We start from the raw sequence: 72089 nt of genomic DNA on the forward strand, positions 1-72089 counted from the left end.
ACCATGAAGAGTCTGTAGTAATTAAATCATGAAAATGTTCTTGTTGTAGAAAAGCAACATTTATAAAACATGGTTTTGAATGTTTGATAAGTAATATTTGATGAGAGCAATAAAGTGTAGAATACAGAGGATACATAAATTGAACCATGGTATTATGTTTGTTCAAAAAACAAGCAACAAGTAGCATCATGCTTTTGTTAATAAGTGCTTCTCTGTGATATCAGATCTGAAGATTTAGCTAAACATGGGAGGGGACAAACTAGTTACTTGTTTGCATTTATCATTTAGTGTACTTTTTGATAGGAAAGCAACATACAACAACACAACTGTATTCCATGGAAATAACTGAAGCACTTTTCTTTCAACATAAGATTGAATGACTACAGCCTTAGAATTTTACATTAATTATAAGGCACATAGATTCACATGACATCTGAAAGCTATATTAATTCTAGTGCATTAAGGAAGCAGAATATGCCTAAACTGATACAGTAGTCCAATGCTGTATTAATTAAAGCACCCCCAGATCAGCTTGCAATCTGAAGGCTGTATTACTTTTACTGCTCTGATAAAGTTAACCTGTGCATGGTATATTGTACTGTAGAATACAAAGCAGTGCTGTATGTGATAGAATGAATACATCGCTTCATCTGCCATTTTGTGTGAGGTAGAATTAAATCAATCAGGGAAAGAGAAATTAACTTTAATGGAACATTTTACTTTACAATTTATGATGATGATCATTGATCATGGTGAAGCACCACATAATATTTGTTAACAAAAGAAAGTTACATTTGACAATGTTTTGTTGAATAGGATATTGTACTATGCATGTTACAACTGAAAGTGCATTGGGGAATGACTCTATGCATGTAAGCAAGGGGAGTATTTAATTTTATTTTACATACTGAGGCACCATGACATAGAGGGTAGTATTGTTGTTTCATGGCAAGAGGTTGTCCAGTCTGATTCTTGGCTATGGTGCCTTTTGTGTGGAGTCTTCATGTTCTCTCTGTGTTCATGTGAATTTTTTTCAGGTGTTCTGGTTTTCTCACTCATTACAAAGATGTACTGTAGGTGGATTGGAAATACTAACTTGATCATGGTTGTCTGATGAAGCAATATTGAACTATTGTGAAAGCACTTACCGTATTGTTGTCAAGTATTGGAATAAATTAGATTGGTGTTTTATCTAACTGCATCCTTTATTTGATCGTGTTTCCTTCATTTGGGTTTTTTCTGCATATCTACAAGGTGACGTTCGCTTTTGGGTATTTGACACTGTTATATATGTTTACAGGCATTGGTAAAACAGTCACACTTTTATATATTGACATTAGTAAAAACAGTGATTCCTTTACAAACTGGTGCCTACTTGAAAGGCCTTCATTGATATGACCAAATGTTGCAGAGTCATGCCTGTAAGGTTGTATTGTCACCCTTGTATCAGAAATTCTAAAAATGGCGGTTCCACAAAACAAGTGAAATATAGAATGGATATGGTTAAAATTAAGCTTTTCATGAACATGTCTGACGCTAGAAGGATCCACACCGCAAGGCGTGGCAGAGGGAAGAAAAGGAGAAAGTTGGTGAGAAATCCATGTAATGGCAGCAGTCTATTACCTCTATGAACCTGGCATGAATGAGGAGAAAGTCAACGACTTCAACTTCAGATTACTTACGCCAGGTAAGAAATTTTCATTTTCATAAATAAATGAAAAAATCTTCAAAAAAGTACGTTTTCACAAGCATCAAATAAGTCTTAACTAGCTGTTACCTAAAGTTTTATCTGCCTTGCGATATAGACAGGGATTTCAAGAAGTACAGATATGTAGTGATGTAGTTATGTAACCTTAGGCTTTCATTTTGAAAACTTTCTGCAGTACTTATCAAACAGTAACCAGGAGCAACAGAACTGTTATGTCCAATATTTATTGTCAAAGTCTTGAAGTTGTGATGAACGTGAGTGCATAAATATGCATGCTGTTTAAAACTCCAGACATTCAGACTGTTTTACTGATACCTAACAGCCTAGTTACAGTTATATTCCAGAAGAAAACATGTCATGTGATTCTAATTTTACTGTCCTGTCTGAGACTGTGCATGCACATTTCCATACATCACAACTCACGCTAAGGGAAACAATATGTCCTTTAACTAAAGAGTAAATGTTTTATGATCAGAGTCTGCACTGCCACTGTTGAATTAGTAAGCAATAGATATCTGTTGGCAGCTTCCTGTCCAGATATCAGTAACCCAAATGCATTGTGCACGTGTGATAATAACAAAATAACAATTTGTCAAGTTTTTCTTTGAGCGTTGTATTGCTGACTTGAGTTGTACCCTATCAACAATGAAATCCAGAATTGTTTTGCTTACATTTATTTTCTGAGAAGAAAGAGAACAAGCAACTTTGTATAATGTACAGTTTCAGGCCTTAAATCTATATCATCTACAAAGATTTATTTCTAAGGACTACGTGTTTCACCAGCACCAGCCTTTTGATTTTCAGGCATTTCTTCTGATTTGTTGGTTGTCTTTTGTTAAGCAAAGAGTGAAAAACTTTCATGATGACTGTTTACATATTGAGAGACTCTAGTTATATATTTTCTTACTTGTTTTTTTCTTTTGATTTAATGCAAATTAAGAAAGATCATGGTGAATAAGTGAATGTGATCAAATAAAAAAATGTTCATGTTTGACAAGTGGGAAGAAATTGTAGTAATATTTAGGCACGTACTAATCTGATAAAATCCAGATGCATTACTATTCTTTCTAGTTGCCATGTGTGGTACATATTTTAATTAAAATATCTGTCTTCACATGTTAATTATATTTTGCACAGTAGATGAAAGCAATTCAATGTTGTAGTGATTCAAAATATGACTCAATGAATGAGTTTCATATTTAAAGAAATGCTTCCTGACATGGTTACTCACTTGTGCAGACACAGTCGTAGTGGGAAAAACAGTTGTATTTGCTGTACTGTGCATAACAGCATCTGAATATTTAAAATTGATTAAGTAATTAATTAATCTGTTTATGCATGCAATACAGCATATGGGCGCATGTTAATATAATTACACCACTGCTGTTGATATATTTCATGAGTAATAATTCCAGGATTGTAGAAAAAGACTTATACATTTTAAATTTTACATTTTAAAATTAAAAAGTGTTGTACTAGCAGATAATGTAAAAGAGCAGTGCTCTAAAATGCTATTGTATTGTTCTTGTATTTCAAAGTTCAAGGTTTGACTCCTTCCATTTCCTATGGTGTACGTGTGAGAAAGGTATATAACAAATCACTAGGTTGGGTCCAATGGGTTTATATGATAAATAGATGAAATTAGTATAATATGCATACTGAAGTAGGGTGAAGCAGAATTCATATGGTACTGAAGAAATATCTTCCTTTTTCTGTTTTTTTTTTTTTTTTCTGGTAGCTACAATAAAGGAAAGAGGCATGTTGTCTGTGGGTATCAAGAACCCATGGATTCATATAATATACTTGTTTTTTTTAACATTATTTAATGCATGCAGTCTAAAACCCAAGTCAACATAAAACAGCATATTAGATTATAATTCAGGTACTACAACTTCTGACTGAAAACAATATTGTTTTCTGGATAAAAGCCAGATGCATTATCACTGGCTACTGCAATTTTACAAACTAGGTACAACATATATTAATACTAGTTATAAAATAATAGTATAAAAGAAGTATATTCTTGGTAATATAAAATATGTCTAAGTTTAAATTCTGTTAGAAAATGTAGTAAATTATCAACAGAATCAGAAATCCAGGGGATGAAACAAAAACAGGCAGAGCAAAAACAGATTGAGGGTTAGTCAGAGGCATGGTGCAGGTTTTAGTCCAGTCCTGTCCAGTACATAGTTTGTCAAAATGCCTTGAAATGCCAGTGCTATAGCCACCCGAAACAAAGCTTCAGTCAAGATTGCTCCTTAATATGCTTAGAGTTTAAGGTTTAGAGGAGTTGAACAGCTTACACTCAACTCCTTGGCTGTGTAATAAAGTTTTCCTACTTCCAATGAAACTTGCTTCTACTCTAGTAAATTCTTCATCACATGCAGCCAGACCGGGATTGCGGTACTACTCCTGAATGACAGTAAAATAAAAATTTAAGTAATTTATGAAAATAAGCTTTGTAATATTTTTGTTAATTTTGGCTTAAGTTAAGCTCTGATCAAGTACACCAGAACAGATTGTTACTTTGCTGGAAAGACAGAAATTGCAGAATATATTTAAGTTTACAGTATTAACGAAGTAAATGGAACTAAATTTGTGCTAATCAAGAAACTGATAGTTTAATTATTACCTAACTAGTATGTACTGTGCTAATGTGTACTTAGTATTTTATACCATATTGTAATATTCAAACAGTGACATCTTATTCAAAATATTTCATGTATCAAAAACCTACAGATAAGTATTTAATATGTTCATCTTAGAGTTGAGAAAAGCAAGAAATTTCTGGCTACACTATTGCTTAATAAATGAAAATTCCCTGAGCCTCAACTCCTCAAGACTTGATTCCCCGACAATGCTGGCATTTTTACTGAAAGGCACTGTCAGGGAATCCTGCAGGTTCTAAGTGCTCTTTCTGTGCATTTGCTCCCTTGCCCTTTGTAGTGTGACTGTAGTTGATTACATCGGTGCAGGTTTTTTTGGTCGGTTGATTTTCATGGAAATGAGGCTTGGGGAATTTTCATTCAGGTAAGCAAAATTTCATTGATGAATTTATATAGACCATTTATAGAGACCTTTGTTAGCAAGAGAGGTATATAGTATATATTGTTGATTCCTACTACATTTAAATGAGTTGAGGTATTACTTCTTGCTATCAGTACACTGTGATCACAGCTAGATTGCTTCATACAGCATTTTGCAAACTAGGTCTGCGGGATTGCATGAAAAACTACAAAGACTAAGAGGTTTAAATATAAACCAATGTATGCAGTTCTAACACATCATATGAAAGTGTAGTCAGCACAGAGTAGTGTGCAAACCTGATTTAGGCATACTGAAATAAAACCAAACAAATTAGTGTGGCTGTCCAAAATATTGACCAGTAATCCAAACAAACAGGAGAGCCGCTGAGTAGTATGCAGTTACTGAAGTTCCTCCAATTTAAACGAAAGTGACACCGCCGATGTTCATTAACGCTTTTATTAAACAAAAACCACACGCGTTTTCGTCCCTTACTGCAGGACTTCATCAGATAAAATGACATGACAACTTACACGTTTTTATATTGTCATTACAATTAATCAACCTATGGAATACTGTCCATTTACTTTGAATAAACCAACCAATTTCTTTACCTCATTAATATTAAATTCAGTTGTACAAATGTGACTTTTTACGTAATTACATTATAAAATTACATTATAAAATAAACCAAACTTCATTTATTAATCTTAATGTGAATGTTTTTATACTTAATGTTGATTCTTTGGGAAAGTTTACTATATAATTCTTAAAAACACGTACTTTAAAAAAACTTTTGTGCAAATCTCTTAAAAGCACAGGAACCCAGGAAAAGCTCCCTCTAGTGTCCAAATCCTATATAACCTTAAATATGTATCTCTCTTGTAACTCTATAACTATATAAATATTATATATTGATATAAATATAAATAAATAAATAGATAAATAAATAAATAAATAAATATGTATAAATATATAATATATAATAAGTTAACATGAATAAAACTGTTTAAAATTTCTATCGAATAATTAACCTATCCTGAAAATACAACCCAGGAATTCAAACTTTATTAGCTTTCACCTTCAAAATAGGCCCAATAGATAGATTCTCATTTAATCCAGGCTTTTTACATGCGTCCAAGTATACCTGCCACCACAATTCTCTATTTTCTAATAATTCCTCCCATAAACCTCCTCTAACATCCTGTTTTACTTGTTCCAATATAAAGAATAAATATTTTGCTCCTGTACAATTTTTAAAGTGCCTATATAGTGCATTAGTTTCCTTCCCTTTTCCAATATCGTATATATGTTCATATATACGTCTTTTGAATACCCTTTCCGTTTTCCCAATATAAAAAGACTGGCAGTTTTGACAAACTGCCAAATATACAACTCCTTGGGTATTACAATTAAATCTGTCCTTACTTTTTATCGTTCTCTTCCTACTTTCAATTAAAATTTCTCCTTTGTTCATAATGTAAGGACACTGTGCACATCTCCCACACTTAAAAGTTCCCACTTTTTTATTTTCTACATTTTTCTTATATTTTCCATTTCCTTCTATTTTCTTCTTTATATTAGGTGGGTTTCTAAAAGTCACTTGAGGTATTATATTTTTAATCTCTTCCAGATCAGTGATGGCAGAAAATCTCTCCCATTCCTTCTTAAATATTTGTTTGACATCCTTACTTAAAGTATTAAATTCTATAATTAATCTTTTTACATTCTTATTCTCATTTGAATTTTCGTTTAAATTTTCATTTTTCTTATCCCGGACATCATTTTTTACCTCTTTTATTCCTTTTATTGGTTGAAATTTTTCTTTTCTACCCATCTCAACTTCCTTTCTTATTAACCTCACAAATTCACCCGGATAACCTCTATCCAAGGACATTGTTTCTAATTTATCACATTCTTTAGAAAAATCAACTTCATCACTTGTCATCCTGGACCCTCTCACAAATTGGCCTTTTACAATATTTTTCTTACAATGGATAGGATGAAAGCTATCATAATGCAAATAGGAGTTACAGAATGTGTCCTTTCTAAATACCTTGGTTTCAAATTTTCCATTTTTCTTATAAATTTCCACATACAAATAATTGATAACTTCTACATTCATTTCATATGTAAACTTTAAATAATTTGTTGTTGAATTTATATAGGAAAAAAATTCCTTAAATTTTTCTTCACTTCCTATCCAAAATATCACTATATCATCCAAAAATCTATGATAAAGTGACCAATATTGTCTAAAGTCCGAATTAACTATATATCTCTCTTCCCACTTACCAAGCACAATATTAGCGAAGGTGGGGGCACATGCTGCCCCCATCGAAACCCCTGATATCTGTTTGTAATATTCTACATTGAACATTAAATAATTATGTTTTAAAATGGAATCCATTAGGGTCACCGTAGTCACTTTTTCTTCTTGAGACAATTTTTCATCAGAATATATACTTTCTTCAAATAACTCCATACCTTCCTTGTGCGGTATGCTAGAAAACAGATCCATAACATCTATTGTGACAAAAATTGTTTCTTCTTTGTATGTATTTGATGTGAGTTCCCTTAAAAAATCCCACAAATCTTTTAAAATAATTTCATTATTCATCCATATGTGTTTAGCTTTATTATCTACATATTTTGCTAATGGAGTAATTTTTGCTCCTTCTGCTGAAACTATTGGTCTTAAGGGGGGATTGGTCTGATTCTTATGAATCTTGGGTATGCCAAACATTGTTGCTACCCTTGGCTTCTTTACCTCTAAATATTTATAAGTTTTGATATCTATAACTTTATCCATTAATAAATTTTCTAATACAATATCAATTTTCTTGTATGCAACTGCCAACTCATTTTTTGAAACTATTGAATACTTTCCTCCATCTAAAAGTATCGAGTTCATCTTTGTTTCAAATTTTTGAATTTAATATTAATGAGGTAAAGAAATTGGTTGGTTTATTCAAAGTAAATGGACAGTATTCCATAGGTTGATTAATTGTAACTACAATATAAAAACGTGTAAGTTGTCATGTCATTTTATCTGATGAAGTCCTGCAGTAAGGGACGAAAACGCGTATGTTTTTTGTTTAATAAAAGCGTTAATGAACATTGGCGGTGTCACTTTCGTTTAAATTGGAGGAACTTCAGTAACTGCATACTACTCAGCGGCTCTCCTGTTTGTTTGGAATACTGAAATAAAAGCTTTACTAGATATCAGCAAGGGCACATAAACGGTAATAGAAATAAGTATTCAGGGAAAGTGTGTGCATTGAAAATGGACACACACATGAATTTTAGGAATGAACACAAGGAAGAGGATAGGTGAAACATGATAATGTACAGCTGATGTTATATATTTTCTTATTTGCTTTTTTCTTTTGATTTAATGTAAAATAAGAAAGTTCATGGGGAATAAGTGAATGTGATCAAATAAAAAAAAAAGTTTGTTTGACAAGTGACAGTAAAATTGTAAGAATATTTAGGCACTTACCAATCTGATAAATTCCAGATGCAATACTATGCTTTCTAGTTGCCATGTGTGGTACATATTTTAATTAAAATATTTGTCTTCACAGGTTAATTGTATTTTGCACAGTAGATGAAAGTATTTCAATGTTGTTGTCGTGATTCAAAATATGACTCAATGAATGAGTTTCATATTTAAAGCAATGCTTCCTGACATGGTTACTCACTTGTGCAGACACAGTCGTAGTGGGAAAAACAGTTGTATTTGCTGTACTGTGCATAACAGCATCTGAATATTTAAAATGTATTAAGTAATTATTTAATCTGTTTGTGCATGCAATACAGTATATGGGTGCATGTTAATATAATTATACCAGTGCTGTTCATATATTTCATGAGTTATAATTCCAGGATTGTACAGAAAGGCTTATACATTTTAAATTTTACATTTTAAAATTAAAAAGAGTTGTAATAGCAGATAATGTAATAGAGCAGTGCTCTAAAATGCTATTGTATTGTTCAAAGTCCAAGGTTTGATTCCTTCCATTTCCTATGGTGTACCTGTGAGAAAGGTATATAACAAATCACTAGGTTGGATCCAATGGGTTTATGTGATAAATAGATGAAATTAGTATAATATGCATACTGAAGAAGGGTAAAACAGAATTCATATGGTACTGAAGAAATATCTTCCTTTTTCTGTTTTTTTTTTTCTGTTAACTACAATAAAGGAAAGAGGCATATGTTGTCTGTGGGTGTCAAGAACCCATGGATTCATAGAATATACTTGGTTCTTAACATTATTTAATGCATGCCATCTAAAACCCAAGTCAACATAATACAGTATATTAGATTATATTTTAGGGGCTACAACTTCTGACTCAAAACAGTATTGTTTTCTGGATAAAAGCCAGATGCATTATCATTGGTTACTGCAATTTTACAAACTAGGTACAACAGATATTAATACTAGTATAAAATAAGTGTATTCTTGGTAATATAAAATATGTCTAAGTTTAAATTCTGTTAGAAAATGTAGTAAATTATCAACAGAATCAGAAATCCAGGGGATGAAGCAAAAACAGGCAGAAGAGAAACAGGACTGAGGGTTAGTCTGAGACATGATGCAAGTTTTAGTCCAGTCCAGTACATAGTTTGCCAAAATGCCTTGAAATGCCAGGCTGCAGCCACCCAAAACAAAGCTTCAGTCAAGATTGCTCCTTAATGTGCTTAGAATTTAAGGGTTAGAAGAGTTGAACAGTTTACACTTAGCTCCTTGGCTGTGTAATAAAGTTTACCTAGTTCCAATGAAACTTCCTTCTGCTCTAATAAATTCTGCATCACATGCAGCCAGACCGCGATTACGGTACTACTCTTGAATGATAGTAAAATTAAAATTTAAGTAATTTATGAAAGATAAGCTTCGCAATAATTTTGTTAGTTTTGGCTTAAGTTAAGCTCTGATCAGGTACACCGGAACAGATTGTTACTTTTGTTGGAAAGACAGAAATTGCAGAATATCTTTAAGTTTACAGTATTAGCCAAGTAAAAGGAAAATTAAGTTGTGCTAATCAAGAAACTGTTTTCTCGATTCCCAGACGATGCTGGCATTTTCACAGAAAAGCACTGTCAGAGAATCCTGCAGGTTCTAAGTGCTCTTTCTGTGCATTTGCTCCCTTACCCCTTGTAGTGTGACTGTAGTTGATTACATCGGTGCAGGTTTTTTTGGTCGGTTGACTTTCATGGAAATGAGGCTTGGGGAATTTTCATTCATGTAAGCAAAATTTCATTGATGAATTTATATAGATCATTTATAGATACCTTTGTTAGAGAGGTGTATAGTATATATTGCTGATTCCTACTACATTTAAATGAGTTGAGGTATTACTTCTTGCTATCAGTACACTGTGATCACAGCTAGATTGCTTCATACAGCATTTTGCAAACTAGGTCTGCGGGATTGCATGAAAATCCACAATGACTACAAGGGGTTAATATAAAGCAATGTATACAGTTCTAACACATCATATGAAAGTGTAATCAGTGCAGAGTAGTGTGCAAACCTGTTTTAGGCATACTGAATAAAAGTTTTGCTAGTTATCAGTAAGGGTAGATAGACTGCATTAGAAATACATATTCAGGGAAAGTGTGTGCATTGAAAATGGACACACACACATGAATTGTAGGATTGAACACAGGTGAAGAGTTAGGTGAAACATAGTAATGTACAGCAGATGAGGGTATGTAAATGTATGTACACCACAACAACAAGACAAGACAGTTGTAGCATGAATAGTAATCGCATATCTACATGATACAGTACATACTGCTGATTACACTTCCTGTGTGTGTATAGTCATATAGTCATGCGCTTATTGTATATTATGTGACTGTCACACAAGGTCACATATCAATGGGGAAGATTTTTCATGATATAAGCAACCTGGCATGATCAATGGAGAGGACATTTATCAAGGACAGTATATATCATAGGGTATAGGTGCATATTGTGAAGCTGTGCAAAATGAGTTGCCTGAATATAAATGTAATGTCCACATAGGTCTCAACCAAGCAGGACACTTAGCAACAGGCTCATCAACAACAATAGACATAAGCATGCACAATCATGGATAATATCAGAATAATACCACCATTAATCTGTATCACTGATGTAACATATGTGATTGTGAGTTATTATACAAGGTTCTGCAAGAACACACTTGTACAACTACCATGATTTGTCAGTAATCTATGAGGGGAATCAAGCATACCTTCCTGAAAAATTAACATCTTTTAGAGGTGTTAAGAGGGACACTGTTACACCTGTAGTAGAAATTACCAGCAATTCTGGCTAGTTGACAGGTTTGCATGGCATATATATGCCACATTCCACACTTTCATGAGTATAACCCATGCCATTAATGCTGTCAATCAGTTATGTATTTACTGTGTGCATCACAGGAACATGTATCACACATAGGTTCATAGATAAGTACTAGGCTATCTTCCAAAGGGCATCTATAAGCCTAGCCAGAATGTGTTGGCTTTCGCCGCCCCCTTAGATTAGTTCCTTGTGCCTCAGTCCAGCAGAGCCATTAGTTCCCAGTGCCTCAGTCCAGCAGAGCCACTGCAGTGATCCCCAGGGTAAATTTTCTTTTTCCCATCCACTCGTCAAGGTTTCTCTTGAAGAGTGTTAGTGAGGGGTTACCCCTAATGTAGATTGGAATCCTGTTCCAAAGCATGGGTCTTGTATAACACCTTGAAGGGGGTTCTGCACTGTCAACCCCTAATGTTTATGCATCAGAAAGAATACTTAGGTATGGCCGAGAAAATGTGTGATAGCTCACTGTAGCAAAAGTGATACACTTGAGTAACTAATCCCTGGAATATGTGTTGGGAGGTATATGCAAAAGGGTGAATTGTATTCAATTATTAGTGTGATGAGGGCTGAGAAGAATGGAACTATAATGCCCTTTGATGTGGATGTCCCACACATACTCAGGAGTTGTGTTACATACAAGAGACAAGTCACCACAATGGGCACATGCTGGTGGACATTCTGCATACTGCCTACCTGAGTATACAGGTCACATGCTACTTGGTCTGCTCAGAGCGGTGTGCTGTCTATATTGTAATTATCTTGTCTACTTGTTTTAATAATGGAACTAATCCCCCATGATTTTTCTTCATTTACCATGTCCCCATGGTCATTCATCGCATTCCACACACTGGTACTAGTCACACAGTCATACAACTGTACCAATGTAATCATTTGCTCAACATATGCCTATATGTGTTTCATAAGAAAGCTGTGCTTGAGTGGCATGATGCCATATAAGGACACATTACAGATAAATTGTTTGTGGCTCATTCTGAACATTTCCTGACATAAATGCTAATAGTCACACAACTGTGCTGCTAACCACCTCAATAATCCTTGGGTATAGCAACACAAATGCACATGGAATGAATTGTACAAGGTTGTAATTGAATCAAAAATGTGATAAATTGTTATGTGTAACACAGCATAACAACATGTACATGAAACAAGATTTATGTCCCCATGTAATCAGTATGAATTTATATTGATGGCTGTCACAGAGCATTTAATGATGGTATGTAGACACATGCATGCCTGTGCCATACTGCAAGTGTCACTGTGATGGTGGAATGTGAACTGTGTAGAATGTTGATTTTGCTACACTACAGTAACACATGTCCTAATATACCAACAATATACAAAAAAGTGCATCATGCCATGTCAACAGTTATTGGGATGCATATTACTACAGCTGTTATAAATGGAGCATGTAATGAAATGGTATCAGCAGCCATCAATACATTAGCTCACATCACAGATTGTAATAACTTCTTGTAGCTATACTGTAGATCCACATCTCAATATCGCACATGCTATTGACAGCAACATTAACATGTCAACTGTTCATAGGGGATTATTAGGCTAACAGTCAACATCACATAAAATCATAGCCATTATTATATCATTTAAAACAAACTTCCTATAGCTATATGATGGAAGATAGTGTATGTGTGTATTTGTTGGATTGCATTATATACTGCCACTGTCCATATGGGGCATGTGCACCACACCATGTCAAAATTAGCAATCCCACATGTAGTGGTCTGGAGATGGCTTGCAGAAGCTCATGGGAGGACTCTACTTCATGATGTGTGTATGCATATTTGACATAAGAACTTCTTCCACTCCTCTGCAGAAAGAATGTCATGTGGCCAGAGGAAAAAGGAGGATGGTGGATGCATGGGGCTACGTAAAAGGTTCTCCTCAGTGGTAATGAAATGAAGAGCAGTTCCAAAGATCATATAATGACCATAATGTACCACCAACCACTGGCACACAGCAGTAGCCTGGGGCTGATTTGAATATTACACCTGTGTAGATATAGAAGATGAATTACATGCAATGTAACAGTAGCACCACCACATATGTCTGACTTTAACACTGTCATGTTGCACTTTAGGAAGTATGATAACATCATTGTATGCTGAGAAGAACATGTGAGAACTGTCTGACATGGGTATGGAGTCACATGTCTGTGTAAAAATGTCTCAAAAGTAATATTTGGATTTATACACACTCAAGATGTCTGCTGTTAGATTAGAACCTTTATATATGTAGGTAAAGCAGCTTGAAAACACGGTAGTTGATTCTACTGCCATAGCACAGGTTTGTTTTAAACACTGTCGTAGTGCATGTTATGCAGGATGACATCATCAGTGTATGTTACAAGAAGATGTTCATAGGAGGATCTGATATAATTATGGACTCACATGTCTTTCTAAAATTGTCCCTATACTAATTGTTGAATGCACATACAAAGTGGTTGACCACAGTGAGAATAGAACCTCTGCTTAAGTATTTACAAAGCATTTTACTTAATGCAAGCACCACAGCACAAGCCTGGCTTTTATAGTGTCTGACAACACTTTATAGAGGATGACATCAGCAGTGTCTGGTGAGAAGAAGATGGTATTATCACTGCCTCACATGCTGGTCTAAAATGGTCTCTTGAATGTCAACCAAGAGGTCAAACTCCTATCTAACTATTTACATTACACATTACTTAATGGAAGAGCCACAGCACAAGTTTGGCTTTTTAGTATCCAGCAGCACTTCATAGATGAAGACATCAGCAGTGTGTGATGAGAAGAAGACAATAGTGGCAGTCCCTCACATTCTGGTCTAAAATGGTCATTTGAATGTCAAGCAAGTGAACACAGACAGACACATCAATTGACTGCAGTGAGAATAGAACTCCTACCTAGCTATTTACAAAGGACAGCACTTAATGTAAGTGCCACAGTACAAGTCTAGCTTTTATAGAGTCCAACAACACTTTATAGCTGATGTCATCAGCAGTGTCTGGTGAAAAGAAGATGGCAGTAGCATTGTCTCACATGCTGGTCTAAAATGGTCTTTTGAATGTCAGCCAAGTGAATACAGACACAAATATATGAAATGGATGTGTAGGCAGGTATGACTGTCAAATCATTTGTACTCCATGGGACTGTATTGCTGGTAGTAGGATACACAGTCATACTCTTCTGACAACACACACAAACAATAGCTGACCACAAGGAGATTAGAACCACTACCAAGCTGTGTACACCAGCTAGTGAGCCCAGTACTTAACACAAGTATCACAACACAAGTTCAACTTTTGCAATACAATGCTGCTGGACAATTTATAGTGGATGACATCATCATTGGATGCCTGAGAGAATATTTGGGAGGCCTGTATAAAATGGATGTGTAGACATGTACGGCCATCAAAATATTTGTATTCCATGGGACAATATTGGTGATAGTAAGATACACAGTTACATTCTTCTGACTACACACACATATCAATTGATGGCAGTGAGATTAGAACCCCTACTTAACTACACCAGCTAAATATCTTTGTCCTTAATGCAAGGACTAGAGCACTAGTCTGACTTTTACAATGCTGCTGGACAATTTATAGTAGACAACATCATCATTGCATGTTTCAGTGATGAAGTTGGGAGGCCTGTATGAAATGGATGGGTAGCCATGTATGACTGTCAAGATTAAAGTTCTGCAAGGGACTTTGACTATACACACATAGTTAAACATGCATAGAGAAATACACATAATGTTTCTGCTGTGCTAATCTAATACACATGTAAGCATTTTGTTCCCTTCTGCAAAATACAGTATTTAATGAGTGCATCACCCCTGAAGTATATATTTTACTTGTCAGAGTGGTCTTTATAGATTATGCCATCATCATTATATGATCTGGTTAACATATCTTGCTATAAGTGTGTTGTATGAAGTATGGATGTACTATTTCCTGCTGTGTTTCCAATGTGCAGGTATACTTTACAGCTTGTCAAACTAGATGCAAACAGCTGACAGGAATGCATATAACAGAAATGAAACATATGCAGGTGTTTCTCAGTATGTTGCATGCATTAGACACTTAAATTATTACACACAGACACATTTTTTGTAATCATATTTGTGTGTTCATATTTGTGAAGAATTACTCTGCACATTAATACAAGTATAAGACACTCTGAATGTGTATTGTCATTATAAAGTTGTACATGGTATGTAGCAAAGTATTTTTGATATTTACTTATGTAGATTAGTTGATATTTGGGAACAAGTACTGAGATACCAAGTTTCAGGTGCATGGGTGCAGGAAACACATTACTGTGTGTAAATATGTGTTCAGGCATTAAAAAGTGCCTTCCCTTTGGTTGTGTTTTTACATGGACTTTAATGTGATGAAGACTAACTAGGCAGTAAACATAAGTAATATATGCTAATAAGCAACTTTTTTGTTCATCTCCAAGCAGCTGGTTCTCATGGTTGATGGCAAAGTGTTTGCACATGCAAGATACAGATCAGTATCAGTATCAGTACCTAATCCCTGTTTTGCCTCTCAAGCTTTATTCTAGTACTTTTCTACCTCCACATGTATCTATGTCATATGATCATCTCAAAAAATGCCTACCAAACTATCAGCTTGTATATTTAGATGTTGTTATTTGTGTTATTATTATATTAATGTAGTTTATTGTATCTAATTGTTTGGTGATACTACTGTTAACTGTGGGAGCTTTTCTCCCCGGGCCTCTACTGAAAAAGGACATGTATCCAGCTAGACTAGCCCGGTCAACAAATGTAAAATAAAATAAAATAAAATAAAAATAAAAATACACATTTAAGGACTCTAGCTGAACTTAAGAAGTACTTGTTCATACTGGCTATGGTGCACACAGGTCTATATTATATCCTCTAAAGCTATAAACAGCGAATGCTATCTACAGCGAAAATGCCATGCAGCGAATTCGGTATTGTGGGGGGCTGCCCCCCCCCACTAATTATATATACCAACTCCGAGATCTCACTTCAGTGAGGAAAGGGCAAATTTTCCAAACTTCACTGTAGTGCGATCTCACTATTTACAGTTCGCTGCACGACATTTTCACTGCAGATGGCATTTGCTATTTACAGCTTTCGAGAATATAATACAGACCCAGTGCACACAGCTGACAGAAACAATAGTGTTCATAGCTAGTTCATATTGGATGTGTTGTATCATAAATTCTATAACCTTAAAAATGTATGTATACTGCTTTCACTGTTTGCACGTAGTTATGCAACAAGCAAATGGGGGTGTCTGTTTCATTGAGAAAATTATAAGAATTGTATTAGTTTGCATTCCACTGCACAGACACACTAAGTGAAAAGCCATGGTAGTCAGCACTTTGTACAGTACTGAGTGGAAGAAACATGTCTGCTGCCTAGCTGACTCTGTGTCAGCAGGTGTAAGAGCATTGAGCTCTTATTTTGAGCACAGATGATATTAAGTTCTATTCCAGCCCTATCTAATGTTTATACATATGTTTACATGTTGGTATTAAATAATTACATGTGATAATTATTTGAAATGTGAAAGGGAATGACTACAATGAAGTACTGTATAAAAACAAATGGTGCTTAACTGACTTATGTCTACAGTACACATATGGAGTTACATATTTATACAATCATCACTCCAAATAAATATTTTATATGACATTTTTAATATGAGTGCCTTTATTATACTTTAATTTTGTGTTTCTTAAGCATAAAGGGTTTAAGCAGCATTGTAAATAGGTAACTGCACCATGCAGTAGGACATGAAGAGCCATTCACCGTCACTTGTCATTGATGCATGATGCCAAACTCTGTGCAAACACAGAGAACAAAAAGTGAAGGGCTTCACCGGGGATTCCTTATATAAGTGTGTGGTATGTGATTCTATTTTTTGACCAGATTAAACGTGTAAAAATGGGGTAGATAGGAAAGTGGTGAAAAGGAGGGCAAGCAGGGTGAAGAACAAAGGGAAAGCAATATAGGTATGTGCAGAGTAGTCATTGCAACTGAGACCTTGTTTATCTGACCTGCTTATTACTTATACATATACATTAAAGAGCTGAGTGTTTAACCATGTATTTGTATGACATGAAAGTTCAGAAAATAAATGTTTATTTGTACAACCATAATTATACTAATGTACACAATTACACATTGAATCCATATCTGATATCCTGTACAGCACAATGCACCTGCTAAAGGTCTTTATTTCTTTGTGTAATTATTTTTCTAATGTTAATTTTTATACAAAGTAAACTGGAACCGCAGTAATTAAACTTTGGGCTTTGCTGTACTAGAACCAAGGCTCATTCTAGTGTAGCCTTTAACTTACACTTGCTGTCACAGGAACAACTAGGCAGCAGCTGTATATTTTCACATTCATACTATATATGAGTGTGCTGACCGCCAACCAACTCCACTTAATGTTTTTGCATGATAGCAAAGCACACCAAACATGCTAAGTGGTGTTGTGCAAAGGGAGGCAAAAGATGTAACAATGTATCTTTTATGAAATTGACAATGTCTATTTATTGTCTACCATTAGACCATGTTTGTGTGAAGGCAAGCAATGCGCAAACATGACAGGCAAAGCTAAACATGTACTATTCTTGTAGCAAGTGTTTATCAGGTTTCATCATTAAAAGATAAAATGCGGGACTTGAACCAATATCTGAATATGCTATATTATCATGTTTACCAGATGTGCTACACACACACACACACACACACACACACACACACACACACACACACACACACACACACACACACACACACACACACATACTTGATTCACAGCTGTAATTTATGCAGTCTTTATCATACAAGTTACTTAGCATTACATTTAATGTATTTATCCCTTTTACCCTGCTTGCACTAAGCTGCATGCTGCGTTAATATTAATATATTTAAAAAAAATTAATATTACAAAATACATTTTGACACACAAATTAGGTTTTTACACCACTCTGGATTTGAACTGTCAGACTACTGAACCTACAAAACACAGTAAGGGTGTCTTAGCTTTCTTTGCCACAGTAACAGCTTTGCAGCAGTAATACAAATCATTGTGCATAAAAGCAAGTCCCATTTCCAGCACAGTATCATAAAGGTATATAACACTTGTACACTCTCAGTTGTTTGTTCATGTGTTACTTACATATTTAATGCAATGAATGATCACACAACCATTTATGAGTATTGTTTGCAGCAGTGCAGCTCTGTCTTCTCTTTATATTGTATTCATTCTTCTCTTATCTGTGCTGTACTCTCACACATACAGTTTATAGGGCATTTTGTATCATTGTCCTTAAAGTGTGTGATGGTATTACATGACAGTAAAATACAGTTTTCATTAAAGGAAGGAGAGTTTTGCTATTAGTGCACAGAAACTGAGAAGGGTGTGCTGTTCACTCTCATTTCAAAGACTGCTACAAGTATTTTTAAGCCTTGTAAGTCTATCCTGACTGACACACCCACTGCAAGTAGGGAGTAGGGGGTCCCACTAATCATTCACAGTTGCAAGCCATTAGCAACAAACAGTGAGGAAGTGCCTACACTATGTTTACATCTGCTACACAAAGCCAAAAGTTTGAGATTCATCAATTCTAATGAGTTCACACCTCATTTACATCTTCCCTGTTAACAGAAGCCTGAATTTACACCATACCAAAGTAGACATATAGCTAGGGAACTTGAAGGTGAGATGACTTGTACATTTGTAGAACACAGAGGATTGGTATTCCTTTTGATTTATCTGCACAGAAGGCTTCTGATGTTGTTAAGATATACTTGTATTTTTCAAGTACATGCTTGATTTGTTAACATGTTACAAATAAAACTTTTATATATATGTATTAGGAGATTAAACTGTTATCTGTATGTGTATTATATAGTTCACTCTTGGCATAGACATTTTGGCATGGATTGACTTTCACAGATAGATAGCCTTATTATCTGTCATTACAAGTGTTATTGTTAAAATAACATTTAGACATGGTATCTGCCAGTGTTGCCAGCACACACATTCAGGATGATTCCCTTAGCATTACACACAACCAGGCAGTTAATGGAGTGGAAGCCTTTTCTGTTTATGTACACCCTTCCCTGTTCCCTGTGTGGTGCTTTGATTTCAATGTCCATGCAGTCTTTGGCACTGAGGACTTCAAGGAAGTGTGCTACAGGGTAGCAAGCCTACATAGTTGATGTTCTGTCTTCAGGTGCATGGGAAAACTGTATATAATCACTGGTAAGTTGTAGTATAGCATTCTGGAATTGATATAGGATTCTGGATGCTGAAGCATGTGACACCCCCAGCATATCCCCTGTTGACCTCAGACAGGTTCCTTTAGTTAATATGCTACACATACCTTAGTGTCCACATGTATTGGCTACCCACAGTTTGCCCTTGCTCTCAGTTGTGGAAAACATAGGTTGCAGAGTTCCTGTAATGTGCCTTTATCTACCCTGTAGCATTCTATAATTTCCACCTCATGTGTACCATGGAAAGTTTAATGGGGTCTAAACACCCTTCTCCTGTTTGGTCAGGGTCTGTTAGCAGCAGCAGCAGCAACATAGATTTGGGCCTGTTGCACATATACATGTATAAGAGCAACTGCAGCCCCTGACATTGTTACCGTGTACAGTAGTGTCCATGACCGTATTGCAATAAGTTTTGGAATTTGCAGGGAAAACCTACATTGAGTCTATATGATTACTTTATAGCTTGTTGAATATCTATTCTATCTTGGATTGGTTGATTAGCACACAATTCAGCTAATTATGCTGTCATTAGCATGCCACAATGTTTACCATATTTGTGCAGCTCTACACACCGGGTACATCACTTACTGAATACAAAATGGCATGCTATCATGTGTGTGTCATGCCACAATATGCACACAGCCTTAGTGGACCATGTAGCCTATACTGAATCTGTACCTATAAGCATTTTCTAGTATTATTTCAAAAGATTACATTTTTATGAAACAGATTTTTATGTAAGCATTTTGCAGTGATTACTTTCAGATTCTCTTGAGTGGGAATTACATACAAAATCAGTTCTAGTTTCTAGTCTATTGACATGCGAAAATAGTTAGTGATTAGAAATATCTGATCCAAAATAAGTGACAATAGATTGTGAATATCATTAAGAAAATGACATATGTATAACATGGATAGGTTTACCTATATAATAAGCTTAGGTACATGTACATTTAAAGATGCAAAATTGTAAAGTTGCTTTTCTGCTATCACTAAGAAACCCAGAGACAAAAATTAGTGAGACTACTTGCAGACCTGAAATTAATAAAGCAGATAAAGTTAGATGTAGTATAAATTACATTTGTATGCTCCTGCATCTAATAAGATGACTACCCAGAAAATCTGGAATATGTTAGTAGATGTAAATTATATTTTACAATGATATTGATTTAAAACCTGACTCATCTGTTAAAACCTATTTAGTTGCTTTCTTTTCTTAAACGTAAGGGTCTTCTCAGCTTTGCTAAATTCACAGCATATGGTGAGTTTATTAAAATTAAACAGAATACACAGCTATTTCAAATATTCAGTATGATACATTTCTAACATCACCAGACAGTTTCCAGAGCATGCACAGAATGTTTACATGACCAGGACAGATTCTACAGAATCACATCACGGCTCATACTTTTCAGGCAGGTTTATTACGACAGACTTATCAAGGCAAAATATATATGACCACCGAAAAACAAGTTATGAAAATGTTTTAATAGTAGTCAATATATAGTGATCAAGGTATAACAAAAATGCCATTATATAGTTAATTATTTAAAAATTATAAGAACTTTGATTTGCTATTATATATATACATATATATATATATATATATATATATATATATATATATATAGATAGATAGATAGATATATGTATAGGTCTATGTTACATAACTGAACCACAGTTCTCCGAAACTCTTTTTGTAGAGACAAAAAGAACAAATGAAGTTTGGCAACAAACTAAGTTGTCCCAGGACATCTTTATGGGGGGGGGGGGTTAGGTTAATATTAGGGGGAGTTAAGTGAGTTGGGGAGGTGAAAGGGTTAAGTGGCGGGAGGGATGGCTGGGAGGAAATGAGATGATGGGGAGTGGCTTAAGAGGTTTAGGCTAGTGTAGTTGGGTCAAGCAATCACATTTGGCGTGAACTTGCTACTGCGGCTGACACGTCCATGACGACCCGGGGCTGATCTGGTGAAGGTTGGCGAAATTTGCGAGCCCATGGTTTGTTTCTTCTTGAGGCCATGTGGTGGCCTAGCCTTGAGTGTTTCACTGGTTGCTTTTGGGCCAGTTCGTGAGCGATACTGTGTAATATTATGAGAGAATAATAGAACATGGTGTAAATATTTAAGTTTTATTTTACCTTTTTAGAGAAAAAATACCTGAGATTTAAAATCCTGTTTTTCCATGAGTGTAGCAAATTTGTTTGTACTATCAGTATGTTTTTGAATATCTATTAGATATGTGTTTATACTTAGCTAATAAAATATGTGAAAAAAGAAGAAAGAAAATCTCATATTCATCCTAAAGACTCTGAACATTTTGTTGATCCAGCAGAAAGATTCTTATTCCATGAAACCTGGCATCAGGGCTGTGCCCTTGTGTCGGTGATTGCTTCTAGGATGTTTGGCATGGTGGGGTGAAACCGGGGCTTGCATCGGTGGTTGTTTTCTTGTCTGGTGCATGTTGGGTACTTGGGTTGTTCTGTTGGAATTTAAAAAAAAAAAGATCCTAATATATGACGTAAGATGTTTTCTTGGGCTAAGTTAGGATGATGTTGTAGTAGGAGTTGATGGTTCATTGGTGGGAATACGGGCCTCGAGATTGGCTAGGGAAGGGCATATTCAGGATGGCAGGGAGGTTATGGGTTCTGAGTAATTGAGTTTGTGGCCGGATTAAGATGGCAACATCAGTTCGCGGACTTACCTGTAGCCGTTGGGGGCGGTCGCGCAGGATTGGTTTTCCTTCGGATGTATGGATTGCGTTCTGGCTTGAACCATGGTGGTTTCTTGCCATGAACTGCTGGATGGCAGATTTGAGACCGAGAGGACCTGTGAGTACAATGGGGGGAGTTTGGGCCTTTCATGCTGACAGCGACACAATCTTTTCTTGTTTTCCAATTCAGCCAGAAATGAAGGATTATAACAATTGCATTCTTTTAACATACTAAATATGAACATTTTATTTCACCAGCAGCTGGCTATTTTATCTCTTTCAGTCTGCAAGCCTGCCTCCTGTAATACAAAACAACCCAGTCCAATACTGATGTGTGTCTCTCACCGGTTATGAAATATTGTACATTATTTGCTTTCCTAAATTCAATTATTCTTTGTAATTCCTATATTCTTCTGCCTTTCAGTGTATAATTCCAAATCCTTCATCTTTTAACTTTTAAGTTTTTTCTACACTTTAAATAAAGTGTGCAAAATGTGACATTTAAAATGAGGTTGTGTTATGTGATGGTGCTTTCGGTGGGCTGCCTGTGGATTGGAGATGAAATGGTGCTTGGTTGTTTTCTGGATACAAATATGGTTTCAAAGCTGCCATTGGGAAAAGACATGTAGTTTTGTTATATAGGAGACTTGTTCATTTTGGATTGTTTCCAAACAGATCCAGCCCGAAAATGAAAATGTGAATAAAGATAACATTGAATTAATGTCTGACAGACAAGGTAAAATGGAGGATGGAACGGAGGTTTTCTTAGCAAATAATATGGCAAGCAATCAGGGTCAGCAGGAAGAAAGAACAGATTAGCTTTGTTTTTACTCTACTACCACAAGAAGTAGTTAGAGTGCGACAATTTTGTTTCAGACAAAATTGAGCAAATGAAAAAGAAATGATAAGATGACATTGGTAAATGTGGGTATGAAAATGCAGCAGTTAGATCCATGTTCACTATTTTCTGCTATATGCATAGTAAAAAATTTGCGACATGCAGGTACACTATTGTGAACTGGACAAAGAAGTTGTACATATTTTCTGAGACTTAAGATGTAGTGATCTGAAAGAGACGGAAAGCTGAAAAATATGTGCGATGAAAAGCATCATGGTCATTAGGTACTAAAATTGTCCAGGGGCTTCTAAACTGAAAATGAAAGCACAGGTATATAATACATGCCTGCATACATACAAATATTTCAGGCATGGTTAACAATGGCATTCTAGCTTGACAATGTATAAAACAGTCCTTCACACTATAAGTGTCCAATTTGTTTTTGAAAATTTCTACATTAGGGCTTGCTTTCTAGTTTACGTAGCAGCTACTGACAAAGAATCAGTTAGTACATTTCTCATTCCTATATAGTATGCTACTTTGGTTGTTTAATGACTTCCTACCACTCCTTGATATCCCCAAACATTTCTATAGGTCTTTGTCTCTAAATGCCCTATATACCTGAAGACAGTCTCATCTTACATAGTTATACGAGGCATTGTACACGTTCAGATAGTTTAGTCTTTCATAATAACTTACATGTCCATGAATGCCCTTGGCTTAATTCCACTGTAGTATTTCCAGCTGAGCCATGCTTGTCTTCTTATGTTTGTCGTTTTGGCTTTCACCGGTTAGGGGTCGCCACAGTGGAACTCCTGTCTGCTAATGATTGGCAGTAGATTTTTTATGGTGCAGAGTTGCCAGCCTGACTCCCAACCTTCAGCGAAGGCACGCCCATTCACGCATGTCTTTCGGAGGCCACTCAACCATGGGGAGAACATGCAGACTCCACACAGAAGGCACTCCTGCCGAGAATCGAATAGGAGAACCATATGCTGTGAGGCAACAACGCTACCGCTGTACCACCGCGACTTTAGGTTCCATATTGTTATTCCATCCTCTAATGTTGGTTTAATGTACTTACAATGACTTCCTCAATTCTGACTTAATAGACTTTATAGGTCTCTTGTTTCTGACTTCTGTGATCGATGTTTTGTTGTTGTGTTTTGGTGAAGTGTGGTTTTGCTGGGAAATAGAGTGGTTTGCTGCTGTTTCTGATTGTTCTAACTATTTTGTTGTCCTTGGTTTTGGTGCACATTCAGGGTAAGTTGCATGGTTGTGGATGTTTTTCAGCAGGTTGAGTTGTTTCTTGACTTTCTTTGGTTCATGGATTCAGTGTACATAGGTTGAGTTTTCCATCTCTTCAGTCGGAGCCCTGTGATGATGGTGGATGTCTAGGAGTGTACATGTGGGATTGGAGTGGGTCCAACATTTCAGTTGTATCAGTGTTGTTGTTGGGCATAAAGTGAATGTTTTCCCAGGGTGGTGCCTGGCTGCACATCCAGGTAGCCAGCATGAATGGGGGAATGAGTGTCTAAATTAAAAAAAAAAAAATAATAGCTAAATAAGTGGCTCCTAGCTGTTCATATCTATGTTGGTTAGTGTGCCTCATTTGAAGATGGAAGGTTAGGAGCTAGGTAGATGGCTTTGCAATAAAATTTAGCTTGGCTTGTACAGGGGCTAATGGAGGTGGTCTGGAATAGCAAGGTTACCTGGTTGTGGATATTGATTGGTCCCTTCATGTGTAGGGTTTAGTTTTAACATACTACACTGGTAGTTCAATTTATCTTGGATATTTGAAAAGGTCATTGGAAGCATAGCTTCACTTATGGCTGCTTTATCATAGATGTGAGTGGCGGTGGTACATTCCTTTCTGGGTTGGCAGGATAGGTTGTCTTTGAAGATGTTTTGGAATGTGTGTTATGTATTTACATATCTTTTTCTTTCTTGCAGCTGGGGTCTTGGAATGCTGTGGCTGTAATTTAGAATAAGTGGCTATAAGGTGGAGCCTTCTCTTTACATATTAGAGCATTTGTTTTTTTCCTTTTCTTTGTAGATGGTGGTGTGCTGAGTACCAGTTGTGGTGATACACAGTGAATTCACAGATGATGGAAGCAGTGGCGAGCAAGGAGGTTACACATGGGGAGCACACGTGGGCAACAGTTACTGATGGAAATTGCTAAAGTGCAGAAGGCATCATGCGGTGGATTGAAAGGTGATGTTTTAATAGGATGGATGTTCTTGTTACTGGAATGGAGCCTAAGGAGGGTCTGAGTAATCACCTTAGTAATGCATGATAGAGCTCTGTTTAATTAGTGGGAGCTGATTATTGCATTGGTATAGGGGTAAGGAAGAGGTAGGTATGGGGGGCCAAGGGCTGTCGGGGATGGTTTATGGGGAGTGTGGGGATCCCATGGTATGAGTAGAGTCACGACATAAATAGGAGCACAGGAACTTATTAGACTACATCCCTATGGCTCTTGCAAGCCAGTGAAGTTCAATCCTTGCTTTCTTGGAATCTTGGGGTGCTTGTATTCACTCATACAGTTGTTGAACCGTATTTGGGGGAAGGGCCAATGAGGTGTTGGACAGGATGTTGGAGTTTGTTCCTAATGTGTGGTATCTTTGGGAGTGACAAAATATGTCCCTTGAGTAGGTAGTGTTAATGTTGCATACCAGGTTAAGGTTTTACAGAATAGCACAAGGATCATTTCACTTGGGGTTTGGGTGAATTTGTAGATAGGGTTTAGGAAGCATGGTAGGTAGGTGGCTGTATTGGGGTGGTTTTAGAAACTAGGTGTGTTGTTACAGGGGAGTTAGAAGGTTTAAAGGAAGCTTGGTTTAAAGGAAGCTTGGTTGCAGGATAAGGCAGCTGTAGGACAAAGGGGGGCTGGTTTTCTGCCAACTAGGGTAGGACATTAAAGTTGGAGTTAGACTGTCCCCTACAGTAATGGAATTGTTGCACATATAGAACTGGGTAGTGGGTGGGCTAAGGTGATATGCTATGGTTAACAGGGTCTTGGGTGTGAGATTTGCTACTAGTTGTTTGACTGGGTGCTGTCTTGAGTTCAAGGGGTTATAGTTTTTGGTTTTGTTGTGGTTATAGGCCGTCAATACATTCAGGTTGAGCCATGATTTCAGCTTTGAAGGCAGTGGGCTAAAAGGGTATGTGTTCTTTTGGTGTGGATGTTCCGGTGTTACAACGGGGTCACAATAATCCTACTTTATTTAGTTTCATTAGGGTGTGTTTCAGTGATGGCATGGCAAAGGGGTTTATGATGGGATTCTAAGCTACTTTACAGATGATGGGTACACCAAATGATGTTTGGCTTGACTCTTCCCTTTATGGCAAGTGGATGAACAATTTTGGGTAGAAGGGAGGGGGAACAGCCTGGTCAGGCTGGTTGGTGGAGAAAAGGGTAGGCTTGCCCTCTTCTGTTCCCCCTCTGATGTCTGGATGTTCATTTCAAGGCTCTGGGGAAAGGAAATGAGTAGTTGGAGGAAGCTTGCTGAATAGATAAGCAAGCTGAGGTAAGGATGATGCTTATTTGGTGGAAGGTAATTCAATGGATGGTGTATGAAGTGAGTTGGGATGCTGCTTCATAAGTAAAGTAAGTGAGCAGAGGTATAGACCCTGCTTGTTGGCAGGGTGAGTAGGTACGCTGCCCTGATTAACATTACAATGAATGGTGTATGAAGTGAGATGGGATGCTGCTTAATAAGTAAAGTAAGTGAGTAGAGGTATGGACGCTGCTTACTGGAGCAGGGTGAGTAAGTACGCTGCCCTGATTAACATTACAAGGATGTTATGATGTATTTAGAATCATATCATGAATAGTTGTAATTAATAAAGTTGGCGATCAAAGCTATGTTATGGAAATTTAATAAAGGTCGTCAAATGTCATTTGGTGTGATGTGTATTATTGAAGGGGACCGGGACAAATAAAGTTTGGCAACAAACTAAGTTGTCCCGAGACTTCTTCATGGGGGGGGGGGGGTTAGGTTAATATTAGGGAGAGTTAAGTGGGTTGGGGAAGTGAAAGGGTTAAGTGGAGGCAGGGATGGTTGGGAGGAAATGAGATAATGATGGGGAGGGGCTTAAGAGGTTTAGACTAGTGTAGTTGGGTCAAGCAATGACATTTGGCGTGGAGTTGCTACCCACCCACCCTCCCTCTTTTAGTTGGTGGGGAGTAGGGTTATTTATCAGTGGGCGTAGGCAGAGATGAGAGATAGGCTTGCCCTCTTCTGTTCTCCCTCTGATGTCTGGATGTTCATTTCAAGGCTCTGGGGAAAGGAAATGAGTAGTTGGAGGAAGCTTGCTGAATAGATAAGCAAGCTGAGGTAAGGATGGTGCTTATTTGGTGGAAGGTAATTCAATGGATGGTGTATGAAGTGAGTTGGGATGCTGCTTCATAAGTAAAGTAAGCTAGCAGAGGTATGGACCCTGCTTGTTGGGCAGGGTGAGTAGGTATGCTGCCCTGATTAGCATTACAATGAATGGTGTATGAAGTGAGATGGGACACTGCTTCATAAGTAAAGTAAGTGAGTGGAGGTATGGATGCTGCTTACTGGGGCAGGGTGAGTAGGTACACTGCCCTGATTAACATTACAAGGATGTTATGCTGTATTTAGAATCTTATCATGAATAGTTGTAATTAATAAAGTTGGTGATCAAAGCTATGTTATGGAAATTTAATAAAGGTCGTCAAATGTCATTTGGTGTGATGTGTATTACTGAAGAGGACTGGGACAAATGTTCAATAAGGCAAATGTTCAAATTAGTGAAAAGGAAGCAGTTTGGCCACCTTACGAACACCACACACACAGCAGTATGTTAAACCCTCCCAGGTATGGGGCTGCTCCACCCCCAATCCCCCACCCCCCTTACTAAATATACCAACTCCAAGATTTCACTACAGTGGGAAAGGGGCAGTTTCATAACACTGGCCAACTGCTTCCTTTCCCTGTGGAATTTTTTGCTGATGTGAATGTTCAATCTATGAAAAGCATTTCGGTGAAGTGTGGGTCAATTATGTGAAGTAGACCCATATATATATATATATATATATATATATATATATATATATATATATGTGTGTATATATGTATATGTATATATATATATATATATATATATATATATATATATATATATATATATATATATGTGTGTGTGTGTTTGTGTGCATGTGTGTGTGTGTGTAAAGAGAGAGCGAGAGAGAGTATGTGTCAAACCAAGGCTGAAGGAATAGTAACACAGAGAATTTTGAGCTGTACAGAACATGCGTGGACCAAAAGCCATTTCATGAGCTGTAGTGATCATAGTGGGGACATGATGTGGAAGGCATTTCTGCAGTAGGTAGGTAAGCAAAACAGGGACATATTACCATATACGTGAGGTGCATTTCCTTTAAAGTACCACTGCTCAGCTATGTGTGTGACTTTAACCTAACACATCATGAGGAAGTGGGTAGAGCAAGAAAATCCACATAAAAATAAGACAGCTCATCACTTGACCCATTCCATTTAGTGGTACATCACTGGTTGTTACCATAGAGAACTGATGCCAGGAGAATAGAAGGACCTCCAGAAATAAGGTTTGAGCAGAAGGAGAGAGCTTCCCTGTTGAAGGGTCACATTAGGGACCATCAATTGTGGGAATGGTCAAGGACAGGAGTAAAGAGAGCTAGCAGTGGAATAACCTGAGTCACAGTAGTGTGGGGAAAAATACAGTCCACCTGCAATAAGTTGGGTGCAATATATTTAAGATGCAGATACAATCAAATGTTTTAGAAATTATTTTTTTATTTCATAATCAGGAAGGTACACTCATTACCACTGACTCTCTTCCAGCAATATCGCCTTCATCTTCCTGACAAACATGCCTAAGAGAATTAGGCAAAATAACAGATGCCAATGTACTGAATACTTATGCCATACATCATGCCATTAAATTATGCTGCAATTTAATAATGAAAACAAAAAAAATGTTTATTTAAAATATAATACGTCTAATTAGCAACTGAAGGTTTCTATTTAATAATACTACCTTCTTTGACATTTAATTTTAAACTTTTCCTTGTCATAATATAATAATAAATATTTTCACTTTTACAAATGTTGGTTAAAAGTGCTGGCAGATGTTAATGATTTGTCTACTAAAGTGTAACAGCAATGGGAATAGTTAATCTGTACCTTTTCTGTTATGCCTTGTTGCACAGAACATTTAGGAAAGAAATTTTTTTTTTACCCTGTGTTCCTCTTCTTGAAGTCTCTTTGCAGAAAAATCTGGGCAGCCAGAGGAGAAAAATAATATTTTTGAACTCCTCTCTGAAATTCTGATTGAAAAGTCCATAAATTATACCATTTAAGCAGCTATTAAAAAATGTAGTAAAGTAATTTGTAACAAACAGCCAACTGGGAAGTCTGGGAGCTTTATTTGGAGGACTTAACCCCATGACTAGACTACTTATGTGAAAGGGGGACCAGCAAATTGCAAACAACACAAAGACTATGAACATAGTCAGAAAACTCTTAATTTCAGCAGGCTTCAGCTTCTTCTTCCCATCTTTTTTGACCCGATATTTAACTTTAATAACAAGAGTCCAGATCCTCACATAGCAGAAAATTATAATCATCATAGGTGCTATATAATGAATGGTGGCCACTGTGATATTAGTGGATAAGTTTACAGCCTGTACAAATCCACATATATATATCTGTTCTTCATAGCGCAAAGCACCAAGTATGCCAACTGGCAAGGATGCAATGGCAGCCAGTACCCACATAAAGCAGAGCCAGAGGATAGTGTTCTGTGTACTGTATATTTTGTCATATTTAGTGCTGTGACAGATATAGAAGTATCGATTAATTGCAATCGCCATGATGTTGTAGACAGATGCGTGCAAAGTAATAACCATTATATACCCAGTGATTTTACACTGCATATCTCCCATTGTCCAGCCGTCTTTAATAATTGCCACAGTAAATAATGGATATGAATAAAATGCAACCAGCAAGTCAGTAACAGATAGGCTGACTACAAAAATGTTACCTAAAACAGAAAAAGGAAATTCAGTTTTTGTCAAGATGAAATGCAAAACATATAAAAGTTTAATATTGCATCTTTTTACAAATGTGTAATAGATTTTATAGCTTCTTTACAAATAATGACCAGATACCGAAAGTCAGCACTGTAAATGAGATTCTCATTTGTGTTTTGTGGGTAGCATTTATATACATCCTGGACTAGTCAGAGTAATAGGCGTTATTTAGTTTGATATCAACAGTGTCTTTTCAAGATATAAAGCTCATTTATATTAAAATATAAAGTGAACATTTATTAGAGATATCATAATTTACTTACATAGGACTTTGAGAGGTAATTATGTTTAAACTAAAGTATGGGAGATAGAAGAATTATGGGACTTCTATGAAATTATGAAAGGAAAATCATATTAGCTCAAATGCCTGTGAAGAAAGTTTAAGCGTGTCACAAAGTAAATCAGCAAAAGTTTTCAAGTAGAAGTAGAAGGTTCCAGTGGAGTTGGTCATTACTGTCTCTACAGTGCATGAATTCCTGCTCTCCAAAAACTGTCTGTGCATCTAGTCCAGTATGATGTAGCAGTGAGACGGATGTAAAGGACCATGGGATGGGCATGACCATACAGATGCATCAACATCTTAAGCATTCTGCAGTCACCTAAGACAGCATTCTGCTAGGTGAGATTTTTCCAATATTTATTTATTTTTAAAAGCCTAGCAGCCCCGTACTCCAGGTTGTTTAAGTGAATTTTGACACAGGTTTAATACTGATTTCTGTCCTGAACCTCAGATGGTCTAAAACTGGCCATGCTCAAAGGTATACACAGTACATTAAATTCAAATTATTAGCCTTCCCAAAGTAGTTTTCTTACTAAATTATGTAGTTTAATTTTCTTAATCTGCATTAGTTGCTCACAACAGTGTCCACAGTAGTCACAGTTTGATATTCTGAGACTCATTAATGCAAATCCCAGATTAACAAGACTAAATGACCAAAAATGTGGACTTACACAGACAATGTGTGACATTGCTGTTTCTTGGAAAATTCCTTTTTCTTGGAGGTATGGCAGTCTTGGAACTGGTATATATAAGTTCAGATGGGCGACTTCAAAAACAAACTTTAAAGAAAAACAATGTCTGACTTTCCCTATTCTGCTAAATTTTCAGATTTTTTTTTTTTTTTTTTGTAATTCTGAGATTTGCACTTCCAAGTCTTAAATTTACTAAAGTGAGCTTGTCACAGCACACTTTCTTCAAACAAAAGTAACCTCAACTCAGTTCCAGAATAATTATGTAGGTCCAGAGAATTAGTAGTGTTAGGGCTCAACAGGTCATCCATATGACTCATACAACTCACTTCATTATGCACAGGGCTTGTACAACCTGATCGCATTATGACTTAAAGTTAAAAAAAAAAATAATAATCAAAACTGTTTGGTTATCACATTAGACAGACTAGATTCCTCAGTCTTTTCTTCTAGAGACACATGATGGGAAAAAAAAGACTGGCTCTAGTATAGGTGTTCACATGTTGTAGCTTTCAATATACATACTGTCTGCCTCTTTCTCAGAAAAACAAGTGATCTAACTCCAACTAGCCTTATCATCCATAACTATGTAGCCCTCCCAACATTTGACCCTATAACAGTCCTATCAGAGACCTCTGAAGGAGACCAAAGTAATTGCAAATAAATCCACCAAGTATGAAAAAAACAAAAAAAACAAAAAAAAAAAAAACAAAACAAGCAGTGAAAGCCAGATGTTTTATTCAAGATTTAGCTCTTTCATTCATATATAAGATATGATGTAGATTCTAATGAAGTTCCTGGTAGGAATGAAAGTGTTAAATCTTGAATAAAACCTCTGGCTTTCACTGCTTGTTTTGTTTTTTCATGCTTGGTGGAGTTATCTGTAGTCACTTCAGTGTCCCTCAGAGGTTGATGGTGTTTTGCATTTAGTTATTGGTCTTTTACTCTGTCTGCGGTCCTTTTACAGTTTTAGCCATACCAGAGTCATAAATCTAACTCCAAAACTTCAACCCAGTTCCCAAACTGAGTCTTTGCTCCCTTAACCTAAATCTCCAGTCTGCCTTCCTAACCCTAAGTCTTCAGTCACTCCCGAAATCTAAAACTCCAGCCCTTATCTCTAAACCTAAATTCCCCAATCACTGCCTAACTTGAAAACAACCCTTGCCATTCCCTAACTCTAAAATCCCTCTCCCACTTACAAATCTTAAAATCCCCCTCCTGTTCACTCCCCATGCCTGCTACACTTACCTCACTCAAACTCAAATAATGTGTTCAAGTTCAAACACAAGCAGCAGTCGACACAATCTACAAGCAGCTCATGTCTCTGGCTTTGTGACAGCGTTTTTTGAACAACTGGGATTCATAGAACCAAAAAGACATTCACTGAATGACCTTACTAAAGTGATGTAAAGTATACTACATTTAGAAATGTGGAACACGTAGAGTTTAGTATGCAGTCTAAAAACAATGGATTTAAAGTGAATAGACTTCCAAAAGGTAAGTCAAAGCCATTTGTAAAAGTATTATTTTCTTTTACCGCAGGCTAAGTGAAATACTTTATTTTTGTGCTTTTTTGGTAACAATCTTTTCAGTCTGACACAGTAACAGTAAAAGATTCTTAAACTTGGGACATTGATGAGGGTGTAAGAAAACAAAACAATTAGATATTAAATTTCTAAATGTGAATATTGCTAAGGATGTAAAAGGATAAAATGAATTAGTAAATTAATATTACCATAATTATACTCAAAAAGATTAGACATTTTAATCTGTGTATTTTAACATTCAGGAAACTGGCATGGAACAGAAAGTAAATTATGCATTCTCATAGCATCAATAGCCTTTGAGATATGACGTCTTTTTTTTCTTCTCATAGAAGATCTGATTACAGTTGGCTTGTCACATCATTGGGGTCAGACGTTTTTATATGCCCTAAATCCCCCATGCCTGTGGCCATCTAGGTATGCAGGTGCCACATAATATGTGTTTCTGGAGGTATGCATGCCCCTGACCCCAGATACAGTGATAATGCTCCTGTTAATGAGATAATGTCCTGGCTCTTCTTTTTCTTTTGTTATGATACTCAGCCTTTGTCAACAGTGCAATAGACTGACCTGACCACCCTACTCAAGATAGGTCAGTCTGATGGCAACCACTCAACTTCTTCCTCCCTAGCCAGTTCCTCCAACCTAGCTGCTAGCTGATCACAGGTCATCTGGGTGACATTCAGGGTTTTAGCCCTTTCTGCCACGCAGTCAATGGGATAAACTTATTTCCAAGAAAGGCATTTAGTATTTTCAATTCTGATTGCCATAACTATTTATCCAAGAGGTATAACATATTATGGTTAGCTTGTGGCTATGACAGAGATATTCATCTATGATGAATGACTAATTTATTTCAGAACTCAGTGAAGTCAATGTTTTAAAAACGTGGTCCATTCTGAATTATAGAACTTGGAAAGCCAGATATTGATAATGTTTGTCTGAAGATATTGTTTCAAATATACAATATAAAAAACAGCTCTTCTCACAGGATAAGCCTGCCTCCGTGGGTGCCCAAATCTCTTTTGACATGTGCACAGGTAGGCCTCATAATGCCACGTAGTTAAATATTTAACTATTTAGAATAGCTTTTGTGTGACATCAAACTTAATTTAGCATAACTGTCAATGAGTATGTGTGTCCAATTCCACATTAATAGTAAAGAAAGGGAATAATAAGTAACATCTCTTTCATGTGTGTGTGTGTGTGTGTGTGTGTGTGTGTGTGTGTGCGTGCACATGTGTGTATGTGTGTAGGATAACAACACAAATTGCCAAACAAACCAGTAACCTCTGTAAAGATGATACAACCTGAAACTAATAGAAAGTTTAGCAATTTATTAATTTCATGTGTAGGATATGGTGGTAGGTCTACTCAGTGCACCATGTGTGTTTCTAATGTATGGGGGTCTAAATCACATTTCAGAAAGCTAGGTGAGGCTCAAGGGCAATTCAATAATTTAAAGGAAGAATAATGTGTCAAATTCTGAAAACATATGCGCTAATGTATTCATCAGTCATAAGTAGCAGATAGTCCTACTGACTAGCCCAAGTACAACAGTGTTCATATCTGTCCATCCTTCTGGTCATCATGCCATTAAAATTGTCTTACTCAGTTTGCTAGGTGCACTGAATAACTATGCAGCAGGTTTTCTATCTTTTCTCTCCTAATGTTTTAGTTATCATAACACCTGCATGAGCTTTATGAGCTGTCTGCTTGTCTTGCATTTGTAAAAAACAGCAATGATCTTCATTCTGCATTTAAGGATGTGCTCTTGTGATACTGGACTAGTGATGTCATCCTTGTAACATTCATGTATTTTATGTTTTGGGGTACTTGAGTTAACATTCCATTTTCGAGCAAGTATTATTGACAAAAAAATGACTTTATCGTCTGTAATATGAAATCCTTTTCATTTCTCTTTTCTATCCCTGCTCATGTCAGTGTTCTTTGAAATACAAATTTTACTAAGCTTTTACACTTTTCCTTTCTGCTAGTAAGCTATGTAACCTGTTACTTTTTGAATTTGCATGTCGTACTGTATCTATTTCTATAGCTATATCTATATTTTTTGAAGAAGACATAGTGAATTTGCTTTAAAGTAGTTGACAGCACCAATACTTTTGCATTGTAAGACACATACAGTATATTTGCCCAGGCTGTATTCTTATCCATCCTGACAATTGCTTGCAAGTATCACTATGCTAGTAATGGTTATGTACAAATATAAGCATATGTTTTTGTGGTCGCAGGCTCTAATCTAAGTGTAGCTTTAGCGGATTACAATATATTTCCTTGTCTATGTTGAATTATGTACCTGAATCTATAAACTGATGTATATTTACATTTTTGGGGCAAACTTCTGTTTTGGTTTATTTCTACACATATAACTGTTTCTGCTGTGCACAGGTACATTGTCTGTTATGTGCTCTTACTTTTGCTATATAAGTTTGACATTTTGGTTACATTTTTGTTTTATTTGGAAAGTGTTGCTTTGGTTAATTCTACCAGTCTGATCTTTGTTTTACTTTGGTGTCATTATTTTGCATTGATATATCAACATGTTCTGGCAAAGTATCTTGGCATTTTTGCATTTCCTACACTTTTCATAGTCTGCAGAGAAAGTAGTTTTTGAGAGCATTTACTAGTGCAGTTTCAGCAAATTTATATTCTATTATGTTTTCTGTCATCTACTTTACTGGTTCTGCTTTTGTTCTATTGGTGTCTTTTTATGCATGCTGTTTTAAATAATATTGTTTTTCTTAACATTGTCATGTTCTAATGCTTTTGCTGGCTTTTCTGTTTTTTTTTTTCTGATGAATTTGCAGAGTCTAGAAAGTCTTTTCCAGTGATATTTGTATTAACCTGCACTTTGTGTTTCACATTGCCTGAGTAAAAGACCTGAGAAAATTATCTCTGCATCAATATTTTTACAATAAAAACAAAGGTGTGGCAGCCAGAGAGTTATAGCAGCTTTTGTAGAGGGTTTGTTACTACTTATACAAGAACAGATTAATGAAAGAGTTTGAATTGTCCAAACTTAGGTATCCATGAAATTGTAAATCAGGTACAATATGCAGCAGATAATATGCTTAAGGCAGAAAAAGAACAAAAGAAGAAGTTAGTAGATCTTCAGCTCCAGCAGTTCTATATCGATTTTGGAGGAAGGAGATGGGAAATAGAAGAGGTAGAGTCAAATTCTTTCAGCACCCCCCTCCCCAGGATGATAACAACAAAATTATTATCCCTCTGATTCACCACAGTCACCACAAGGTTCACCACATTTGTTTAAAATGGGGGTCAAACAGGGCACTGGTGAAATGAATGTCCATTAGCTGGACAGCAAGCAAATTCACCAAACAGTCACTCAAGTACCATAGCAACCTGAAAGCAAGCCTTCTATATGAAGCACTGCCCGGCAACCAATAGTGTGGTAGAAAACTTGCTAGCACATCTATCATCAGGATCTGTCATTTCCTTTTGTATCAATTCATCATGATGGTCCATTTGTCAATATTACAGTGCAAAATACATCTATCCCATTTCTTGTAGATACAGGAGCTAGCAGATGTATTACAACTGGAAATGCTGAACACCTTCCACTTTCTAAACATACAATTTGTGGTATAGATGTGTCCAGAGTTATTTTAGATTATCCAGAAACTAAGTTTCTATTCATATTGGTCGGCTAAAGGATCGGCATGCTTTTATTGTAATAAATTTGGCCCCATTAAACATGTTAGGGAGAAATTTACTTTGTAAACTTAGATGTATTTTTGATTGCACAACTGATGTATTTTTAGATATTTCTAATGAATATTCACCAATGGATTTTTCTTATTTTAATTGACTTATTTATGTGTGTGTGTGTGTGTGTGTGTGTGTGTGTGTGTGTGTCTGTGCTCGTGTTTGTGTAATTTTACTTTTTGCTTTTTTGACTGCATTTTCACTGCAATTGTGGATTTTTTGTCATGTTGTTTAATACCCTTGTTCTTCAATAGTATTACAGCAATGTAAATGCATTGTCTTCATATTATATTGTTGTCGATGGAGCTTTTCTCCCCAGGGCTCCATTGAAAACAGGCTTTTCTTGGCCCAATGGACTATTCCGGTAAAAAAAACTGTAAAATAAATAAATAAATAAAATATTTAGGATTGTATGAAAATACTATCTGTTCAAATGAAAATGCCAGTTTTGCTTTCCTAAGAGCAGAACAGAAATCAGAAAATGTTGGTATGGGGGGATTAAATGTTATCCCTGATCTGGTCTACCCATAACAATGAGGTGGGGCTCATAAAAGATGAAAAACCTAGCTGTGTAACACTAAAACATTGTGAGCACTTGCCTGTGGTAGCTCAATATCCTTTGCAAGTAGAAGCAGAGAAAGAGCTTGAACTTATTATTTCTACCTTGTTACAACAGAGTATCATTGTCCCAACCCACAGTCCATATAATACTCTTATTGTGCAAGTTAAGAAATCAGGAACAGATACATATTGGTTGTATAAGAATTATGTGCAGTGACTGCTGTTGTAATGCTGACATTTCCAGTTGTTCCTAACCCTGTAACACTACTGAGCACTATTGATTCAAATGCCACCACCTTTTCAGTGAAATATATTTCATCTGCCTTGTTTTCTATCCCTATACAGCCAATATCTGTTTACTTTTACTTATAAAGGTCAGCAGTACACTTAGACTTGATTACTGCAAGGGCATGTAGAATCTCCCACCCTTTTCTGGAAGGAATTGAAGAAACAGTTTAGATACAATTAAGTTTCCTTGTGGGTCTTCTTTGATTCAAAATGTAGATGATTTGCTTGTAGCTTCAATAACTGTACATGACTATAAACAAGACACTATTTTTTGACTCAGTTAGTAGGATTAGATTTAAGGTTAATAAATACAAATTGCAGTTGTGGAAATTGCAGGTACAATATTTGGGACATTTTATTTCAAGGGGAGGTTGACAGATTTTGCCTTCAGATAGAGTCGTGATCCAGACTGCACCAAAGCCTACCATATTAACACAGCTGTGAGCTTTTCTGGGTTTAACAGGTTACTGTTGACAATGGATTTCTAATTATGCAGAAGTGGTAAAACCTTTGTTAGAATTGTTAACGAAAGATGCCCTGAATCTTTAATCGGGCAGGATTATCACGAATACGCTTTTGTACAACTGAAAACTTTGCTTTTAAATCCTCCTGTTCTTGGGTTACCAGATTATTGTTAAAGATGTTTTCTGTTTTATAAAGCAATGAAGTAGCACTGGGATTATTAGCACAATGTAAAAATGATGGTTTTAGACCTGTTGCTTATTTCAGTATTAATCTTGATCCTGTAGCTGCAGCCCTCCCCCATTGCCTTATGGTGGTTGGCACAATGGCATGCATAGCTGACATGGGGGCTGCACTGGCTCTTGGGCAAGAGACATACGTGGGTCATTACTTGACACAAGTTCCATTACTTGGCACTAACTGACAGAGTGACAGTTAAATACATAAATGCAGAATTATTTTACAACACACACACACACACACACACACACAAACACACACACACACTCACACACACACACACACACACACACACACACACACACACACACACACACACACACACACACACACACACAAAACCACATTCAATAGACCCATTTCTTGGCTATCAATCCAAATCACCATAAAAACTGTTTAAACCTGTCAGTATGCATACCTTTTCTTTTTTACTTTTACTAATGATTACAGAGATATGGATCTAATTTAATATTTTTATATCATATTTTATAGCCAAACACTGATGGCCATTTGCTAAACAAAATAGTTGCACACATGCCAGAAACATGGCCTCAAGCTGAATACCAAAAAATGCATCATCATCCCCTTTCGGGAGTGTGACGTCCCCACAAATTATGACATTAATAATAATGTGCTAAGCACACAATCAATCATGAAGGATTTGGGCATCCAGGTTGATAGCAACCTGAGTTTTGACCACCATGTTGCTTCCATTGTATGGAAAGCCTTCTACATGGCCCACCTCATAAGTAAGGTTATCCCATCCAGGGACAAGCAGGTCATAACATCCCTGTATTTTTCCTTTATAAGGCCCATTACTGAGTACAATGCCCCTTTCAGTATGTACCTCGCAAAGCACAAGCTGGAGAGACCACAGAGGTTCCTCACCAAGAAAATCCAGGGCCTCAAATATCTACCATACACAGATAGGCTAAAAGCCCTATCCCTCTACTCAGTTTCATAAAGACTCCTCAGAGGTGACCTCTGTCTGTCATACAAGGTGATCATGGACTCCCTCCTTGATGGGACTGCTGCATATTTTTCAAATCAAGCTCCACTCAAGTAACCCACATGCGTGACCTCAACCTGGTCTTAACATCAACAGGACATGTTGTCAGGACACATTTGTGTCCCAGAGACTTCTCTAACTGTGGAATAGACTCCCTCTCCACTTTAAGCAGAGTACCTCTTTACCTCTTTTTAAGAGTAACCTGGATAATTCAATGGGAAACAGAAAATACACCCCTGGGATACCACCTGTGTCCCTGCTGGACAGGGGCATTCAGTGCTGACTTGTCTAAACATGGGCTAAACTCTTGGCTAGGCTTATAAGGGCCTCAGGGCCAATAACCTAGTAACCTCCTATGATCCTATGATTGATAGCAAAATTAGCATGATCAAGAGATTTGAAATTTTACAGGAAAAAACACTGACACTCATTTTCTGAGCAAAGCAAAACACTCTCACATTGAAAATGTAACATGTAAAACAGTAAACTTCACTTCCCCTGAAACTCTCATTCATTGAAAAATGCTGTGAAACTCATATTCATTGAAAAAACTGAGTATGCGTATAAATCTCAGCACATCTCTTGTAGTTTAATGGGATGCCAAATACATTTTCACTTAATGTGAGTTTCAAGGGAAGAGACGTTTACTGTTTCAAAGTCTGTGATCAATGTGAGAGTGATTTTGCTTTGCTCAGAAAATGAATGGCAGTGTGTTTTTTTCTGTAAAATTTGAAATAAAATTTTTAAATGACATTCAAATCTCTGTAATAGTTGTAAAAGTAAAGAAGAAAATAATATGTACACTAACAGGGTGTTTATGGTAATTAGGAGTGACAGATAAGTGATGGGATATTAGTATGGCTGGTGTGGGGGGCTGACTTATTACCTTGCATAGGGCCCCATTTGTTCACGATCGGTTCTGTTGACTGTGAAGCTATATGCTGCAATGACACAACATTATTAACCATTAAAGTAGGTCATACCTGAACTGAGTGATGTCAAAAGTGATAGCTATTATTGATGACAGACAAGCAAAGTGAGGTCAAAAATGAAATTTAGTTGTGCTACAAGCATGTAAGACCCCCCCCCCCCAACAAAAAGTATGCTATATGTAGTAATATCTCTGATTTGTATATAACTTGTGGGGTGTTGAACAAACACTGTTGTATCATTTATATTATCTGTAATTCATTAATAGGCCTGGATTGTGTAATCTAACCATGTTGCATTTTAGTAAAATATTTCTGCATACCCTCTTACAGCCCCTAGCAAATGGAAAGGAGTTGACATTAGTGAGGTCATAGACTGCATTATTTGGAATGATGATCAAAACAGCCTAAACTTCTGCTTCCATTATGCAGTTATTGTTCTTTAACAATTCTAACAAAGGTTTTACCACTTCTGCATAATTAGAAATCCATTGTCAACAGTAACCTGTTAAACCCAGAAAAGCTCACAGCTGTGTTAATATGGTAGGCTTTGGTGCATTCTGGATCACAACTCTATCTGAAGGCAAAATCTGTCAAGCTCCCCTTGAAATAAAATGTCCCAAATATTGTACCCGCAATTTCCACAACTCCAATTTGTCTTTATTAACCTTAAATCTATTCTTACTAACTGAGTCAAAATAGTGTCTTATTTACAGTCATGTACAGTTATTGAAGCTTCAAGCAAATCTTCTATAGCTTCTTCTAAGTTTCTGCTACTCTGCATACAAAACTTTATATTTACTCAACTGTCTTTTTAAACCAAACATACAACTTATTCTACTTTTTTAACATTCTCCTTTTGTTTATAGTACTGTTTTATCTGTCATCAATATACATGTATGTAGCTTACATATTTTAACTACCAAAATTCTCTATTGCTATTTTTATTGAAATGTATCTGTATTGCTATTTTTATTGCATTGTGTATCTTTGGAGCTTTTCTCCCTGGGCCTCTGCTGAAAATGGGCAATAGCTCTGCCAGATACTCCCGGTCAACAAATGTAAAATAAAATAAATAAATCAATAAAATGGGACCCTAGGCAGGATAATGGACACTGGTGCTGGCCAAATTGGTCAACAAGGTGGACAAAAGCTTCTTCAGACTTATGGCAGGAAGAAGGAAAAAAGGAAACACTTGGCTAAGCTAAGTAAATGGGAGGGACATTACAACTGACTGTGAAAGAAACTGCAGTACTACATACTTTACATCAGTCTTTACATATCAAATCAAGGTGGAAGAGGGCCATGCTTGAATGGGGGGAGGGGGGGGGCGTTACTCAGAAATGCAATGGTACACACACACTTCAGGATAGATAGGAAGGTGAAAGGAGAAATTATTTCTTTAAGGGAAGAAAAATCATATGGTCCACATGGTCTACGTCCAATGATCATCAGGAATCTGGCCAGTGTGCCATCAGATTGGCTAAGTGAGGTTATCAACATATCTCTGATCATTGAATAAAGGTGGGCCCACTAGTTGCATTGTCCCTCTCAACATAATCTTCCATTTCCTACCACTAAACCTTCTGGTAGGCAAATTCCTTAACATCAGTCCTTTCCTTCCCCCTCCGGTTTTCATAGTAACTTCCTCTACAGGAGTGATTTAAAGTCCTTGCTGAAGTTCAGGTAAATGACAAGTATCAGTACTCCTTTTTCAAGCTATCCTGTTACCCACTCATAAAACTGTATCACATGTGTCTATCATCTCTTTGTGGATAATTATTCACACCGACTGTTGTCCTGGACACTCTTGCTCTCCAGGAATGCAATTAGAATTTCTCTCAAAATTCTGTCCATGACTTATATCATTGTTGTTAGCTTACAGGCTTGCAATTCTGTGGATTTTCATATTTATCTGTTGCACAAAGGTACCACAGTTACTGTCTGTCAGTTCTCAGGCCTGAGAGAAATTCTAATTGCATTCCTGGAGAGCAAGAGTGTCCAGGACAACAGTCGGCGTGTGTACTTATCCACAAAGAGGTGAGATTGCAGCTGCAGCAGTCAACAGAATGCTTGATGGTATTCTTGTGGGAATAGACTCCATAAGCAAACAAGCAATGCTTCTTCTATCCTGGGCTCTGGCCAGTCCACACCATAAGTACTGTGTGCAGTCCTGGTGCCCATTAATGAAGAGGGCTATTGGGTTGCTGAGTAAAGTCTAAAGGAAAGCTACCAGAAGGGTGCTTGGGATGGAGGATAGGGCCAGAGACATGAAGAGTATCTGAAAACACAAAAGGCAGAAGGGACATGAAATCTGTACAAGGGAGTTGTTCTGAACAGAAAAGACAGAAGCAAGAAGATGATGTGTAGAGGGCAGACTAAAGGGGTCGGCTCTACTTGGATCTGTAAAAACACATCTTCATGGAGAAGGTTGTGGTCCTATGCAATGATCATCCAGAGTGGTTGGAAGAGAGGAAATCCACTGGGACATTTAAAAAGTCATAGAAGAGAGAGAAAAAGCAAGAGAAAAGGTAGGAAAGCAGGAAAGTACAATTCTGCATACAATTAAAGGGAACAGTAGTTTGACTTATTGTCTCCTGTAGTTAATCAAACAGGAACGAAAGGGGCTCTCTGCACTGCAGTCATGTTCACATCTTGTACTTTACTCACATATTCAGTATTAGGATGACTGTAAGGTTTTGTCCTGTCTCTGATGGAAGAGTGTATCATATCCACACACACACACACACACACACACACACACACACACACACACACACACACACACACACACACACACACACACACACACACCATCATCACCATTGCAGGCGATTTAACATTGTTTATGGAGTAAAAAAGTTTCTCCTCTAAGTTGCCACCTCCTCATCCTGTTCTGGCTTGTTATAGGTTGACATTTATGCTCGCAGATGTTCTACAGACTGTTGGAGCTCTTGTAATTTTGTGGAGCTACCACATATGTAAATGATAGCCACTGTGAAGGAGGTGGACACATATCTGTGAATGATTTAACATGGCATTCAGCAAATTGGTAAAGGTTCCTTTCTCTAATGCCTGTTTTTCACTCTTTCTCAACATACTGAAGCCTATCACATGTATTCCTGATTTAGTTTCTTGTGGCACACTGTAGAATTACCCTAAAGATGGTGACCTGCATTATGTCACAATCAGTGTTGACCTCTGACTCTCTCATTTATACCATGTCACACAATCTGCATTCATCATTACTAGGTTAAGGAAATTCCTCTTTCTTTTTGGGTTCCTTACTTTCTTCTCTAGTCTAGTTTACAGCAAAGCTTCAACAAGTTCCTTTTTCCTTCTTATCCTAGATATCAGCATCTCCAGATTCACAGCAGATGGTTGAGGTTTCAGTACAAATATCCACTTGTAGCTCTACATCAAGAGGACCAAAGCATCCAGTTATCCATGAAAACCCAATCCTAAGATTTGCACTTCAAGTAAATGATTTTTTGAGCTGCCAGCAAAAATTCTAATAAAATGCACAGCATGCAGTAATTATAAATGTTAAAAAAGCACATCTTAATATACTTTGGGGGTAAGTTGAGTACTTGGACTGCATTTTTGAAGATTAAAGTCACTCAGGTGTATTTAATTTGTTATTTATCCAATTTTATTTCTCATGTTATTATTTCCAACAGCAGGCCTTGCAGCTTCAATTACTGGCCCACCATATCACCTGCAGTGACTCTAATCTGCATTGCTATGGTGCAAAGTAGATGATCTGGAGAAAGAAACAGTAGAAACAACCTACAGCTAGTGGAGCTTCCTGAAAGTCTGGAATCTAAAGGCATGCAACATCTTGGAAGAAGATGTAATAAAGGCTCTTAGCCTGTCACCACCACAACCCTTTGTTCCTGAAATGGCACACAGGGCTCATTGTTTATCAACACCATCTGTCACCCAATCCAAATCAAATAATTTTCCATTTTCTAACTTTCACAAACTGGGAACAAGTGCCACAGACTGATAAACAAGGTCATGTCTTTTTAATGTGAGAGTATTGGGTTCATTTATTTCAGGATATTTTTCTGCCAATGATGAAAATAATTAGAGCCTTTGCATATGTCAGGAGTCTTTGCTACAGAACTGGAATTGTTACCAGTTTTAACAATCTGGGTACACTAAGTCTGAAGTATAATAACAACTCCTTAACCTATGACCCTAGCATAGTTTATAGATTTGTAAGGAGATGCTGGAAGTATATCAGATGATACCAGGGTTCCAGTGTGCCCAGGAAAATTTGCAGCAGTGATCTCAGACCTACAGGGCATGAGAAAGAGTGATGCACAATCCAGCTCATAAGCCAGACCTACAAGACAGTGGCCATCTAGTCCAGAAGCTAGGGCTAGGAAGTAATCTGCTAAAGCAGTAGCTAGTCCAGTACTTTGACACGACAATATAGACATGGACAGCCATTATCTTCAACTGCAGGGCGTAACATGTAACGAGGACACCACTGTGTGGGTCTGGAGTGATACAGGTGTTACCAATGATAAAGTAACATGAGTAGAAATGTTTCTAACTGTTCTGATAAATAAGAAGCACTTTAAAGAATTGGCTAATAAAGACACTGACAAGGTGATCTGAGTTAGTAGTGGACTAATGATTAGATGTTTGACTGCTCCACTCAAATGCCATCATTAAGCAGATAGGAGTAATAACTAATGACCGTTGATTAATTGCTTATCTTGATCCAGCACATCACTCCTTGCATGGCTCTGTTTAATTGTTTAATTGTTATTTATCCTGTAAATCTCCACAGATTCTCATCTATAACACTGAAACTTGGTTTATCTCTAGTCTGTTTTGGAGGGGGGATTGCTGTTGAGACAAGGGGGTTGTGTTATTGAATTTATTGTTGAATTCTTACTGTTCTGATGGCTTACTATGTCTATGTTAAGGTGATCAATTTGAACACTAAGGTTAAATGTAATATTATATGACATTGGTTAATCATGCTTCTTGTTGATGTATTTTTGCAAGATTTTTTTGTCAGAATATGAAATAGTTTTCCTAAATATGATTATTATGCAAACTTGAACATGCAAGCCAAGAGTGGGGTTGTTATCTTGGTCAAGAAATCAAGAGGTTGGTTTCTGAAGGACAGGGAAGCATTGGTGAAGGTAGGGATATGTGGTCAACATTTGAGAAAGGACAGATTACCAAGATGGCTGCACATTGAGTAACTACTTAATTTCAGCTCTCCCAGAGTAAAAAAAAAATCAGAAAAGAGAACCAGTGAATTTGTCTTTTTGGGTAAATTTCAGTTACAGGCTAGTAAGTGCACTGCCTGGATGTCAGCTAAGAAGAAATTTAGAGAAAATGAAAAAAAAAATCAAGCACCCGAGGTGAGGATAAAACACTGGCTGGGCAGAATCCTGCAGCTGTTCAGCAAAAAGCATTAATTTAGAGAAAAAAAGTAAGTCAATAGTGGTCAGAACTAATTAAAATAAACTGAACCACTGAAGGAATATATCAACTCAAATAACAAAAGGCTGGACAAAATGGAAGAAGTTTTAAACAGATACTTAGATGAGCTTATAAAAGTGCACAAAGAAGAGGCAGAAACTAAAAAAAAGGCTGGCTGAGTATGAGACTGCTCAAGAAGAGAAGTTTCAAATAATAGTAGAATAAGAGGACAGAGCACATAGGGAAAACCTGATATTTTCTGCTGTACCAGAGAAACTGGAAGGACCAGACTCTATTCATTTTATGAAAGCACAAATAAGCAACTGGACTGGTATTAAACAACAGGGGTAATTAATTGAAAAGGCACATTGTGTGTATGCTCCAAACCTGTCCATGAGAAGCAGCCATGACCTCTAAAAGTAAAGATGCAATCATACCAGCAGAAAGAGTTGATTCTGACAAAACAGTGGCAGAAAGACAACATACTAAATGCTGGAGCAGCAGAGTATTTGTGGAAAATGGTTCCTCACTCTACACCAGACAGAAGAGAAGAAAATGTATTCTTGTAATCAGGGAATGTTGAAAAGCAGGTGTGAGATTCAAACTGCTGTATCCAGCTATGTTCAGAATATTTTTCCTGGAGGGTCAAAAGTCATTTTTGATGCAGAGTATGCTAAGGAAAAAATACAAACGTTTGTCCAACAAAAAGTGAACTATCAAACTAAAGGGAATTCTGCTTCTTATTCTTCTGATAATAAAGTTCATAGAGAGACAATGAGCTTTATTATCAGAAGAATAAAGCTCATAGGGACACTATGTCAGTGAAACCTTTTGCAATGCTCCAAAGGAAAATACTTGAAAGACATAAAAATGCACAGCAGTTGAGTAGAAGAACCAGGAGTAAGTTGGAAATGAACCAAAGACTAGAGTTGGGAGATGGAGATTAACAGGAAGAAAATCAGCAACTCAGAAATTAATTAATAAATATGGAATTACAAAGCATCAATCGCAATTGTAAAATATGGCAGAACATGGAAAGATTGGACTTTTTTGATTTTGTTAAACTTGTAGGGGACTCAAAAGCATATTTCCTATTTCATGTCATTAATATTTGGAATAACATTAAGGAGAGGAGAAGAGGAAGGAAAGAGGTAACAATAAGTAAAACAGTTTTTGTTCTTAACAGTATTTTTATAAAACATGACATAGAGTGCCCGCTCTAAAGTAAAGCTTTTTCAGTTATTTTTGTGTAGAATATGGCTACTAAAGTTAACAAGTGCCCCCTTTAACTTTTTCTTTCTTTTTGTTCAGTTTTAAGAAATGCATGCGTAATTTTTGCTGGTTATACATTCATTAAAAACTAAATGTGAAATGCAATGTCAGTAAGGGTAAGTCAGAAATGTTTTGTCATAGACAAAACTGTTAATCATCAATCAATCCATGCTCCCCCAATAACACAGGAATTAGTAAAGCTCCTGTTACTGAATTGGACATGTGACTATCCAAAGCATTATTGCATTAATGATTCTTATGCAATACTGCAGATGGGATATATGGAAATTAAGGTGTGACACAGTTTTCTGTAACCCCTATAAATCATTTGACATGTTTTATTTGCATTGTTACTACTGAAATTAATGAATTTTATTTGAAGGGGTATTTTGTTTTGCAAGAGTATAGAAAACTGTGCAAAAATGTATCCATTGTCATCCAGAATTACCTACCTAATCACCTGCAGAAGTTACCTGTTACATGCATGGAAATAATGGGTATTATTTGTTTTTATTTACATAAAAAGTTTGCTTCATGATGTTGATATCATGATTTTTGTATGGGGTCATTATTTTTAGCAGACCATTTTACAAATCATATTCTGATTCCTTCTTTCCTCAAAAATATACTGCATTACATTTTGCTATAAGAAAAATGTTTTACTTCATATTAAGCAAGTGTCATGAACTATATAATGCCCAGAGGTTCTACTAACAGGTGAAGCAACTAAGTGCTTGATTTAGCATCTGATAAGGAATAAATCCTCATCAGTGTACTCAACAGTACAGAGCTTGATGTAGCTAATGTGGTGAGAAAACCCAGTTCATCAAATATTGTTTCAGATTCAGGCATGGTGCTCTACCAATCCACTGGCATTAATATACATATTCAGGAGTATCAGGTAAAGATGCCATTGTGACAGAAATATTTTAAGCGCTTTGATAAGATATATAAAACACAATAAGGAGGCATTCTTTCCAGACACACACACACACACACACACACACACACACACACACACACACACACACACACACACACACGAGCACACACACACAGACACACACATGCATACATACAAATGCATGCATACACATGTACACAAAATGTTGAAAAATAGGGGCCCCTACTTTGAAACAAAATTATTTTTATACACATAGAACATTAAATGGATAAAATACAGATGTAGTAATTCAAAGTTAATTTTGTAATTCAGCAATGCATCGGAGAGGTTTAAGGACTGAGAAGTAAATAAGCATGCACAGTTCAGAGATCAGATGCTATGTGCAACTACAGAAAAAAATAACTGTGACATACAACATATGCATTCATATTAATTTCCAAGCCATACCTAAACTATGCTAATATTTAAGATGTAAAGTATGCCATCTTAAAAATAGAACTGGATACATTTGATATATTTTCTTTTTTTTGGATTTCTTGCAGAAATTTTGCTTACCTGTATTTCTTAGTTTTCTGTTTCTGAAGACTGATAAAATAACCAAACTGTTTCCAATGAGGTCTGCTACAGTGATGAAAACCAATGCAGTGGCCATCCCTATGGTCTTTGCTGCAGATGAATGAGACTGATTTGCCAGACCACTTTCATTAACAATGTGCTCCAAGCAGTCACTGCAGTTTATGATTGAGTTTGACATAGTATGTTAACAGACAATGCTTACAATAGTTACTGAGGGATGACAGCAAATATGTTTATACAACTGTCTTTACAGTTGGCAAGAATATGAAATGTTTTTTTTGCAGGAAACAAAGGTGTAGTTTACTTCTGTTTTATTTGTTCTGACATTGACTTTAACAATCTCTAAATAAAACCATTATCATTGCAAGTGGCATGCATTATTTTATCTTTCCTATACTTCACTTACAAGTTAATATAACTTATGATTCTACAAATTTCTATGTCTTTTTTATCTTCAAATTGTTGAATAAAACACTTTCATCTTTAAATTCTGAAGGAAAATTAAGATATGATGGAAATTAACATGATACCATTGCAATAATCATTAAGTGATAGCCTCTCATATTATTTGTAAATTGACAGAACGTTGTAAAGTGACTGCAGCAGCAAATCAGTTTACATAACATGTGCAGTGAAGATACAGAGATGGGAAAAATATTTTAAAATAATGAAATGAAAAAAGGTTGAAATTTCAAAGCCAGTTTGGTTCATTGCATTCAGATATGATGTTCAGTGACTCGTAGTTATAACACCAGGTAAGAGTAATGGGCTCTAAACAAAAGTAACATATCCTGATGATTTTGTTGTAATTTCTAAATTCTGTAATGTTGAACATGCCATATAATCTTCATGGCTGCCTCTTTAAATGAATGTTATCTTTACTAGGAGCTAATATTATCTTGGAACTGAGTTATTTGTATTAAATTAATATTGATTAACTGTAAATTAGTTCTACAAGAGTCATATAGTAATTTGTTGATTATTTCCATATGCACTGACTATAAACATATCAATTTACATGTGATATATAAGCTCCTTATATCTTAGAGTTAACCTCCATCCGTCTAAGTCTTAAGAGAGAGATATATCAGTAAGATACATGGAAAGCTGCAAAATATTGCATATAAACAATTAATTAATTAGCATAGCTTAACTAGTCAGAGGAAAGACAAACGAGTGAAATTTTCAAATCCAGTTTTAAAATGTAGCTGCAAATCTTGTGTTTGTGGTTTTTCTCTTTGCTTTCAGAAAATCTGCAGCCATCATTCATCTACAGAAAGAGAAGATGCTGATTATAAATATGGTGCAGTAGTTATAAGAAGGATATGACTTTCCCAATGGAAAACATGACATAAGGGAGTTGATGAAATAAGTAAACATGTTATCAAACTACATTAAAGTAAAATAATTATTGCAATACTTGCTGATTTGTAATTTGCAAAAAAAAATAAAAATAAAAAAAAAGAATCTAGAATGAGTCTATAGCTGTGCAGTTATTTATATTAATAAAATACCCTCAAAAATGAAAGTGTTTACTTAAGGTATAATTCCTCAGAAGATGTACCTTTAGTTACATTACAGAAAAAAAATCTCAACTAAGTGAAAAACAAAACTTTTCACTTAATTATATTTCCCCTGCAGCTGTGTAATCAGTTACATTATTTAAGAGAAAAACAAAAAAAGATTAGTCCAAATGAGTTTGCAAACAAATCCATTTTCAGTGGAGACCCGAGGGGAAAAGCCCCAGCAAACATAAGTAAAAATAAAGTGACAATATACACATATAAAATAATCACAATACAAAATAATTGTAAAAAAGAAAGGGTTATTAACTACTTGCATTGCATTGATAGTAAGCAACCCATTTTCAGTGGAGACCCAAGGGGAAACAGTCCCAGCAAATATAAGCAAAGATAAACATACAGAACAAAAACTATTAAAACAACACTGCAAATATGAAATTAATTATAAAGAGAAAAACAAAAGAAAAAAAATTATGAAGAGTAAGGGTTGCACTGATAGTAGTGGACTAAAATTTATTACATATGAGAGTAAAAACAAAAAGATAATCATTGTTCAAAAGAAGGACAATATATAGATATTCCCCGGGATTCATAAAGCTCGGCGCAAGGACGGCGGTAGGCTTGTGCTGACAGTGAGGCGTGAAGATAGCGCAGTAGCACCAAATGCATATTAATGAAGGCCCGCTGCCGCCACAGCCACGTGCACAGGAAAGGAGCGTGAGTGCATAGGGCATGTCAAAGTGCTGCTTGGAGGCGTGGAAATGCCAGCTGTCAACGTGCAACCTAAAATGTTTGCATATAACAAGTTGCAAGATAGTAATCACATCTGTCAGTGTCCATGGATACTGAAACGTATGCAAAGCATGCAAGAAAGTTCCTGCGAACAGAAAATGAAGAAGCAAACACAAATGCACGGTAGAGAATAATGGGTCCCTATCCCACGAACAAATGACATGGAAGACCGTGTGGCCATAGTCCAACGCAGTGTAGATAGCTATACCAAGTGGAAGTGAAACGCATCATATGTTAGCGAACTGCCAATAGGTACGTCCAGCCCAAAGGTTAGGGTCGCCAGCTGACCCATAATGTGAGGGAGGGTACACAGCTGGGCAGATGTGTTCATAACAAAATACATGATAAATGTACATATCTAGCGACCGTATGTCCGAATCATATCCCACAAGGCATGTAATAGTCACATACAAAAGGTATGTCCATATTTCACATACCAAATGTGATAGGAAATAGAATAAGCATGTAAACGAAACAGAAGGAGCATATAAACAGCTACAACAATAAGGAAACATGTAGGCTGAAAGGAACAGTATTATCTGTACTGTCGACTGTGGGGATGTGCTGTCCAGTACAGTTGGATATGTGTACGGAATATATCCCATCCTGGACATAGGAAAAGGTGGCATCCTACCAATGAGTAAAACAGTCTGCCAAAATCCCCAAATCAGTGGTACAAGCCGAACCTGTCAGGATGTGTCACAGTTGAACGGGTAGTACCCGGGTATACCAACCATGTAATGAACGTCAAGTATGGGCGTGTACCTATGTGCGTGAGGTATAGCATGTGGAAAGCAAACATGGAAGGGTAGTCCACACAACCATACAGGTACCTGACATATGTAGGGTATTCAATGTGTTACTCTGGCCGTGTCATGGGCCAACAACCAAAGCAGTGATGTATGGGGTGTGAGGAATATGTGTGTGTGGGGGGATGGGTAATGGTACAATCCTCCAAGGCGATACTGTGTATACTGTGTCGTTTGCAGAATAGGTGAACCGGAGGTGTATGAGGGAGCAGTGGGTGAAGCTGAAAGAAACACAAACACATGTCTAAACAGCTGCAATACAACCAGACAGGCCATACTGTAGAACACAATCCCACAAACATATGAATATTGAAATGTGAGATACAAATGTATAGACATGTCACCGGCACATACCCACAGATTGGTCCTGATGGAACTGGCCATAACAAATGCAACACACCTGGACGCATAATGGACTATCCAGCATCCCCACCACATCACACAACCCGCTCCCTTACCTGAACGTTCGCCAAATCCAGCCATACTTGGCCTACTGGTTTGGTGCAGCCACAGCTACACATAGTGACCACTACGCATATGTAGTAGGTAGTGTCACCCTAGGCAGTTGCAGGATTGCACACTATGTATCCCTTGCATGTAAAACTCCCAGCACATTTTCATAACACCAGAAAAATGGTCGGTATTCATCTTGTTTTGGACCAGTCCAATTTTTGGGATATCCCTCATGGAATACGTAACCTGTATAAACATTAAAATGGAAGACACAAAGTCCAGTCTTGTAGATATCTGGACACAAGTTGGAATGTGCATTAGAGGTGCACGACACTGTCCAGCCCTAAATGGTCATGCATAACCTACTACCCAGGATCAAACACCTGCCCGTGACACACGTGTCCCGACACGAATAAGCGAGAGAATATATTGCACACATTCGCATAGTGGCACATGGTATAAGGGTGATGAAGGCACTGACGTAAACAGGATACCCCTGATCCACTGTGTGAGGGACAATTAATGTGTGTGTAGGTGTGACCTGACCAACAATGGTACAATGCCAAATGTCTTGTGACCGTAGGAAATAACTATGCACCATACTGCATGTAACAGTTGCCTAAAGCGGTCACGTCAGGATAGAATAAACGTAATTCATACAAGAAACAGGCAAACAACAAAAGTGCCAAACGAATAAGGCTTACAGCTAGGAAACAAATGACTGTTCTAAACCTGCAGTGACCGTGGCTATGTGTTGGCCCAAACAATCTGGTGTCCGCAGTAGGGTTCTCATCTGTCCCGCTTTGCGAGGGACAGTCCATCGTTGGACTTTTGTGGCCTGACAAAAGACATTTCAAATGGCAAATGTCCTGGGATCGTAGGACATAATTATGTCCCATATGTTATGTAATAGTAGCAGAAAATAATTATTGCAGTTTCTACAATACATAAATGTTACAAGAAACAGAATAAGCAAATAAACCGCTACAACAATAGGCTTTTATGTAGGCAAATAAGTAAAGTTCTATCCTTTGTACTGACTGTGGGTATGTGTCGGCTTGTAAAACCTGGTGTGTTCCAAAAATGTCCCATATTGGCCATTCGAAAAGGTGCCAACTCTAGTCACCGGAATACAGCACAACCCGTACATATGACAATGTCAACGATACCAATGGTCAGAGCATTTGCACAATAACTGGCCAGACCCTTAAAAACTCACAAAGCCAGTGCCTTTTGGGGGAAAGGTGTTGAATGAGTATGACTACTTACAACAATGAAGAGTAATAGACGCACTTAACTGCAGACAATTAGTAGTATTACGAATCTGTCATGTTCCAAGTTAATAGTACTAATATGGTACAAGTGTCCGTGATTGTCCCTGAGTTGTCATAGCCTTGTGCCTGTCACTATAGACACGAGTTCCCGAGTATCAGAGAGGTCCGTACACAGAAGTACACCAACCAACTGTCCCAGCTGTTGACAAGACTATTGCATACCTGTAGTGATTTCATAACAGATGTCCAGAATAATATTCAGTTGTATGTATAAATGAATGAAATAGTCAAATGGGAAGGGAAACCTCCCAACCTGCATTATGTAGTGGAACCACTCCCCGCCCTAAATAATGTAGTGCTGACCCAATAATGTGGTCAGAGGTGCCCAAACACATGCGTCCGTAAACACAGGTAGAATGTTAAACTCTGGACTAACTCTGTCCATGTGCTACATCTGATCTTTGAACAGCACCAGGGCAGTGCTAGTTACCAGTCGGCCAAGCCTAAACCTGGACCAGCACATGAACACCCTGACAATCAAACACACGTATGTGCGAGGACTATAAGCATAGGAGTTATGAATATTCTTGGAGTGAGTAGACTTGCAGCACGGGTCCAGAGCAGTAGGAAACAGGGAATGTCCTAACTGTAGTACTGCGGTTTTCCCAGCAGGAGAATGGATGCCTGCTGTGTAAGGGAAGCGGTGAGGCATATGTCAGAGTAGCTATGAACCATGGGTATACATATAAATGAGCCAGAACACCAATAGTGTAGTGGTTACAGCATCCGCCCAACGTAAAGGCATTCCCGGTGCAAGTACGACTATAGCACATATTAATTGTGTAATGAATGCCTCTGTGCTGTAAAGCCAACATTTATACATGTAAAGGTGACCGCGTTTGCATGGGTCCGTTAACCGGATTCCATCAAAGTGGTACTGTCATAAGGAATAAGGCACATGTAATCCTAAAGACGTGCCTGTAAACATATGTAACTCAGAATAAGTAGATGCAAGTGGGCCTGCGCGGGTGTACGCAGCTATTAGCATAGCAAATGTATGTTGTCTTCTACAGCTGTAACTTTCATATATATATATATATATATATATATATATATATATATATATATAGTTAGATAGATGTGTATATAGATAAATATCCACAGACATAACAGAAATATGCAATTATATAGCTACATATCTATCTATATATGCACATATATATATGTATATATATATATATATATGTTAGGAACGCAGAAAGATGAAAGCAAACCTAAGGGTTGTGAAGGGAATCCAGAGCAAGTTAGGAATTATGAAGTGCTCGTAGCGTATGTCACATAAAGCTGCACAAGTGTGGGTAGAGCACCGCTCTCCACACCAGAGGCAGGGCTATACCAGTGGCCATAACATTGTCGAAGTGCTATGTCAACATTGTAAACAGATGGAATGTGGGACATGTTGCGACCACCTACACTTGTAACCCGCAAATTGTTCGTAATCCATAACACCAGGAAAGGCACATATGTGCAAATATGAATGGATGGTGAGCTTGTGAATACACGAGGCGGTACAAAATGTGTGTAGGGCCCCAACTCTCATGAGAGGGCAATGTGTAAAGGTGTGTCATGGCTGTGATATCAGGTGTATAATGGCTGTTATGTGGGGAAACTTAACAGGATGTGCAGGAGAAACCATGGATATGAAGTATGGACACAGGAGTGATAGGGCATGTTGCGCCAGGTGCAATGGAGCGGCCCGTGGAGGTAAGCTAGTACGTAGTTGCAATTCCCAGATAGAGCATCATTTGCGTGGAGACATGCGTGAATGGGCGTATCATTGTCGGACGTTGTGCATCAGGTCTGGCAGCCCAGCACGTAAAACCTATATGCCACCCACGAGTGGAACGGAATTCTGCTGTGACACCCCCAAACCGGGAAAAGCAGAAAGACACAACTACATGAAGACAACAATTTGTCGACGTACAGTCACAGTAACACAAGCACACATCCTATCAACAGTAATAATATGAATGTGTACAGAAACAAACACAGTAGCAGGAATAGGCTGAACATACGAGGAATAGGTTGAATGACACTATCACAACCCAGTTAGCAGCGGCACCCCAGACATGAAAAACTTGCAACAACTATCCGCTGCATAACATGCAATATACTGAGCACATGTTCACCGGAGTGAAGTGTCTGTGTCAGAATGACTAAGGCAATAGTATGCTGTTGAAGCAGGGATAAAACCAATACGCATGTGTAAGTGTCCATGTCTGGGAAATGTATAGGTTAATGGACACACAGATGTATATATAGATAAAAACATATATATACACATAGCTATATTAATTTACATACACATATATATCTATATATATATATATATATATATATATATATATATATATATATATATGCACACACACAAGGATATACTACGGATATATATATAGATAGATATATATATATATATAAATATATATATACACAAACAACAGGATATACACATTCACATAAATAGGTTACTTCACAGCAATTAGGGGTAACATATTTACAGCCTGTGCATTTGTGACTGGGAGGTCCAGTAAAGAAATGTTGTACCCTCCCACATTGCCCAGCTAGGCCGGACAGACATACAGACAGGCAATACAGATCAATACACTGCCGCTGTCCAAAACACCAGTAGGAAAGGACCAGTGGGAGAGTTCTGCAAGGTCTACACTTTAAACATGGATAACGGTGCCCCTTGCAGGACCCCAAAAATTCAGGTTATGAAAGAATCTGCTGACACTAATACGAGCAGGATGTAGGTGTACATGGAACAGTAGGTTGTGCAAGTGTGATAATACATGGGTTGACAAAACGTATGACATGTGCCCTGAGATGGGGAGAGTGGGCAATGTGTAGGGGTGTGCTCATACCCCAGCTGCGCTCGCAGTAAGTATTTGTCACGACTGCTGTAGAGGGGTGCCAGGTAGGTGGACCATGGGTATGCATTAATGGGCTTAAGTGTGCAGGTGCTGGTTGGCAGAGATGTCATAGGCCTGCCCAGTGGAAGTCATTAATATTCATATGTGGGCATAGCATACGCCTACACCTCCCAAACCTGAAGAGCATATCTACCGGATTGTTAACCATCGGGGAATACATAGAGACCTACACAGTGCCGTGTACCCGATTATCATGGACGTCCATAGTTATGTATCAGAATGTAACAAAGTGCAACTAAACACCGCCAGAACTACTGATATTAGGTGAACAGGTGGCGGAATACAGGTAATGACAGATGACAACATGTATGAGTCATAAGCGGCATGTAACTTGACAAACATGAATGAATACATATGTTCTGTGACTGTGAATGTGTCTGGTTAATAGAACCAATCGTCTAAATGTGTCCTGCAGGGTGTTATGCATTGTTCCTGATACGGTGTTCAGTCACACCCATTGGTATGTGAGTTCTGCTACTGACGGAAAGTGCATAAGTTGCTGACCACCTCAAGTAGATGATAGCATAATAGAAGAGGTTAAACACCCGTACGCCTGCGAGGGACACACCCGTCTGGGCAGTTGTGTCTTGAAAAACGACAGTTATGGCACATGGCCTGTCAAGTTCGGGAATGGAGGCTATATAATTTGTGTAGTGGTGTCAGACATCAATTTGTTGTATCAGTAACAGCTACATGTAATAGGAAACAGTATTATCAATTATAATGCTACATGAATAACCTTAACGTATGCAAACCGTGGAGGTCGTCCGTGTACTACTGGCTGTGGGTCAGACCTCTCAACCAATTGGGGACAAATTTCAACAGAATCACGGACAAGTCAAGAAAACACAAGGACAATCAGGGACACATTTAAAATATTAGAGCTATTAACTGGAAACATTGACAGAATCAGAGCATATGAATTAATACACATTTTCTGAAGTAAAAGAAGTTTGTAACTCTTAATTATTGTCATTATTCATGACGTGTAATTCACCACCATTCCTCCAAACGTCACTAGTTTTAGGAGGGAGTAAGAGGGACAGCGTTAAAATTTGAGTCAAAATCAGGGACGGCCCTAAAAATCAGGGACAGTTGAGAGGTATGCTGTGGGTATGTGTTGCCTTGACACATGTGATAGCTCTACATATAGGGTCTATAGGGCTGCCACCAGTCTGAACGGCCAAAGTGGAACCTGCTTTGTAGAACTGTCAGATGTACCAGGGCAGAACATACTTACAGCCATGCATAGTACAAAAATATACATATCGGAACAAATCAAAGCGTAGTCTAGCAGCAGTATAGTTGCTTATGCTACTACATATGACATATCGACGTGTCAGGTATACAAGACCTGTAACAAGCAACCAGTACAGACACCTACAACATGTGAAGGTCCCCTAATCAGGACAGTTGCAATGGCTAGAGTATTGTCCATACCACTCAACTGTCCCTGAATGTCAGGTACATCCCTGGGTTTGACTGAAAGTCTGAATGTGTCCTTCATAATCCCTCCTAAAAGTAGTGGCTGTTGAAGGAAAGGTGGTGAATTACACTTACTGACTAATGACAATAAGTAAGAGTTATAATTAACTCTTACTTCAGAATATGTGTATTAAGTCTTATGCTCTGATTCTGTCAATGTGTCAAGTTAATAGCACTACTTTTGTAAAAGTGTCCCTGTTTTTCATGACCTGTCCCTGATTCTGCAGAAATGTGTCTCCGATTGGTGGAGAGTTCTGGTATTGTCACATGTGATGTGTGATGAGGGACTGTCCCTTGCAAAGTGGGAAAGGTGTCACTCCTATAATTTCCCGTCGTGCAATCTGAAAGGTGGTCAACGTGCAGTAGGTATGCAGTAGCATGACTTGGCAGACAGCTGCGTTAACAAACTCAAGTCACATGTCAGCATTGCAGGGTATCGGCTCCCATGTATCAGGCAGATGGGAGCAGATCATATGAGGAACACGCATATAATATGATTACGTCACTGGACAGGTCGCCGAGTCAATACAGTCGAACGGCTGCCGTCGCAAAATGGTTACACATACCCGATACTGTAGTCATGTAGTCTGATGTAATACGCATCACAAGGGATCGCACACACCCAGCGTGAGTGACAAATGTAAGCGGAAATGTCGGAGAGCGAGCGGCTGTAAGTGTGTTTGTCTACCAGTATGCCAGTAGTGCCCTGTCAAAGAAATGTGGAGTCTAAACATGTATAAGGTGCTGTGACCAGAGGTGCAAACCCACGCACAACAGCTCCCACCTGCTGGACTGTGCCTTACCAGGTTTGTATCCAAAGACGTCGGCCTGTCTGCAAACAAAGAACCACCCTATACACATGATGGTAGATGTACCCTGCGCACATAGCTCATGTGAAGTAACAATAGACCATGGCGTATGTACAGACAATAGACCGCAAACACCATACAGCGCAGACATCCAACAGTATAGCAATGTACTGGCAGATATGTCCGGACCACTGGTGTGTGCATGCCTGGCTGTCCTGTGTTTCAGTGTGTGAGCATGCCCAGTATGACTGTTACGCATGTTGTAGACTGGCAATACCGTCATGTGTGTGAGCATGCAAAGTATGGTCAACTGTATTGCATGTGTCACATGTCCAGATAGTACTGTGTTGCTGACCCCTCTGTTCTACACAGACAGGTGACATGCTGTGTCTGCAGGGTAGCTAATGGTCATGTGGCATTGTCAGTTGCTACATGTCTGTATAGCGTGGGGGGACATGCAACCACAACCACAGTCCTACAAAGCACCGTGGGTGGTGCGCATGACTCTCACATGTGTAGGTGTGATGGGGGCACAGCCAACAGTTGTACACATCTGCCGCTACTGTACTGGTCTGCCGGGTACTCCATGTCAGTGTGTGGACCTACCTAAATTGCTGGTTGGAAGGATACCAGGGTACGTCAGTTCCCAGCATTAATTACCAGCACAGTGGTGTTGGACGTCCTATTACACAACCTACATCAAACAGCCTGGCCTGCTGTCGTCTGTGTGTGTCATAGGGGGTTGGGGTCAGTCATTGGGCATATTCATAGGCCATCGTATATCATTTGTCTGTACTGGTCCACATCTGTCCAGCTGCATGGAACGTGTGTGGGCTGTACGGACACACATGATGGTCAGCCCATAATCTGCAGTAGGTTAGGACACCCTGTGTACTACAGGCTACCATTGTGACCCCCGTATGTGCTAAAGAGGTCATGGTGCCACTATGGATGTGTACTGTCTGCTGCCCTAACATATGGCCACCACACTCACTTGTATGCTCACATACATACCATAGCAATGGGTAAGTACACATTCTAATACAACTGCCACTTGTTAGGTCAATAGACATACCTTGGTTGTGTTAAGGACTTGAGGACGGTGCCGGAGTGCTGCCTACGTCAGACGCACACAGTGCACCTCCCATACATGGCCGAGCACAGGTACTGTCATGTTTGGTATCCATTGTACTGTGTGTGGGTCAGAGAGGGGAAATCCGTGGGTACATACTGTGTCAGTGCATATGCCTTGTGTTGACTCTTTGCCATGGGCAGGTCATACTGTGCACGGGCTTTCACCGACTGTGCCCTACTCAGGTAGTTCCTTCACCAAGTCACACTGTGCCTGTACAGGCCTTGGCAGTGGTGTTGGGCTGTGTGGCCCTGCCCCATGCTGTTCCTGCTGCAACTGTTACTGCAGGATAACATTGTGTAGCATAGCAAATACCATAACAACCTGTATGCATGTAGCTTGTGAATACTGCAGAGCCCCAACAGATGTATCCAGATACCAGAACTGTGAACCGAGCATCCCAAACACATGCACATGTATATGTCTTGCCTGTGCATCTGCCTCAGTATGGTGTGAGTGTTCAGATGTGTGTGCATTGCTGATGGGTGTTATAAGCCACTACACCAGTGTTTACCTAGCATCCCCCACTAGGAGGCTGTAGGGGATGTCCATATAGGCATTTGTGTGCTACAGCTGTGTCAGACGCGATATATCGGACACATCATAACTGCCAGGGCAGACAGCACACACATTCAATCTCATGCCCTGGCCATCGCATATGGCCCAGCTGTTGGAGGGTATGCCCCTGCACTGACTGTAGGCCATACCCTGATCCCCAGGTGGTACTACGTGTGCAGGCTGTAGCACCCAGTACCCCATGGTACTCATCCATGTGGTTGAACAGATGCATATTGCTGGTCCATTAATCACATGTGTGGAGGACCTGTATGTGCTCACTAGCATGTGTTGACATGGCATCTGTGAACTGGTGCAATACTCTGGATGCAGATGCCTGTGAGATACCCATGATATCCCCAGTTGTGCTGTGTGAGGTACCTGTGGCTAGTACTTCTAGGCCAACACATCCCATGGTATCCACTGTGATGCATTTCCCTCAGCCTGTTTGATGTGTTAGGCACAGGTCAACAAGCTGCTGTAGGAGGTCTCTGTCCACCCCATAGTGCTCCAACATCCCCAGCCCCTGTAGACCCTGGTAAGTCACCCTCGGTCTATACAGTCTTATGTCACCCCAGTAAGGGTTGTACGGCAGCATACACATCCTCACTGCCCCAGCCTCCTGCACATGTTGGCATATGTTGCCTGCTGCAGCCCATGTCATTTGGTTGGACTGTGTCGTGAAATGTCCCTGCAGGTATACACCGGTGGTGTAGAGTGTGGACGAAACCTGTGTGTATGCTGCTTGCTCGCATTAATGTACTGTTCATGTGCGGGCTGGCCATGTCATCAGCTGATTGTGCTGATCAACACCTGTTTGTACAGCCTGTACACCCTGACTACCCCACCACTGCTGTCATCCCTCCCAAAGTCACCAGGCAGGTATAGACACACCCCTAGCTTAGGTGTGCTAAGGCAGGAACACTCCCGAAGCACAGTTCTGCAATGTACATACAGTATGCTTGACCCCCCCGCCCATACTGTCAACTATATTCGAGACCTGCACCTGGCTGACTACACACATACACTCCAGGGACCAGCAGCACACCCTGGTGATAAATGTGATACACCATAGTCAACCTCATCTGCATAGTATAGTCTTCTAATGAATAGTTATATGACCCATACCGAACCTCCAACATAGTAACCACTGCTCAGTGTCGCTCAGATCCACACACAACTGGCAACAGATGCCTTACCATCACCATATTCGATGTCCCATGGTCTTCCCAGCAACAAAATAACCAGTGTCTACATGACTACAACCCGTGGCCCTGCATACCACAGACAATGTGCATTAACACCACGCCATGGCAGATATACATAGATCCCAGGTTATCACGTACAGATCATCCAGCACAAATAGCCAATAGTGCTGATGTCCGCAGACATATGTTCATATCTATGTCCACCTCTACATCTACATATATCACATATATTATTTGTATACATATATACATGGACATATATATATATATATATATATATATATATATATATATATATATATATATATATACATACACACATATACATGTACACACATATGTAGATATGGCATTTATATCACAACAGCGAACCACATGACAGCACTGCATTAGACAGGAATGGATAGGAAACTACATGTGCCACCTGCATCATGTAGTGTTGTTAATATCAAGGCACGTGTGTTATGTTGCGTCACACGGGTCAGACTGTAGCAAGGGTAAGAGTAGGGCTGCTGACAGTTACTCACCAGACCTATTGGTGAATGTATGTGTTGACAACCCAGTGTCTTTGCAGAATATGCAGGCTGTGGACACTATATAGGTCAGTAACAAAACAAACTGAACACATCATGCAGCTAGCCACCCGCAGATACCAACACCTACGTTATAACTGCCAAACACACACCTGCCATGCTCTGGAATCGAGCATCTACCTGTCTAGTCTACCACACTACAGCATTATGCAGTTACAGAACGTGCTACCGAGATTACTGAACACAGCACTCCCAGAGGCATACTTCTAGGTGGATGACATCATCTGCAAAGGCAAAGACGCCGATAGGGAATGTATGTGGTGTGAGCCATCTAAAAGCATTACTCTGTCCCCAGACAGCTGGAAACACACACACACACACACACACACACACACACACACACACACACACACACACTTGGCAGGGCTGGGAGTTGAACATACACCTAATTTCCTTATCACACCACAGCATTACGCAGTTACAGAATGTGCTACCAAGATTACTGAACACAGCACTCCCAGAGGCATACTTCTAGGTGGATGACATCATCCGCAAAGGCAAAGACGCCGATAGGGAATGTATGTGGTGTGAGCCATCTAAAAGCATTACTCTGTCCCCAGGCAGCTGGAAACACACACACACAGAGGCACACACTTGGTAGGGCTGGGAGTCGAGCACACACCTAACTTCCTTATCACACTACAGCATTACGCAGTTACAGAACGCGCTACCAAGACTACTGAACACAGCACTCCCAGAGGCATACTTCTAGGTGGATGACATCATCCGCAAAGGCAAAGACGCCGATAGGGAATGTATGTGGTGTGAGCCATCTAAAAGCATTACTCTGTCCCCAGGCAGCTGGAAACACACACACACACACACACACACACACACACACACACACACACACACTTGGCAGGGCTGGGAGTCGAACATACACCTAACTTCCTTATCACACTACAGCATTACGCAGTTACAGAATGCGCTACCGAGATTACTGAACACAGCACTCCCAGAGGCATACTTCTAGCTGGATGACATCATCCGCAAAGGCAAGGACGCCGATAGGGAAAGTATAGAGAGTGAGCAGTCTAAAAGCATATTACTGTCCCAAGGTAGACGTAGACAAACATACGGCAGTGGTGTGATTGGGGCAATTGCCTATCTACGGAGCACTACAACAACACTACATAGATATGGGACGTGCCACAGACAGTACACCCTTCAAGACAATCTACCAGTGTGTTCAATGTAGGCATCCATTGTGACGTAGAAAATGGACATCTGTTGCCTGGATGACCACCATCGCTATACAGGATGTCAATGGCCATGCCCATACACAGAGGCACATCACTGACACAAGGTGTCACTGGGCCTGCCCACACACTTAGTATCACATGTCAGTTTGGAATGTACTGTGTGTCCATCTACACAATGGCGTACTGGGCATGCTCACACACTTAGCAGTTGCAAAGGGCCGTCTTGCATGCACATGGATTCTAAACAAGGAAGGGCGCAGTTTGGAATGTACTGTGTGTCCATCTACACAACAGTGTACTGGGCATGCTCACACACGTAGCAGTTGCAAAGGGCCGTCATGCATGCACACGGATTCTAAACATGGAAGGGTGCAGTGTGGAATGTACTGTGTGTCCATGTACACAACGGCATACTGGGCATGCTCACACACTTAGCAGTTGCAAAGGGCCGTCTTGCATGCACATGGATTCTAAACATGGAAGGGCACAGTATGGTGTTACTGTCCCCACGTACATGAAGGCCACTCACATGTACTGACCAGTACACACTCAGGAGCCGTCACAGATGTCTCAGGTGCAGATCACAGAGGTACACACTGCAGTCTACTATGTAGCCCTCAGACATCACCATGTCGTTGGACCAGCAATACACAGCCATACATTACCACAACACCATGTGACTCATGACCAGTGGACTGTACATAGGTCTACAGCAACTGTGCAGACTACACATATACCGACAGGGTTCCATCATGTGATACGCATTGCAATGATACCACTGTACATAACCAGGTCGGCTCTACACATAACAGGGGCCCTGTGTCTTACACAGCTGTGACAGATGACTGTCGCTGTACACCAAAGAACACACATGTTTGGATATGACATACATGTAATCACAGTGGATATGTGCATGGACAACACACACAACACATATGTACATAGCATAGCTTTTGCTGTCCTTCGTACACACAAGTGGCTACAGCAATCACACGCATGCAAATGGAAGGTGGGTCCATGGCTGTTGAATGCTAACAGTACATGAGGTAGCAATGTTGACCGAGGACACATTCTCTCTGTACTAGTTACCCATGACACCAATCATATCATACAACAGTCCATGTGTTATGTATGTCATCACACATGTCCACCAATTGCAATGCATACAAACATGGCTACATGACAGGCATGTAGGACCAACACACATGTACAATTTGTAGTGTGCATGCAGCTACCATGCATGTGCAGTAGCTGATGTATGTAACTCATCTGTGCCTAACTACAACATGCAGTTGCAATGCAGCCTCATCATTGACACCTCTATATGGTGAAAAACTGACAGTACGGTAGGTTGTACATCAGGTATGGATGGATGTGTGTACATAAAGTGGTGATCCACCTGTGCAGATGGATGTTTGCCGGGGACGGCTCACAGGTGTGTCATAGGCCATCCTACCATTACATGTGCAAACAGTACGCTATGTTACTGTTACTTGACGGTGAAGACATAAAACCTACACAGCGGTCAGGTGTTACTGACTGTAAGTCACTTTGACACCTGTAACACTTACATCCTGCATATAGCAGCACAATTGCCGGAGGTAGCATTGGTACACATAATGCGGCCAATACTGCTGCATGTCTGACAGATGTATCATCATATAGCAGGTGTATCATTCACAGTACTGCCATGTGTGTTTGCTTGTGTGACCATATATGCCACATATGGTGGGGAATACATCCCAATTGTTACACACCCCTGTACACTGTTGTAGAGATCTGTACTTACTGCAGTGTGGAAAGCATGACGTAGGCAGGGGTGGTGTGTGTATCACACACATATCAGCTATCCATATGTGAATGACATTTGTAGTCTCCACAGTGTATGTGTGTGTGTGTGTGTGTGTGTGTGTGTGTGTGTGTGTGTGTGTGTGTGTGTATGTATGGCTGTCTGGTGCATGGAGTGAGGGTGTATGCTACCATACAGAACACACAGGATCCCTAACCTCTCATGGTGATGCAGTCTACTACCCTGTTGATGCCATCGGCCTCAGCCGTACTGGCTACCTGTAAATGTTCTTCCTCTGTGTCACATCGTGTGGGTGCACAGTACTGTGAGGGTGATTACCACATAGGCAGGGGTTCTCACCTCAACACTATGGAGTGTGCGTTATAGTGTTGTTGACCCCGTGAGTGTGGGCATGTTCCTGTAATGTGACAGGGTATTACTGCTACACAGTGAGGCCTCATGCTATCAAGTGGCCTCTGATGTTGTCATCGGCTGGACCGCTGTGTACAACCCCTGCACCATGTCAACATACCTGTGATGTGACCTGGTATGGATGTCAGGTTTCTAGCCACTGTAGTCTATTAAACAGCCCACATGCTTCTGGATCAGTATATGTGTGGACATCTGTGGTATGTTAGCCTTTCTAACAGTCAGGTTGAGGCTACGTATAGCATGCTGATATTTCCATACGTGCCTGTGAGTACTCCACAGTTACACATGGGAGACTGAAAACACTGCTACCTGTAGGCACATGCAAGTAGACCATAAGGAGGGAACCAGGGCATCATTACCAACATGCTGTTACTGTTGTTACCGAGACACATACTGTGAACATATAACAATGCATGCTAAACCTTTACTACATGGTATGTCTGGTGCATGTCAACAGTACACAACTAATGTAATATACACTTCTCTCACTATTCTTACACTTCTTTCACTATTCTGTTCACTCTGTGCATCAGACCATTTGAGCATGTCCCTGCACCGATGGTGTGGATGACAGGGATGCAGCACAGGCTTCATCATATGCACAGGGTGATAATGTTTGTCAGGGGCATAGGCTGCACCAATGGATGAAATCATGTGTGTGGGTAAGGGCCAGTGATCTGATTGGACATGTCTGTTCAGTATGCATGTGGGTGTTGTGGTGCCCTACAGATGTGTTTGCTGTGTGTGTGTGTATGTGTGCATACAGTTCTGCCTTTTCTTAGGCCTACACAGGGGTATTATTGACAGCTCCAGATTGTACAGACCAGGATGTACAGCTCACTGTGACCGGCCACGGCCATGTGACCTGTGCCTTCCAGGGGTTGCACGGGCACTACCAGGCGAAGGTACAGATTGGCTACTGTCCGACGACACATGTCCACTGGAACCGTGTCCCCGCTGGGAACATCCAGGGCCACATCCATGTGGCCTGCTGTGTCCTGATGTGGACAGCACAGCACCAGCTGCACTGCGACTGCTACTGGCACTATGGGAGTGGCCATGTGAGGTGGCACGCTCACATTGACCTGCACTAGGTGGTGTAGCTGGCCTACATCCACGTGACCTACACCTCACTCCTACCAGATGTTCCAGCACAGACAGCTCACGCTTGCGGATTGCCATGCCACGGTCAAGGATTCCGACCATGTCACCCAATCGCCTGTCCAGAACATCAGCAATCTGCTGTTGAGCATTTGCCAATGCCTGGATGTTGTCATTTAGAGTACGGATAGCAGCCCTCTGTAGCCTCTGCCCTTCTCTGTTCTGCTGTTCAGCACGAGCCTGTGCCGCCATTACAGTCTGGAACATGCGTCTGGTGATACCAGCTGCTGCGCTCTGTCCTGCAGGTGCATGTCTGCCAGAGGTCCTCCTACGAGCAGCACCGGCCACATGCCATTGTGTCACATCTGCAGTCATTACACTGACACCATGGTGTGGAGACACACCTTCTGTAGCCACCACACATTCATGTTCCACACTAACAGACACTGACTGTCCTTCCTCTATGGCCACTGGTGATGCGGTATGTGTTGGCAGCAGAACTGCGTGCGGGGAAGAGGGGGACATAGCTGGGATGGCAACCATTGGCACAGATTCAACCGTGCCTGTACCTCATGCATATGTTCATCACTGCTAGTATCTGTGGGGACACTAACATCAGATGGACCGCAGGAGGGTAACGCACCTACATCACCTGTGAATGCAAAGAAAGACTCTAAATTACAATAGACACACACACAGATACACACACAGACACACACATAGACACACACACAGACACACACACAGACACACAATGCATGTGATTTGACAGATGGCATGCAGCATGCATGTGATACAGCAGACGGCATGCAGCTCAGACATTAATAGTGTTAGTTAGCATACTTCCCTGGGGTGCACACTACAGCAAGCAGGTGTCATATCAGTAGCCATGCAGTTCACACAATCGTGGTAGTAAGCATGCATCCCCATGATACACCATGTGGACCAGAACAGGTTAACAGTACACATGGCTGACGTGACCTTGACATGTAATCTGCTGACGTGTGCATTAACATACATACATGTCTGACACAATGGTGTCCTGACACATGTACAGCATCGTAATGGGCATCACATTGCAGTGTTGTCTGTATGCCCTACATATAGAATGCATGTTTAGCAAATGTGCATGAGCATGGAAGGGTAGTGTGAGCCATCTACATTGCTATACAGTGTGAAGTACAGACACTGTGCCATTGCATGGCATCGTGAGGCGTCTATATTGCTATACAGTGCATAATATGCACACATTGCATAGCCATGACTGCATGCATACCCATGACATAAATGTGGATTGTGACCCACGATGCTGAGGTGTATACACACCAAACCATGCTGTGTCATGTGACAGATCACTGGAAGACCTACAGATGACACCCCTGCACAATTACTACAGAGTCTTAGCTGCCTGGCAACCATGTCCACACATGGCAGACTTGTCAATTCACCATGTCCCACATGACACTGATGTACCACACACACGAGGTGCACAGCTAAAGGTGATGTCCTACAGCAGCAAGGGAAATGTACAGTATCTGTGACCTGATGTGGTGTCAATGTCTGTGGAAGCTGTACAGGTGACTACTGTCATGCTATGACACAGTCGTGATGTTCAACACATCTTATATGGTAGACTTAAGTGACACCTCCACTAGCTGTGCACAGGCTTTTAGGGTGTCCAGTGTACCACATCAACTGTATAATCAGTCAACTAAGGCTATAATTGGACCATGTGTGGACAATGTGCAACAGGGTGTATACACATCACATCTACTGTGTGGCTACATGTCTCTGGCCATCCCCCATGGCCATGTGTGAACATGTGTTGGCCAGATGTTTGTGATGGCCATCTATCTCACATGTCTGTGTTGTCCCGTGTGACATACACCCATAGATGTCAGATATGTCACCATCAACAGGGCTATGCAGACAATGGGTTGTATGTTTGGTATGTGGGGTATGTGTTATGGGATAGTGTGACAATATTGCAGCCAGAACACTACATGTCTGGGACATGTCAGATGGCACATCACAATGTGTGCACCCATTGCAGGGGCATATAACTCAATGGTGACTCCTGTGGGCTGCCCATATCCCAGCTCACTGTGTGGTACTGTTTGCATACCGCACGTGTTGTTCCAATATATAGTACATATGCCTACATTGTACAACACCTCCACCGTTGTATGCACAGCTGTCCACACAGGTAGCAATGACAGATACTGTGGTTTCATGTTGGTGTATCATTTCATTTGTATATATTGCACATGGGTAGCCAGTGTGAATGATGGGTGATGCGACCTGTATATCATGACTGGACCGAACATCAAATGTACAAGTGTTAACTGGTCACATGGCGAATAGATCTATGCTTTAACATGCCTGATACTGATGACAGTCTCACCTGCAACAGACTGGTGTCTGTGCGGCACGCCAGAGGTACCTGTATAGGGGTGACACAGCAGTTTGAACATTATCAATGACTGTATGACAGCCACAGGGTGCACTGTGCATGTTAACATATTTGCCTGTACAATAGCATATAGTATGCACATGTGTGCATACACAGGGTAGCATAATGTAGTATGCAGCATGTGTGTCAACATACCTTGCATATGATGTTACATTACATAATGTACAGTGACACATGCAACTAAATGGGATATAATAGTCATATGTGAAGTACTGACTTACCAGGCAACTCCAGGCTCATTGGTTGGGAGACACCCACCTCCATGATGGCAGCTAGTGTTTGTGGATGCTGTTATGAGGGTGTCCCCAGACTGGCCAGTAGCTCCTTGGTGTGTGTGAGTGGGGGCTGGGTTGGTGGCCCACCACCTGTTTCACCTTGTTCCCTGGTGATTGCAGTGGCATGCTGGTAAGTGCGGTTATGGCCACCCACATCATTCGCCCTCCTGCGAAGATCCTGCCACAGGTCATCATGCTGCTGGGCATGCTATGGCACATGGTTGAACAACACCTCGTAGTTCTCATGAAGGTATGGGATGAGGACATCATCCTCCTGGCAGCTGTACGCTGGCAGGCGTGAACGAGGCATTATCTGTAAGACATAATGATGGTGACAGGTCACAGTATCAGAGATGTACAGAGATACTGCTGCACATACATTTCTAGTAAATCTAGTACATCTGCACAGTTATCTTTGCAAATCATCATGACACTGACATGACTGACATGTTTGTGTCACACACATGTAACACCCGTTATGCATTGGATATCATCATCATATATGTGTGTCACCTCATTACAGTGTTCATACTCCATGTGAATGCTGTCTTGATGTGGGCATGTCTGTCTGCCTGCACTGGTGTCCTTACCTATCAGCACATGCCTGGATGTGTCCACGGTAATGCTGTTGACCTTGATGCTGTGTATATGTCACATATCAACACATACACTGCCTTAATGGACTTGAGCAGTGACAATGCACACATATGCATGGAAACCTTTACATGCATGTGTTTTGCCATATATATCGACACAGCACTGTACAGCTGTTCAACATCCTGCCACGGATCGCCTGTGTTGCACATGTGATAGATATGGGACAATGGATAGTCGGACATCATTCACAGGGATGGTTATCAACTATAGCATGTATGGGCAAGGTTTCCTAGCTGTATCCGACAGCCATTTTGCCACCGCGAGGTGCATCAGTGCCACATTACTGATCCAGACAGTTGATAATACATCTACCATGCGGTCATCACACCATGTATGACAGAGATGACATGTGCAGCTTTGATGGACAGGGTTGCATGGTATGGCGGGAGTATGTCACATGTATGGCACAGGGATCTGTCCAGCATGTGGCGATCCTAGTAGTAGGATGCTGGCTGTCCATGACATATGTCTTTCAGATCAGGATATGTACATGTAGCATGTCCAACATCATAGTGTAGCACATCTTTATTCAAGGTAGCCAGCGTGCTGCGTAGTGGAGGTGAGGATTGTGAAGGCTGGTATCGCTCATCCACGCATGGCCAATACCCCTTAAAGGTGATATATGATCCAATATTTGTCACCCAAGTGCTGAGTATGCCTGTCTAATGATCTCCATGCTCATGGATGGCACCCTGTCATGACATGGGTGCCTTGTATGACTACCTAAGAGGCCTGGGGACATCACCAACTCAGGGAGGTGAACTGCACAGTACCATCCCTTACACAGTGTCCATAATGTTGACTGCAGCCTAGGTGGTAGTTAATGGGTACAGGGATATTCACCTAGCAGTGACAATGCTGATATCATCTGTCACCATGTGCACATATGTCACACACCTCACCCACAAAGCCCATTCTGTATGTTGTTCACGACAGCTATTGCTCATAGGTCATGGCCATTCACATCTTTACATACACAGATGCCTCACATTTGTCTGTGTGGTATGGGCTACAATGAATACAACACATTAACCCTGTTTTACTGTAGCTAGCACTGGTGTGATATGCACATGTCACTCTGGCACCTTTTGTAGTGTTGTTTCTGTCAACAGGCCACTGGTAGAACACTCCTATGACATACGAAGGTACATGTAGTCAAACATCTGTACTGTCATCTACATCTGTACTGCTAACATCTACATTGATAATGATTCATGGACTTGCAGACCATATTCAGCAGGGTAATAGTGTGGCGCCACCAATTATGACTGCCGTCACCACTTGTGGGTTGATATTATCCAACACCCTATCTGTATTGTATTTTCATGCTCAGCACTTGTTCAGAACTTGTGTGCACTTCATGAGCTACTGATTAATATAGCACCCATTCCACACCACTTCTCACAAGTACACTGTCTGTCCTTACATTTCCAGCTTGCTTACAGTACAACAGTTTTGTACACACGTAACTCACATATCTTGTGAGACATGGTTGTATATACAGGCATGTCCAACTGTCACGTACCAGTGCTATTGCCTGTCTATATGATGAATATGGCGTACATGTGGCAATAGAGCAATTGTCTCATGTACACAGTCAATGCTCACCTCCCAACATACGACACTACAGTCTGTGGGAGATGCACATATGCAGCCATGCTGGGGGTAATGCTGTCACCACCCCTGACTGAACCTGACAATCATGTGGGGATGTGTAACATTTGCAACACACCCCACTCATCACATAGTCGCACAAGATCTCCACCACCACAGGCCACACATACGAGTACAACTTGTGCAGTACCTTTCCATACTCTGTGTAGGCACCAAAGGCAGCCCCATCACCAAACACAACAACAATAACTTATAGCCCACAGACTTATGTGTGCCCATCACGTACAGCCAATAGGGTGTTATAACATACACAACACACCAGTCATAGGTGACTCTGTAGGCAGTCACACTGATGTCCCACTCAGCAGGCTACACAAGGCGATAGTCACTTACATCTTGCTGGCGGGTAACTGGTTCTGCAACATAACCTATGCACCCATGCCACACCTCAACAGGTACAGTTTGACTGTCATTCTCCATGTTAGTGTGACTGCTCTGAGATGCAACTTCACAGACTACATGTGCAGGGACATGCAATAGCTCACCGGTCTTGTAGCACTGAAGGTATGGGCCAAGCCCTGGGGAGCATTTTGCATTCATCTGGACTTGATACCACTGTACAATGACTGTGTCACTTCAACAGTTGCCTATGCTTCTGTTGTCATTCCACAGGCATCTGGTATCTGTCCGCTTTGACTGACATGGTCAACAAAACATGATGCTTTGACACAGATGACCTGCACCTGTCAGACCTGGGTGTACAGTTAACATGTAAGGCTCTTGCTGCTTCTATACTGCCTGTCTGTCACAGTTTACAATAACATTCACCACCAGAATGGGAACAGGCAAGCAAAACATGGGGTCATGTGACACAATGCTTGACATCTTCATCTCTGACGCACGCAGGCA

The 72089-nt window shown here is 39.2% G+C and overlaps 1 protein-coding gene across 1 annotated transcript; it reads right to left on the minus strand.

Moving 5' to 3' along the window:
• Window positions 1–29156: 29156 nt before the first annotated feature.
• Window positions 29157–48186, minus strand: LOC122808251 (melatonin receptor type 1B-like). Its single transcript, XM_044079214.1, has 2 exons — window positions 47988–48186; window positions 29157–30007 (listed from the first exon to the last, which is right to left on the minus strand). The coding sequence occupies exons 1-2, from the start codon at window positions 48184–48186 to the stop codon at window positions 29157–29159; spliced, it is 1050 nt and encodes a 349-aa protein (XP_043935149.1).
• Window positions 48187–72089: the final 23903 nt, after the last annotated feature.

The sequence above is a fragment of the Protopterus annectens genome, chromosome 8.part0 (genome assembly GCF_019279795.1).
Source record: "Protopterus annectens isolate FY-2018-M chromosome 8.part0, PAN1.0, whole genome shotgun sequence".
Lineage (NCBI taxonomy): Eukaryota > Metazoa > Chordata > Ceratodontiformes > Protopteridae > Protopterus > Protopterus annectens.

Bases quoted from the DNA above. Each gene is read 5' to 3' on its own strand.
- LOC122808251 (XM_044079214.1), bottom strand. From the start codon at position 48,186: ATGTCAAACTCAATCATAAACTGCAGTGACTGCTTGGAGCACATTGTT. The intron at 30,008-47,987 runs GTAAGCAAAATT...TTTCTGTTTTAG, and splicing joins CAGAAAACTAAGAAATACAG to GTAACATTTTTGTAGTCAGC.